Below are 72,089 nucleotides of genomic sequence, written 5' to 3'. Positions count from 1 at the left end.
GGAGATGAGTTTAACAAAATCCCACTTAGAGAAAGATTTCTTCCAATCTGCATGGGCAGTTTTTAGATTTTAGATTTAGATTCAACTTTAATTGTCATTGTCAGTGTACAGTACAGAGACAACGAAATGCAGTTAGCATCTCCCTGGAAGAGCGACATAGAATATGATTTCAATAAATAAATCTATTTACATGCATACAGTCATAGTGTTTTTCCTGTGGGAGGAGTGTCCGTGGGGGGGGGTGATTGGCAGTTACCGAGGTACATTGTTGAGTAGTGTGACAGCCGCAGGGAGGAAGCTGTTCCTGGACCTGCTGGTCCGGCAACGGAGAGACCTGTAGCGCCTCCCCGATGGTAGGAGGGTAAACAGTGCATGGTTGGGGTGAGAGCAGTCCTTGGCGATGCTGAACGCCCTTCGCAGACAACGCTAGCTTTGGACAGACTCAATGGAGGGGAGCGAGGAACCGGTGATGCGTTGGGCAATTTTCACCACCCTCTGCAGTGCTTTCTGGTCGGAGACATTGCAGTTGCCATACCATACTGTGATACAGTTGGTAAGGATGCTCTCGATGGTGCAGCGGTAGAAGTTCACCAGAATCTGAGGAGACAGATGGGCCTTCTTCAGTCTCCTCAGGAAGAAGAGACGCTGGTGAGCCTTCTTGACCAGAGTTGAGGTATTGTGGCTCCAAGAGAGGTCATCGGAGATGTTGACCCCCAGGAACCTGAAGCTGGAAACACGTTCCACCTCCGTCCCGTTGATGTGGATGGGGGTGTGCGTGCCGCCCCTAGACTTCCTGAAGTCTACAATGAGCTCCTTGGTCTTCTTGGAGTTAAGGGCCAGGTTGTTGTCAGCGCACCATGCTGCTAGGAGTTGGACCTCCTCCCTATAGGCCGACTCATCGTTGTTGCTGATGAGGCCAATCACCGTTGTATCATCTGCATACTTGATGATGGTGTTAGTACCATGTACAGGTGTGCAGTCGTAGGTGAAGAGGGAGTAGAGGAGGGGGCTCAGCACACAACCCTGTGGAACGCCGGTGTTCAGGGTGAGGGTTGAAGAGGTGTGCTTGTCTAACCTAACAGACTGGGGTCTGTTGGTTAGAAAGTCCAGTATCCAGTTGCAGAGGGAGGGGTCGATGCCCAGATCACCGAGTTTGGTGATCAGTTTAGAGGGTATAATGGTGTTGAATGCTGAGCTGTAATCGATGAACAGCATTCTTACGTAAGTGTCTCTGTTGTCGAGGTGGGAGAGGGCGGAGTGAAGTGCCGTTGAGATGGTATCTTCCGTACTCCTGTTCTTGCGGTAGGCAAACTGATAGGGATCCAATGTGGGGGGTAGGCAGACTTTGAGGTGTGCCAGAACCAGCCTCTCGAAGCACTTGGTGATGATGGGAGTAAGCCAACTGGGCGGAAGTCGTTGAGGCTTGCCGCAGTGGAATGTTTTGGACCGGCACGATGGAGGTGGTTTTAAGGCACGTGGGGACAACTGCTTGGGGAAGTGACAGGTTGAAGATGTCAGTCCAGACGTCTGTCAGCTGCGCAGCACAGGCCCTGAGGACGCGCCCGGGGATGCCGTCAGGGCCAGCAGCCTTACGCGCATTAGTCCTACTCAGTGCCACGTACACGTCGTAGGGGGTGAGTGTGAGGGGTTGGTGATCAGCAGGGAGCACAGCCTTGATGGCTGTCTCTAGATTGTCCCTGTCTAAGTGGCCACAGAAGTAGTTAAGCTCCTCAAGGAAGGAGGCATCGCTGGATGTGAGGGTGGTGTTGGTGGGTCTATAGTCCGTGATGGCCTGGATGCCTTGCCACATGCGTCGGGAGTCGGAGTTGTTGTTGAAGTGCTCCTCAATCCTGAGCTTATGGCAGGGCTTGGCCTTCTTGATGCCCCTTTTCAGGTTAGCCCTGGGAACTACAGGGAACTGTAGGCTCGAGCATCGCCTGACCTGAAAGCGGTATCCCGTGCTTTCAGCAGTAGCCTGACCTCGCTGTTCATCCATGGCTTCTGATTCGGGAATATGGTCACCCGTTTGAGGGAGGTGACACTATTGATGGTGGAGTTTATAAAGTCGAGAACAGAGGATGTGTAGGAATCAATGTCCGTGTGGGAGTCAAGGGTGGCCTGGGCTGCAAACGCCTTCCAGTCAGTGTTTCCAAAACACTGCTGAAGTGTGGAGTCCGCTTGCTCTGACCAGACGTTAACTGCCCTCACAGTGGGTTTAACCCGTCTGATGAGTGGGGAGTACTTAGGGAGCAGGAACAATGATAGGTGATCAGACTGACCAAGGTGGGGGAGGGGGACGGCTTTGTAAGCTTCAGCCATGTTAGTGTACACTTTGTCCAGTGTCTTGTCTACTCTAGTGGCGAAGGAGACATGTTGGTGGAATTTGGGGAGTACAGTCTTCAGGTTGGAGTGATTGAAGTCACCCGCAACAATGATGGCTGCCTCGGGGTTGTGAGTCTGTTGTTTGCTAATGGCAGTATGCAGCTATTTCATTGCAAGCTTGGCATTAGCATCAGGAGGGATATAGGCTGCAGTCACAACAGTGGAGGTAAACTCTCTGGGCAGATAGAACGGTTTGCATCTAACCAAGAGGAACTCAAGGTTAGCTGAGCAGTGACTCTCGATGATGGTGGAGTCCGTGCACCATGCTTTATTTACATAAATGCACAGACCCCCACCTCTGGTATTACCGGAGTCTGTTGTCCTGTCCGCTCGGAGTAAATGACGCCCCGGTAACTGGATGGCGCTATCAGGAACGTCGATCTTGAGCCAGGTTTCTGTGAAGATCAGAATGTTGCAGTATTTGTCCATTGTCCAGAGTTCGTCCATTTTGTTTGCCAGTGAGCGCACCTTGGCAAGGAAAAGGCTAGGAATCGCTAGCCTGTGTGGGACTAGATCTAACCTGGCCTTTAACCCACCTCTGCGTCCCTGGCGGTGCTTTCGTACGCGTCGCCGTCTGTTGGTGCTTCCGGTCGGACGAGCTGGCTTGGTGGTGGTGTTCCGCCGCTCCATTGCTCCGCGCCTCCGTGGCTCCGGTGGCGGTCTACAGCCCTGCGGCTCCACTGCCGTTCTCAAGCCCCACGGCTCTGCTGGCATTCTCCAGCCCCGCGGCTCCGGTGGCGGTCTACAGCCCTGCGGCTCCACTGCCGTTCTCAAGCCCCACGGCTCTGCTGGCATTCTCCAGCCCCGCGGCTCTGCTGGCATTCTCCAGCCCCGCTGCTCCGGTGACGGTCTGCCGCCCCGCGGCTTCAATGGCGTTCTCCAGCCCCGCGGCTTCAATGGCGTTCTCCAGCCCCGCGGCTTCAATGGCGTTCTCCAGCCCCGCGGCTCCGCTGGCGTTCTCCAGCCCCGCGGCTTCAATGGCGTTCTCCAGCCCCGCGGCTTCAATGGCGTTCTCCAGCCCCGCGGCTCCGCTGGCGTTATCCAGCCCCGCGGCTCCGGTGGCGTTCTCCAGCCCCACAGCTCCAGTGCTCCGTTGCTCTGACGAGCTCAGGAGCGAGATGGAGATCGCCCAGAAAGTTGTTGCAGCCGCAGGAACCGAAGTCCAGAAGTTCCTGTCGGCTGTACGAAAGGGACACAAGACTGCTCCGTGTGAGCAGCCTTGAGACAGGTAAGGGAATTGTCGCTATTTCTCCAATTCTTGGGAGACACGGGGCGTTGCGATGTGCCCACGCCGTCGCCATTTTGTTTCCAGCTATGATGACAAAATGGGAATGTAGCGCTTCTTGTTACAATGTTGCTATCCCAGAACACTGAGTCCTTGACAGCATATGTCCTTCAGGGGAAGAATCTGCCAACCTAACCCAGCATATATGTGATTACAAAGCCACAGCAACATGGTTAACTTTTAATTTTACTTCGAAGTCACGTGAGTGACTGCGTGAAGAACCCGTCCAGCACGCATGTGTGACATTGCGTTCACGCAATGCAACAGCGACGCAGCGGGAGTCAGGCGCTCCCGCTACAGTTTAAAAAAGACAGACCGTCAGGTAAGTTCATTCTGAGGTCGTTTTTTTCTGGGAAAAGAAGAGTTTTGCTTTGTTCCAACAGGACAAAATGAACAGAACAAGACTCTCCAAGAAGTCTGCCCCCCGTTCGACTCCAACGGAGGAGCGTTCCATCAGTGGGGGGCAGGAGGCGGTAGGAACGCTAACCCAGCGATCCGCCATCCCCGACACCGAGCCGAGCCCAGTCCCGCTAGCGCAGCCTGAGCAGCGGGCTGGATGTAAAGCTGCACGGAAGACCAACTGGCCGGTGGTTTCCGATTCTTCGGACGGGGACGTCTCACCGCCCGCTCGGGGCTGAGACAGCCGCCTGAGCCGCTTGGAGCGGCTCGTGGAGCGTATGCTCCAGCGAGACTTGCTTTGTGAGGAGCAGTCTCGCAGAGGGAGTTCAGGCACCCCCACCACAGTGCCTCACGCACTGGCCATCGCTTCCCCCTCATCCGAGGGCAGCTTTGGCGACCAGGGCAGGGCTGGTCAAGAAGAGGGGTCACTGGCCGAAGAAGTCGGGAGTATGCCTGGGGTACAGGAACAGGAAGAGCTGCTGGACGTGGCTGCTCCATGTGCAGGACGGCCATTAGAGCCAAAACTGGCGGCCAGCATTAACCAGCTATCCAACAAGCCCTTACAGGAGCAGATGGTTAATGAAGTATTAGAGCAATATTCGGCCCCTGAGAATTGCGCCTCGCTCAAAGTGCCGGCTGTCAACAGCCAAATCTGGGGGCAGCTTGGGCCAAATATACGCAATCAAGAGCTAAAACTTCAGCGGATCCTCAGGCTCCTGACGTCAGCCATCACTTTGTTTGCTCGTTCTGTGGATGGAACAGAAATGACCACCAATCAGCAGGATACACTCGCACTGCTGTGTAATACTCAATTTGAAATTAATAACCTCCGCAAGGAGATTATAAGACCTGCCCTCAACCCGAAATTCGCGGGTTTGTGCAAAACGCCGACCATAGAGCCAGAAACCCTGCTCTTTGGCAAGGACCTCACCAAGAAAGTTAAAGACATGGAGGAGGATTCCAAAACATTCGGCCTCATGAAGGCAGGCCCCGGGACGAGCAAAGCCACTAAACCCAAGTGGCAGTACCCCACCGCGTCCACCAGTCGACGTCTACCCTATGGGACTGGTGAAAGCTCGGGGTCCGCACATCACCACCGGAAGCCTTTTTTAGGCCAAGGCCCAGAGCGGACCCCAAGGAAAATGCGCCACCCCCAACCAACAGCAACACGTCAGACAACACAGGAGACTCATCGTCCGACGAAGAAGCAAAATAAACACCCATAACCATGGAGGTAGGTGGGTCTGGTTCCTACCAGCATATAGAAAGTAGGGGCGCTATACTAACAGGGGGGAGATTACACCTGTTTGAGCAAGCATGGAAGTCTATCACGAATGACAAGTATATACTCAACAGCATTCGTGGATACAAAATAGAATTTACACTAGAAAACTTGCCACCAGTTCAGCATTCATCCCAAAGGGTCTTTTCCCTCTCAGTTAAAGAGAAACGAGAGGGACAAGCTGAACTGGGGAGGCTAATCACAAAGGGTATCATTGAAAAAACCAAACATGAACCCTTGGCATTTGTCTCTAATATATTTACAAAGATAAAAAAGATGGTGGATGTCGCATCATCATCGACTTAATTGCACTAAACATGTTTGTTAAGTAAGTACATTTCAAAATGGAAACATTTGTAACTGCCAAACAACTGATTTCCAAAGGATACTTCAGGGCAAGCATTGACCTTAAAGATTCTTACTATTCAGTACCTATTCATAAGGATCATCGCAGATACCTGAAATTTACCCGGATGGGGCAACAATGGCAGTTTAAAGCATTGCCTATGGGCTAACATCAGCCCCAAGATTATTCACCAAGATACTAAAGCCAGCCTTGGCAATTTTAAGATGACAAAAACATATTGTCATGGCATATTTTGATGATATCTTAATAGTAGGCAAAACCATGGAATTGGCTATATCAGCTGTGTCAGCTACCAAACAATTGTTTGAAACCTTGGGATTTGACTTACATCTAAGTTAAAGCCATCCACAACCATGGACTATCTGGGCTTCACAATTAACTCAGTCCACATGTCTGTAACTTTGCCAAAAGACAAAACAGCTGAATTGGCACAAACATGTGACAATTTAATGGTCAACGATCAAACAACTATTCGACAAGTGGCAAGAGTAATTGGGAAAATGGTAGCAGCATTTCCAGCTACATAATTTGGACCTTTGCACTATCAAAACTTACAAAGAGCAAAAGTGCAGGCACTAAAACGACATGCAGGTCATTTTGACCGGATCATGAAATTACCCACTGAAGCAATATCAGAGCTACAGTGGTGGGCAGAGAACATTTGGCATAGTTCCAGCCCTATCGTCGTCATTAACCCTACGTTAGTTATCCAAACAGATGCCAGTGCTCAAGGCTGGGGAGCAACTAATTCCATATCCAGCTCAGGTGGTAGATGGACTAACCCAGGGTCATCGTTACTACTTACACTGGGCATAAATTATCTAGAGATGTTGGGTGCATTTTATGGATTAAAAGCATATTCAACAAATATGCAGCACTCGCATGTTCGGTTACAAATAGACAATACTACGGTGGTGGCCTACATTAACCATATGGGCGGCATAAAATCGATATCATGCGACAAATTGGTCAACACAATCTGGCAATGGTGTGTCGACAGACATATTTGGCTATCAGCAACTTACCTGCTGGGTAAGCTAAATACAGTGGCAGACACCAGGTCACGCAAATTCAATGACAACACCGAATGGATGTTAAACCCCAAAGTATTTGCTAAAATTACCAAGCAATATGGCACGCCAGATATCGACCTATTTGCATCCAGACTAAATCACCAGGTTCCTACTGTATGTATGTTGCTTGGGAACCAGACCCTGAGGCAGCAGCGGTAGATGCGTTCGTGCTGGACTGGGGAAATTACTTATTTTATGCATTTCCTCCCTTCTGCCTCATCAGTCGGGTACTACGCGAAATACAAATGGACTCTGCTTCCGGTATTTTGATAGTACCCGACTGGCCTACACAGCCATGGTTCCCAGTACTCCTCGACATGATCGTCGTGACCCTAATGACTTTTCCCAGTAGCCCAGAATTGCTAACCCACCCAGTATCTGGCATAAGCCACCCATGCCATGATAAAATCAAACTCCTTGGTTGCAGATTTTGAAAAGGCCCTTGCTGGGACTGGGATTGTCAGAAAACACCATCAACACCATGACAGCATCCCACTGTGTATCCACAAGGAAACAGTACTTATCCAGTATCAAGAAGTGGGAGAAGTACTGCTTGGATACAGGAACCACCTATTCCACCTCAACAATCACCTATGTACTTGAGTTCCTGGCAGCCCTTCACCACAATGAAGGACTCAGCTACAGCGCCATCAACACAGCTAGAAGGACTCTGTCTGCCTATTTAAAACAGGCGCCAGGACAACAGGCCATGGGGTCCCACCCGCTGGTGGTCAAACTCATGAGGGGGATATACAACTCTAACCTCCCCAGACCTAGGTACACCCATATCTGGGATGTCAGTGTGGTCCTGACATACCTCAGGGGATGGTCACCAGCCAGATCCTTCACCCTGGAACAATTAACTCCCAAGACGATCATGCTGATGGCTCTTGTGTCAGCACAGACGGTCCAGTCACTTCACCTTTTACGACTGGACAACATGATCACAACTCCAGACCATGTCTCATTTATTATCCAGGGACTGGTCAAACAGAGCAGACCAGGAACATCTAACCCTGTCATGGAATTCCGGGCTTACCCACCAGAACCACGGTCATATGCCATGACCCACCTACTGTCCTATATAGACACAACAAAAATCCATCGAGGGAGTGAACAAGCCTTATGGGTCAGCCACAAAAAACCTTATGGTCGGGTGACGAGCCAAACCATTTCAAGGTGGCTCAAGCAGGTGCTGAAAGCTGCTGGTATAAATACTAACATGTACAAATCTCACTCCACCAGGGCAGCATCCACGTCGGCGGCAAAAAGAATGGACATGCCAATAGACAACATCCTGGCTACAGCGGGGTGGTCGGAGGAAAGAACGTTCCGAACTTTTTACAATAAGCCGTTGGCAAAACCTGCTTCATTTGCAGAGAAATTTTACAATCTGCAAATATATAATTTAAGCCCGGGGGAGCAATTTATTTTCTTTTGTTATTATTGTTAATAAATACCATTATTGTTTTTTACAAACAGATTCATTTGGTTGATTACGATAACACACTTCCTCCCTCAAGGACTTCGGCAGTGAGTGAAGTATGAACTGTTACACGGTTTGAAATCACAGAGCTTTAAAATCTTCACGTAGTCACTCACGTGACTCCGAAGTAAAATAGTAAGATTAAACGAGAACTTACCAGTTTGAAGTTTGATCTGTATTTTATGAGGAGTTACGATGAGGGATTACGTGCCCTCCGCTCCGACCCTCAATAATAGAGGTCAAACTGGTAACTAAGCTCTCCTTTTCTTTACTATGTTTATTTCAATAACTGTGTGCTTTGAAGTATGTCGCGAATGCGTGCTGGACGGGTTCTTCACATAATCCCTCATCGTAACTCCTCATAAAATACAGATCAAACTTAAAACTGGTAAATTCTCGTTTAATCTTACTATTATTCCCTAAATTGAAAGTTTAATGATTAGATTTGGATAACAAAAGATGGCCTTGTCAGTGGCACCTACATTACATTAAAGAATAAAAAAATGTTAGTGCAATTGCATTTTTAATAAAGTTTAAAATGAGGGAGGGTGAAAACATGAGCTGACCTACACAGTTGGGGGCTATAGGTGAGTGCTGGAATATTGCATTGGGGGAACAGGTTGTATTGGGAGAACAAGTGAGTGGTGGAATATTACGTTGGGGTACAAGTTGCGTTGGGGGACCAGGCCTCCCATGGGGGCTGTGGTTGAGTGGTCGAATATTGCGTTGGGGGAACGGGTTGCATTTGGGGACCAGGCCTCCCATGTGACAGGGACCCAACGGGTCCCACTTGGTCTAATTAATAATAATTTTAATCATTCATAAATATGGGTATACGAAAATAAAACATCTCACAGATTTTGAAGGAAGGTGAGTTTCAACCTTCACCCCAGCCTGTCTTGTCTCCTTTCAAGTGCTATTGATATATTCTGGAGGCAAGGCCATACATTGACTGAGGACAACCACTTACGGGCCTTTTGTACATCACACCACCCAATTTTAGTTTTGGGAGGCCTTGTATGGCTAGACACATGTAGCCATAAGCAAGGTTAGTACAGGAGAGTGTAGTGGAAGAGCCCAGGGAGCAAGTCAAATTCAGCAGGATTCAGTTTGGCAGCAAGAAGTTTGGAAGCGATATGCAGTTTGCATGTTTATCGATGAGTGTTCAAAAATACATTTCTATTCCACAGCAGAGTATCAGCCTCCATTTTCTGTCCAGTTGACTGGAGTGGGACTTGAGCCAACAACCTTCTAATTCAAAGCTGAGAGTGGTTTCAATAGGCTGTGCAATCAGTCCCAGCAGTCTGAAGAAGGGTGCCAACACAAAATGTCGGATCTGTGTGAAGAAGGGTCCCGACATGAAACGTCACCTACCTATGTCCTCCAGGGATGCTGCCTGAACTCCTAAGTTATTGCAGCTCTTTGTGTCCTTTTCTTGTAAACCAGAATCTGCAGTTCCTTATTTCTACAAATAATACTACCACAAGCTATAAATGAGAAGACAAAATGTTTGAAATACGGTACATATTACATTCAAGAAAAATAGACCATTGTTCTGAGTATGGAAGGGCACTGTTCAAAATGGTAAGATGTTTTTTTAACATTGGCTTTCTTCCTGTGCATTTCCTCTGCTCCCTTTTGTTCCTGAGCCCAAAGGTAGGATTTTTCAGTTCCATTATTTTCCTCCCAGAGGAAAGTTTTGGAAAAGTTTTTCCCTAATCTCCAAATATATTCAAGCTAAAATCCAGTTTCCTTTTTTAAATGGACAGCTTCAAACAGTTATAATTTATTGGAGATAATATTTTTTTTTGGTCTGACCACTCCAGATCATTTTGCTTTGTCAATTGAATTCCATTTAGTTGTGACCTTGACAAGGTACTCTGTTGTTTTGCTGAACTAACTATGTGTCACACTGATGCGAATCTATTGAATGTAATATTCCACACAACATATTCTGTCATTAAACTCTATTTATCCTTAACAAAGTTGTGGCAGTGTAGTAGACAGGTTTAATAGGCCAGAACTAGCAGCAGTGAACTGGCTGGACTTGTTCATGATAAAGGGAATAACATCATATTTAACATGCACTCCCTTCATGTGGACTAGCTGGTGACCAGGCTCTAAATCAAAACACCATCAGGTGTAGGGGGCAAAATTAACCTCAACCAGAAAGTGACTGAAAACATTTTGACTGGCAGCAAAGCAAAGCCCTGCCAACTGCCAAGTAATCTGAAACTAAATATCTATTTAGCATTTAACAACATTTAAGAAGGAATGAAACAACTTTTTACAATAGTATTAAATACATAAAACTTCAGTCTTAAAGAACAAAATGGCCTACTCCTGCTACTGATTTACCACATGTTTCAGAAAAAAATATTTAAAATTGTTCAAGATTTCTAAATAATTAAAATATGAAATTTTAAAATATGAAATATGAAACACAATTAATTAAAAATAAGTTAATTATCTTATATATAAGCTACTATCTGGCTGTTATTCTTAACATTTAAAAATAATGGGCTTGCTGTTCCAGTTGTCAGGGCTAAGATGGCACAGGATCAATGGGCAGTTTCTTCATGTTCAATATAGGTAGATCCGGTTTAACACAATGAATGTGTTCCAAAGAAACCTTATGTTAAATTTAAGGATGACACCAAGATTACTGGAGTCCATGCCTATGATGAAGGTTGTTAAAGTGTATAGCATAATACTGATCAGCTATAGAAATGGGCAGAGATATGGCAGATGGAGTTTAATCCGAGCAAGTGTGAGTTGAGGTCAAAGGTAAGAGGAAAATATACCATTAATGGCATAACCCATAACAGAACTGACCTACAGCGAGATCTTGGGGTCCCAGAAATTGGCAATGTATGTGAATAGAGTGGTAAAGAAGGCATATGGTATGCTTTCTTTCATAGGTTGCAGCATCAACTATAATAGTCAGGAAGTCATGATGCTGCTCTATAGGACTTCGGCCGAGCCACATTTGGAGTATTGCATGCAGTTCTGGTTGTCCCTTTACAGGAAGGATGCTAAGGCTTTGGAAAAGGTGCCAAGGGGGATTACTAGAATTTCCCCTGGATTAGGGGGTGTTAGCTACAGGAGCGTATTGTTCCCGATGTTGGGGAAGTCCAGGACAAGGGGTCACAGCTTAAGGATAAGGGGGAAATCCTTTAGGACCGAGATGAGAAGAAACTTTTCCACACAGAGAGTGGTGAATCTCTGGAACTCTCTGCCACAGAGGGTAGTTGAGGCCAGTTCATTGGCTATATTTAAGAGGGAGTTAGATGTGGCCCTTGTGGCTAAAGGGATCAGGGGGTATGGAGAGAAGGCAGGTACGGGATACTGAGTTGGATGATCAGCCATGATCATATTGAATGGCGGTGCAGGCTCGAAGGGCCGAATGGCCTACTCCTGCACCTGTTTTCTATGTATCTATGTATCTATGTATGGACAGACTTGGATTGTTCTCTCTGGAACCGTTGGTTGCGGAGAGACCTGATAGAAGTATATACAATTATGAGAGGCACAGAGGATAGACAGTCAGAATCTTTTTCCCAGGATGGAACAAATAAAATAACAGTGGGTATAGCTTTAAATTGAGAGGGACAAATTTAAAGGCAATGTGCAGGGCCTGGAACTCATTGCTGGGGATGGTGGTTGAGACAGAAACAATAGTGGCATTTAAGAGACTTTTGGAGAGGCATATGCAAGTCCTCAGGCAAGAGCCTAATTTCAATGATATAATTTTGATAGTATTTGCCTAAATCTTTCTTTATTCACACAGTAACTTCCATAGTGATTTTATCGTGTAGTGATTTCCATAGTGATTTTTAATAGATCAAGTGCACACCCGTTGAGTCTGTTCCCCCAACGTGCGTATCATCAATTTAGTGGGCTACATTAATATCAGAGGGCAGAGAGCATTTGTCTAGATCTCTGGTCACAATACTATGATACAATGGGGGACTACGTAAATACCATTGTGGCAAACGGCAAGAGGTGTACTGTCTCCCTTCCCAAATAGAGGCATACTGATCTTGGGATTCCACAGCATTAGGAATAGAGGTAAAGGCATCAGCCAGTTCAGCTATGGCAATATCATAGGTCAGTCCCAGATTAAAGCTACTCATGTAAGGTAACAACAAAAGGCGTCACAGCTGTTAAAGGTGGTGCATGCTTATTTAACTGGTGAAAGTTGATAATTATGCACCAGACACCATGAACTGGTTAGACTGGATTATTAAAGCTGGAAATGTCAGGTCAAATGAGCCCCATCTGTAGGAGGTACACAAAAATGCTGGAGAAACTCAGCGGGTGCAGCAGCATCTATGGAGCGATGGAAATAGGCAAAGTTTCGGGCCGAAACCTTTCTTCAGACAGATGGGGGGTGGGAGAAAAATGGAAAAAGGAGAAGGAGGAGCCCGAGGACTGAGGGAGAGATAGAAAGGGGAGGAGCCAGCAAGGGCTAACAAAATTGGGAGAATTTAATGTTCATGCCCCCAGGATGCAGACTCCCCAAGCGGAATATGAGGTGCTGTTCCTCCAATTTTCTTCGATTTTCTAGCATCTGCAGTTCCTTCTTAAACACCCCATCTGTAAGAGCCTGTCTAGGGTTTCTCATCTTTCTTTGTGGCCAGCTGGTATGAGGTATTGCTTTATCCACACAACCTGGGTGGGTATTGGTATCAGGAGAGATTCACATTTAGCAAAGCTCACCATCACTGTCACTCTCCATATCCAAAGGAGAGTTTTCCTAAAGGGGTCTGTACATACCCAGGCCCAGTATGTTTTCTGATACATTTGAGATTAAAACAGGGACGGTCTATGCTGCTGCACTACTGATGAACAATCAAACAATTGTCTGTACCGCGCTCCCATATCCCTGACCTGACATTTGCTCACCTGTAAATCTATCAGGATTGCTGTGTATCGGAGTAGCCTCTGCACTGGTATCTATCAAGCCGTTTCCCCTCAGTATATTTTCTCCTTTCCACCATAAGGTTATTGGAATTTGTGGCCTAAAGAGACCAGGTGATGCTCCAGAGATGGTGCTTGTATAAACTTGACCCCCGTAGTCCTGGCCCACCCGGAGTCTAAGTGGTGGCTGAGATGCCATAATTGATCGAGCTCTATCAGGTCGAACCAGAGCTGTACCACAGGCGGTGTAGAGAGCTTCATTGCCTCATCTTCACATTTTGGATTAACTGACGATATCTCTCACAAGCTGTCTCCAAAGACGCTGGGTGTGACATCAGTCAGGAGGCCATCAATGTTATCTCTTTCATCCCGGCTTCAAACAGAAATGTGAACATCTCTCTCCTAGTCAGTCTCAATGTATTCCGATTTGTACGCTATCTCCCATTATATTCAGTTTTGCTTTACTCAAGTTAACTTTGGCAGCTTTTGTTTTAACCTGCCCTCCTTCTACCTCCTCCAGATGTGCAAGCACACTAGCAACCTCTACTACAGTCAGTCCCAGCACAAACAGCAACATGCCACGCAGATGACTGGCTCAATTTGCCTCAGACTACTACACATGTCCTTGATGAATCTTTCGGCTTTGGGACCCACAAAATTATGTCCATGCACCCCTGTTTAAGAGGCCATAATCCTATAACCTGGTAATGGCCTTACAAGGTGCGACAGGCCCAGGGATCTGATTCCCAATCTATAGCCACGGGATGGCAGTCTCCAAGGGTGCAGGAGATCCAATACCAGAGGTAATGAATCCCATTGCCACTGTATTACACAATGAGCAGATCTGAACTTAAGGCACCCAAATGTCCTATTTTACTTCGGAGTCACGTGAGTGACTACGTGAAGAACCCGCTCAGTGCGCAGGCACGACATTACGCCAGCAGTGCAACAGCGGCAGCGGGAGTTAGGCACTCCCGCAACAGATGAAACGGACCGTCAGGTGAGTACCCTGAGGTCGGGTTTCTTTTACAGGGGAGCCCCTTTTTCTGCTTGTGTTTTACAGGCAGAGAAAAAGGCTCTGGAACAAAACTGTCCCCCGTTCGAGGAGGAACGTTTTCCGTCGGGGGGAAGGGGGGCGCAACAGGCGGTAGGAGCGACCCGGTGTTCCGCAATTCCTCGACACCGTGCCGAGCCCAGCCCGCTAGCGGGCTGGATGTATAGCCACCCGAAGAGACATCCGGCAGGTGTTCCCGATTTGGGACGGGACGTCTCTCCACCCGCACGGGGGGAGAGAGAGCCGCCTGAGCCGCTGGAGCGGCTCTCGGAGCAGGTGCCTGCGAGACGCGCTGCTTGAGGGGCGCTCTCGCTACTACAAGGCACAAAAGCTCTAGAAGAAGGCGGTAGGAACATTTACCGGGCGCACCGCTATCCCCACACCGCGCCGAGGCCAGTCCCGCTAGTGCCTGAGCTGCGGGCTGGATGTTCAGCCATCCGAAGAGGCATCCGGCCGGTGGCTTCCGACTCGTCGGAGGGGACGTCTCTCCACCCGCATGGGAGAGAGACAGCCGCCTGAGCCGCTGGAGCGGCTCCTGGAGCAGGAGCTCCTGCGAGACACGCTACGTGAGGGGCAGTCTCGCTGGAGGGTTCAGGCATACCCTCCACAGTGCCTAGGCACTGCCCATCACTTCCTCCTTAGTGTGGTTAGCTTTGGGGTGACCAGTGGCTGGGCTGGTCATGAAGAGGGGTCACTGGCTGAACAAAATCGGGAGTATGCTTGAGGTACAGGATCAGGAAGAGCTGCTGGGTGTGGCCGCTATGTGGCTCCACCACTAGCGAGATGGCTTTTCAGTCTCAACTGATGGCCAGCTTACTACCTGTCTTTTCCAAAAAACCTCTCCAAGACAGGTAGCCATGAGGCGTTGGTTTTATCACGCCTCCCCTAAATTGCATTTACTCAAAGTGCCCGCCATTATTGGGGGATACATTGAGCAGCGCATTTAACCTAAATATTTTAAAAATGCATTTGGTACCCTGACGTCGGCTATCATGTCCACCTGCTCATTCCAGAAGGGCAGGGTAGTATGGCAAAACACCTGACCCTACTGTTCAACGGTATACCTCATAACTTCTCAAATGAACTCACAAACCTGCCCACAATCTATGAAATTAACAGGACTATGAGAATGCCGACCTCACAAGCACAGATCCTGCTACCTGGCACTTACCAAACCAGTCCTAAAAAACTGGACGAAGTGTTCAAACTATTCGGAACAAGAGGGCAGAGTCTAGAATGAGCACCACACTAAACCAGACAGCAGTACCTCTACGTGTCCACCAGGTGCGTCTACCTCATGGTACTGGTGAAAGCTCGGGGCCTGCATGCCAAACCCGTAGCATTTTAGGCCACGGCCCAGCGCAGGCCCCAGGGAAAATGCGCCACCCCCCAACAAACATCGTCCCTACAAGAACAAGGAACCATAAACCGAAGAAAACAACAATGAAGACAGATAAGTATGGTTCCTACCATCACATAAAGGTTAAGGGTTGTACTAACAAGGGGTGGGTGAATCACGCCTGGTTAGGAAGCTATCACTCTTGGTAGTTGTATACCAAAAAATAAATACAAGGGGAATAGAATTAATATCTTGCCACCAATTCAGCAAGCACCCCAAGGGATCTACCCTCCCACGATGGTGAATGTCGCACCATCGTTGATAAACCACTTGAGTATTTCACCAGGTATACCCATTCATGGGATTTGTAACTGCTACCATGGATCCAAGGATACTTTATGGTAGACATCGACCTTGAAGATGCACACTATTCAGTGCCTTCTCATATAAGTTTCGGACACACCGCAATTACCTGGATGGAGTAACCATGATGAGCGTTGCGGCATTTAAGTCAAAGTTATCCAGAATCAACTAGCCCTGACACTTAGAAACATTCCATCATGGCATGTCTATATATTAACGACAAACTATCCTTGGATACAGCTTTAGCTGCATCGCTTCTCGGCCTTTTGGCTAAGATCAAGTGTAGTATCTGTTCTTATCAGTTTAATAATCTGATACGTCCCTTATCTAGGGGCCATATATTAAATTGAAATTTGGAACAGGGAGATGGAATAGGGGCTTGCTCCGTCCACTCCACGCATCGACCCAGTATTGCAGTGCCTCTGGGAACGGTGCACAAAATATATATCCAGATATTTACGTTGACCATCCACAACTTTGTTATCTGGTATTCATTAAGACTATCAGTCATGGTGCATTAACCACCAATCAACTACGTGGCAAAGTAATTGGGATATAGCAGCATTACCAGCTACTGAACTTTGTACCTTTCCTATGAGCTGAGATACTAGTGTTCAAAACTATCTCCATACCTGTAATATGTGGGCAAATGGATTAATCTGTAGTGCTATCATGGAATTTATCGGCAGGAAGGATTATGGTTGTACACTTCCACCTGTTTTGAGTAACATCTTATGTGTCCTGATGTGTTACTGAGCTTGTAATACTTAATGCCAATATGAATTGACTTAAACATGTTATATATTAACTTACTTAATTCTAGTGATGGACTTCAGTCATCACAATTGGAAACCGTATGTCGTCAAACATGTTTGACCATCAGTAACTCACCTATCAGGTGAGCTAAATACTGTAAACATACATTTAAACCAAAAATATTTGCTGAAATTACTAAGCAATATGGACACCAGATATCGATTCCTTATATCCAATTAAATCACCACGTACTAACTTACGTCGCATGAAACCAATCTCAAGGCAGCGGCAATGGAGACATTCCCGCGTATTGAGGGGTGGGGGGAACCTAATCTCTATGTTTTCCTTTCCTTCTACCTCTTCAATAGGTACTACGGCTTCATCAGTCGGGTACTACGCAAATTACAGTGGACCAAGTCCACAAGCATGGTTCCCAGTGATCCTCGACATGGTCATTAAAAGAATTGCAGAATTGGGAAGACCATTGCTGTGCTTGGATCAGCAGCACTATCAACCTGATGACAGCATTCCGTCGCATATCCTAGGGAACATACCTGAGGAGCATCAAGAAATGGTACACTGTTTTCCAAAACAGGAATTACACATTCAACTATAACAAAAACTGTACTGGAGCTCCTGGCAGGTCTTCACCACAATGAAGGACATGTTCTGTCAGCCTACTCAACTTGGGTACCGCTCACTGGTGATCAGATACAGGAGAGGTATATCAATCCATTCCCCAGAAATAGGTACACCCAAATTGGGATGTCAGTGAAATCCTGACATACTTTAGGGGATGATCACCAGCCAGGTCACTCACCCTGGAACAGCCTACCCTGAAGATGGACATGCTGGTGGCCTTACATCAACACAAAGAGCCAGCTCTCCCATCTACTGCGATGGGACAACATGGTTATAACACCAGATAGTGTCACATGCCCATTCAAGGGTTGGCCAAACAGAACAGACCAGGAACATCAGGTCCAGTCATGAAATTCCGGGCATACCCACCTGAACCACGTTTTATGTGTCATGACCCACTTAGAGATCGACACAATAAGGAATACCGAGGGAGAGGAAAAAGCCTTATGGGTCAGCCACAGGAAACCTCATGGTCGGGTGACGAGCTAAACTATCTCTAGTGGCTCAAGCAGGTACTGGGAGTTGCTGGAGTAAATACTAACGTGTATAAAATCTTATTCCACCAGGACAGCTTCCACATCAGTAACTAAGAGGATGGACGAGCCTATGGACCACATCCTGGCTACTGCAGGGTGGTCTAGGGAGTATACGTTCCAAACTTTTATAACAAACCACTGACAGAACCTGTATCGTTTGCAGAAAAAGAATCTGCAAAAAATATATAATTTAAGCCCGGGGGAGCAATTGGTCTTGTTGTTGTTAATAATACCATTATTGTTTTTACAAACAGATTCATGGTTGATTACGATAACATACTTCCTCCCTCGAATAACTTCGGCAGCGAGTGAAGTATGAACTGTTAAACGGTTTGAAATCACAGAGCTTTGACGTCTTCACGTAGTCACTCACGTGACTCCGAAGTAAAATAGTAAGATTATACGAGAACTTACCAGTTTGAAGTTTGATCTGTATTTTATGAGGAGTTACGATGAGGGATTACGTGCCCTCCGCTCCCACCCTCATTATATGGATCAAACTAATAAATTGATGTCTCCTTATCTTTACTATGTTTACTTCAAATAACTGTGTCTATCTGTGATTCCACACCGCTGCTTGGAAGTATGCTGCGCCTGCGCACTGAGCGGGTTCTTCACGTAATCCCTCATCGTAACTCCTCATAAAATACAGATCAAACTTCAAACTGGTAAGTTCTCGTTTAATCTTACTATTTTATTCTCATTTACAGTCACCCAGCTTATGTCATGATCCCACAGCTGGGTAAGCCAAGTAGTCAATCGCTCGCCTGGTTGCTGTTTCATTCTGGCTCCTAATTCTTGTAATTCTGTGGTACTATAATCCAGGAAAGCTGTTCCTGTGGTGTCAGTCAGTGAATCCAGCTGAACAAATTGGTTAGTTTCTGTCTGTTCAGTTTTAACTTTGTTTTGGACGAGGAGACGAGCTTCTATGACCGGTTTGTCAATCTCTTCTTCCCTGTCTGTCCATTCTCTGCCTAACTCATCTGAAGACTAAATATCCCCATCACCGAAGTTGGGGTCGTTGTTATCTTGTGATGGTATAGCGTGACCTTTGGCTAGGTCCACCTGCCGCGCATTCTCATTTACTTTATTTGCTGTTGAACATTGGTTAATTTACAGGCGGTATTGATTTGTTTCAATTCCATCTCATCTGTCCGCTCTTGCAAAGCCTTTGCTGTCTCAGTCAAGATCACTGTGCTTTACCAGAGTGGATAATTCCTTTTTTAATCCTTCAGTTTTAGTTTCAGTTTTGTTTTTTTCATTTGCGACACATTTGCTATCTTAGTGCAGTGTCAAATATCCATTCAGTTTGTGGGAGTTTCTCTTTCTTTTTGTGGAAGCCCACACTCTCAAAAAATAAAAAAATAAACAATTATGACAGCCTGAAGAAGGGTTTCGGCCCAAAACGTTGCCTATCTCCTTCGCTCCATAGATGCTGCTTCTCCAGCATTTTCGTGCACCTTCGATTTTTCAGCATCTGCAGTTCCTTCTTAAACAAGTATGACAGCTTCTCTGGCTTATGCTTTAATTCTCTGTCCCAAAACCTAGGTGATTCAGATTTGCTCAATCCACTAACCAAGTTACCAAGCCCTCAGGTGTTGGCTGTCCATCATGGGATCTGAAAGGATTTTGGTTTCACTTCTTTTTTACCTCATTTTACTGTACTTGTTGCATCACAGCCAGTTCTGCAGCCTTCAGAGCCCTGTATTAAAACCCAAAATGTGTTACTTTGTCCATCAACAAGAATTTTAGTGGGAGATTGTTTGGATAATGTAGCCATGCTTTCCCATCCCTGCACATTTTAGAAGCTGGAGCATATGTGGGGGCATGTGAGGCTGCTGTTATTAGAGTTAGACATCTTCTGTATCGATAATCCACCCATTAGAGCATGATTGCCCATCAAGCTGAACAAAGCCTTCAGCAAAACAGAGAACCATCTTTTCAGCACACTGGTACGCATGAAAAGCTTGATCTGTTCCTTAATGGAAATGGAATGGAATGGAATGCTATTTATTGTCATTCAAAACTAGGTTTGAACGAAATTACATTTACTACAGTTTTTTACATTACAAAAAAACCCAAGACCACACTTAACACAGTTTACTTAAACATCCATCACAGTGAGTCTCCAACACCTCCTCACTGTGATGGAAGGCAAAGTCTTATCTCTTCCCTTTGTTCTTCTCCCGCGGTCCAACTGCAGCATCGAGGCGAACTGGGGCTCCGATGTTAAAGCCCCCCGCTTGGTAAGATGGTAAGTCTTGTGACCATTTAGCTACACGCCGGGTGATGTTAGACCCCAGCTCCATCCTTTAAACCCCACGGATCAAGCAGGCCAACCAGCGGTCCAGCAGTCCAATTGCAGCTTCTAGGCGAACTGGGGCTCTGATGTTAGAGCCCCCGGTGACGATGGTAAGTCCCCGTGGCCACTAACTCGCACCGGGTGATGTTAGGCCTCGCTCCGTGTCCTTTCAACGCCGCGACCCCAGCGGGAGAAGCTGCCGTTGCGGGAGCTCTGAAAAGCCGTCTCCCACCAGGGACCTGCGAGCTCCCGATGTTCCTGTCCACCAGGCCTGCAGCTGGAGCTTCCGAAGCTCCAAAGTCGGGTCGCAGCCGAGCGCCACCACAGCTCTTCCCGCTCCGAAGTCGGCCAGCTCCGTGATGTCAGGTCCGCAGGCTCCACGACTGGAGCCCTCAGGTTAGTCCCGGACGGAGGCCGCCGCCGGCTCCTCGATGTTAGGCCCACCGACACCGGAGACCCGACAGGGAAAATGTCGGGTCCCCGTACAGGGAAGAGATTAAATGGTTTCCCCCACATCCCCCCCCTCCACCCCCCACATATACACAGCTAAAAAGTAATAAAAACTAAGCTCAAAACATACATTTAACAAGACAAAAATAAAAAAAAGACGAACGATTGTAGTCGAGCCGCTGCTGTTAGGCGCCGCCACCATAGAAAGCATAGAAACATAGAATATAGGCATTGTAGGCCATTCGGCCCTTTGAGCCAACACCGCCATTCAATATGGTCATGACTGATCATCCAAAATCAGTACCCCATTCCTGCTTTCTACCCACATCCCTTGATTCCGTTAGCCCAAAGAGCTAAATCTAATTCTTATTTGAAAACATCCCTCTTGAAAGCAGTCCATTCATTCTCCTAATCAAGCCATGTGTAATAGTCAATGCTTTGGTAGACACCATCCCTGGACCTTCTGTCATGAAGTCTCGTTTATATACATACTTGGAATGCTGTTCTTCCCCAATAATTTCTACAGTTTTAATCCTGCAATCTGATCCATGGTGTTATTGTGTCATGTCAGAATCACCTTTCATATGTGTGTCCACATGAAAACAGTAATGGTCATGCAGTGGGCTTTCCTCCAAATGTCTTTGCCTTAAAACTGGTTTCCCGCAATGTTTCAGTCATTTTTCTTCCACTTTTGTAGCCATGCAACCATGCTAATGGCATCAGGCCAGGCATCTGTGTAGAAATGAGGGGCTGTTAGTATACAACTTTCAGCTGAAAAGCCTGTTTAAACCTTAAGGACCTGTCCCACTTGGGCGTCATTTGCGTATAATTTACGCGTCATCATTTACGCGTCACGACGCTCACGTTGTGCCGCGCACGTGATGCGCGCACGGTGCACATTACGCATGCATGGTGCGTGGTGATGTAGGCAGCGAGCACTGTCGCACGTGGCACCCCAGGATTTTGCTATGTACAAAATCTTTGCGCGCCATCTGCGTGACGCGCAAATGACGCCCGAGTGGGACAGGTCCTTTTCATTACAACCAGCTACAGGTGGATGTCTTAAATGAATTATGCATCAAGTGTCAGCAGTTAATCTCTGCACCAATATCACACCAGAGGTTTTGCTAAAGTGGCAGGGACCCTGATCTCATCTAGGTGCATTGGTATTCAGAATGCAATGCCCCAGTAAGGAATCACCCCAGGAAACTGGCAATCGCAGCAGAACTCTTCACCGCTCTTCTGGCAGAGTGGTCCCTTACAAAGTGGATTAGTAATCATGGACCTCAGTCATCACAATTTAAATACTCTCAATATGAAAATGTTGCATGAAGAATAGTTTAATAATGTTTTAAAATGTTTTCTTTCAAATGTAAATCCACTGTGATAAAATGAGGGTTTCCTTTCTCTGCAAAGCGTGATTCGGTTCATTTTCAATCAAGAACCTGTCAAACAACATTTACATCAAAACACTGCATAATAATATTAAAAAATTAGGTTCAATTTTCCAGTCAGCACTTATTGATAATAATTGAATTGAATTCATCGGTTAGATATATCATTTTGAACCAGTTCAATGCAATGCAGAAAAATAATTTAGAACATCCAGAAAATATATTAAAAATTTCCCAATGTCTTTCAGAATGTTGTATCACATGCCTGAAGCTGCAGCTGCCTTTCTCCAGTCCCTGCTGAGCAGTCAGAGAGGTTGGTCAATCATGTACAGATTTCCCCGCAGACTCCTCCATCGTAAGGATATTTGCAGGAAAACTTCAGCAGTTCAATGCATGGGTTGCCAAAGTTAAACTTGCAGTATTGCATGTGCAAATGCAGAATCTTGAACTTGCTGCATGATGTTGGCCAGGTTTTGATGGGCATCCACCGACACGGGGTTTTGTGAGGTTACCCAGCGATTGTCCAACATTTGCTGAAACAACTTCAGTCATATTAAACCTTATTCAGGAAAGGCTCACGAGTCAAGAGTCAAGGGTGTTGAATCGTCATATGCACTGAAACTGAACAATGAAATTCTTACTTGCAGTGGCATGACAGTTCTCTAAACGCAGGTACCACAATAAACAAACAAAAAATGGAAGTTTAAGAATTAGAAACCCCCCAATATTACTGCAAAACAAAAGCAAAAGCCTGAAGTCCCCGTGGCAACCAAGGCAAGTTGTGGTCCATAGTTTAGTTGTTTTTTGTAGTTTTCAATAGCCTGATTGTTGTTGAGAAAAAATCTGTTCCTCAGTGCGGATGTCACGGCATTCAGACCCTGTCCCTGGTGGCAGGAGTAGAATGAGAGCATGGCTAGGGTCCTCAATTATGCAAGCTGCCTTTTGGAGACAGAGCCTGCTATAGATCCCTTTGATGGTGGGGATGTTAGTGCCGGGCAGTGTCCACATATTTTTGTGATTTCCTTATTTCCTGGGTATTCAAGTAGCAAAAGCAGGCCATGATGCAGCGTCAATATGCTCTAGACCATACATGCGTAGAAGTTCATAAAACTATAACAAATCTCCTCGATCTTCAATGGAAGTAGAGGCATTGATAAGTTGTATTTATGATCTCTTCGTGTGTTGGTTCCAGGACAGATTTCCAGTGATTTGCATGCTCATTATTATTTCCACCACCAACCCATCAATGAAGATAGTTTTGTGAATCTTTTAGTGGAACCGTCAGGTGGTGACACCGCAGTGGCTGTCTCGCCAGCAGCTTGTAAGTCCTTTTGCATTTATTGTTATTTATAGTGCATCTAAATGTATGTTTTAATGTTTCTCAGTATGTCTTATGTGGGGGGTGGTGGGGAGGAATAGGGGGAAACCATTTTTCTGTCACTTACCTGGACGGAGATGCGTCTTTTCTCTGTGTCGCATCTTCGCCCCCCCCCTTTCGGCCTACCAACTGGATCGGTGAGGCCTTTCCTACCGGAGACCGGCCCAGAGCTTCAGCAGCAGGTGCAACACGGAATTACCATCGTGGAGCCTGGGATCCTGTCGAGGATCTTCCGTTCAGCGGGGCCTGCTGTCTTTAACATTTTCATGAAGCTGTGGTCTGCGGAGCTTCCAGCCATGGGCACAGCACTGACTTTAACATCACGGAGGTCTAGGATTTTTTGCCAAGCATCGCCAGTGTTGGAGCTCCGCGGCCAATTCGGAAAATCCGAGCTGCAGAGTGGGTTGCGATCCATTCATCCCGGCGAGAGGGCCTGTACATATGGCCATCCATAGCGGCGACTGCGTAGGGTTCAAGGCCCTGACCACGGGTAAACAAAGAGGAAGATGACTGAAATTTATTGCCTTCTATCACAGTGGGAAACATTGATTCCGTTGTGGTGGATGTTTATGTTAAATTCAATTGTGTATTGTGTTATTTTTATTCGTATGGCTGTATGGTAACTCAAATATTACTGTACCAATTGGTGCATGTGACAATAAATGTGAACTTGAACTTGAAGTCAACAATCAACTCCATTCATTTGGGAAACAGTGATAGATGACAATAAGTTTATGTTAATTGTAAAATTATTGTAGCTTTCCTTGGAGCTGATCAGGGTGTTTGATGTAATGTACACAACACAGGATGGATATGAGGAACTATTTTCACTAATGGAGGAGTTAAAGAACAGAAGACAAGCATTAGCTTCAAATGCTGAGGTGATATGGCAATAAACCTTTGCATGCTGTGAATAGTTGACTGAATACACCCTGGGCAGTGACAGTTCAGCTGTGGCCTTCAAAGGAGAATTAGATGAATATTTTTTGGATTAAATATTTTCTGGGCAATGGGCAGCATATTTGATGATGGGAGAGATTTAGTTGCTCTACTGAGCATTTGACTAATCAGCCAAATAATCCCATTGCGTGCAGCAAAAATATCTATGATTTTATGAAGCATGAAGATTCATCACAGATGAGTGGTCAACTACAGGTGGCTCCTTGTTGATCCCAAAATCTGATTTATTCCTTTTGTCAATTTCCAGGAAGGGCCATGCAGAGAATAGGGACTTGTAGATCCCAGCCTGAGTGCTACTAAAGTCCCTGGATACACTTGACCTGAGTTTGTCCTGAAGTTCGTTGATCATCAATAAAATTCCTAAACTTCTCCACAAGAAAAATGCAGAGTATTTCCAAAGCTGTTCTCAGGCAGAGTATTCATTGAAATAATTTATTTGAGTTGAAATGATTTTATAGCATGGCCAACAGTTATAGGCGAATCAGAGGTTAAGAGTTGTAAATAACAGAAGCTTAGCACAAACATAAACTTCTGAAACAAAATGAATTAATTTTTATTTTCAGATCATACAAAAATATGAAATAAATGTTTTAGAAGTATTAATCCATGAAACTGATAGGGAAATATGTTGGTGTGTAGAGGGTGTTAGGGCAAAGTAGCATAGTCAAAGTATAAATTTTTAGATACTGCATCCACTAGTACAAACAGGGACCAGTCCTTATGAACTTTTTTGAAATATATACTACAAGTATTGATCAGTTTTGAAAGTAAAAGTATGGCTGCATAAATGAACACCACGATCTGAAATAATTGGCTACTTACTCAAAGGAGGTACATAAAAATGCTGGGGAAACTCAGCGGGTGCAGCAGCATCTATGGAGCGAAGGAGATAGGCAATGTTTCGGGCCGAAACCCTTCTTCAGACCGACCCAAAGGAGGGTGTTGACTAAGGTTTAGAGACACAATGAACTGCAGATGCTGGTTTATTAAAAAGACACAATGTCCTGAAGTGCTGGACTGATGGTCAGGCATCATCTCTGGAGGACATTGATCACCCACAAGACTTCCCGAAAAAATTGTCTATCTATGGTTTCCAGAGATGCTGTCTGTAGATGATATATGCATGTGACCCTTAGTGAGCGCTGGGCCACCGGGATCGGTGGTCTGGTAGTGCGAGACATGAGCCGCTGAGCAGGGGAGCCCATGGCAGGGTCACGGGATATGTTGCGAAGGTTGAGGAGGGCTAGAAAGAAATCAGAGTTAGACAAACAACATTGTTCGAGTAAGTTCTTTGCACTGCGAACGGCGCGCTCGGCCAGACAGTTGCTTTGCGGGTACTCAGGGCTGCTGGTGTAGTGGCGGAAGTTCCAGCTGGTTGCGAAAGCCCGAAACTCGGAGCTCATGAATTGGCTGCCGTTGTCCGACTGCAGGCTGGCCGGGGTGCCAAAGGTAGAGAAATGGCGGCGCAGCTTTTCGACAATGGCCGAAGAGGTGAGGGAATGCAGCTGGTCAACCTCGAACCAGTTGGAGTAGGAGTCGACTAGTACCAGGAAGTGTTTGCCTCGCCACTCGAAAACGTCAGTGGCAACCGCCATCCAGGGCAGCTCGGGTGCAGCCTGCTGCAGAAGCGGCTGTCGTTGCTGAGCTTTTTCGCGGCAACAACCATGGAGGAATATTGCCCAATTTCAAAAGCTGATCTATGAAACTTGCTATCCTCCACCAGTGACAGAGTCTGGAGGGATTTGGTAATATTCCCAATTAAACGAAATAGGAATCGCGTAAAATAATTGCAGGACTGAAGCAGAAGCTTTTTTAATGAACTTTGGCCCGTAAGAGGAAGTGCAGAGTCAGTGTTCTACTGGACTGGCGTTTGGTCGCTGTCTCCAACTTTTCCTTTAATTTAAATTTTAATACCGACAGGAATGGGGACGCGAGACGACGAGTATGATTACCTGTTCAAAGTTGTCCTGATTGGTGATTCGGGAGTGGGGAAAAGCAACCTCTTATCACGCTTCACACGCAATGAGTTTAACCTTGAAAGCAAGAGCACAATTGGAGTGGAATTTGCAACAAGAAGCATCCAGGTGGATGGGAAGACGATTAAAGCCCAAATCTGGGACACAGCTGGTCAGGAGAGATATCGAGCTATCACATCAGCATATTATCGTGGAGCTGTAGGTGCGTTATTGGTTTATGATATTGCCAAACACCTAACATACGAGAATGTGGAGAGGTGGTTAAAGGAGCTGCGGGATCATGCGGACAATAATATAGTCATCATGCTGGTGGGGAACAAAAGTGATCTGCGTCACCTCCGAGCTGTGCCCACAGACGAGGCAAAGGCCTTTGCAGAGAAAAATGGACTGTCATTTATCGAAACTTCAGCCTTGGACTCGACAAATGTAGAGACTGCATTCCAGACTATTCTCACAGAAATTTATCGTATTGTGTCTCAAAAGCAAATATCGGACAAGCGTGAAAATGACATGTCCCCAAGTAATAATGTGGTCCCCATTCACATGCCTCCAACTACTGAAAACAAACCAAAGATGCGAACCCGGTCGGGACGTGTTGTCAAGCCGTCCGTCCGTTATGGCGATTTTGCTTAGCCATTTCCACTCATTTGATTGTCAGCTCATGAGACGTGGTCGCCCTGTCACTACTTTGTTTGTCTTTCGTTTCCAAGGGGAAAGATGTAGATGACATATGCATGTGACCCTTAATATAGTTACCTCATCACTACTAACCACTCCCCATATCACAAGTATAATTACAACCTCCCCACCCACATATCGCTCTCTAGTTTCCGTGACAGACCACGTACAGCTAGTGCTCTCTGTAATGCCACAGTATGAATGTAATAAAGAAGTAAAGTCACAGTGTGTCGATAACACTTCTTTACACTGTCTGATCCACTGAGTTACTCCAGCATATTGCTTCTTCTTACACTGATTAGGATATATGGTTTGTAAACTGACATGAGACATACTTGTCAGACCAAAGGACTATGTAAAGTAGCGTACATCAAACAAGCAATCAGACATCTTCAACTGTAATCAATAATCACAGTATTTGTATACTCAGTCAGCTCTCACTACACTCATTTTAAAGTGTCTGCGATTTCTGACCTCAGAAGCTTTAAGATTATCTATCTAAATTACTTTGTTCCAACAAAGGAGTTTGGATATAAAGTTATCCTGTCAGTTACAATGTTCTTCCATTGTAAAAATGTAATTCTATGAAACCATTTGTCTGCACCCAAAGTATTGAAGCATGTTTTGTGATTGTATCTAATTAATCAACTGCTGTTATTATTATTCTTAACAGTATAAATCTTGATCTGCTTTGACTGCAGAAAGATCGAGATTGAGAGATTGTCCACAGCGGTTTCCACCAGAATCTCTATTCAAGAGATGCGGCATGAACTTTAAATCTCCGACCGCTGGGCTGCGGCCTACACCAACGTGAAGCCGTGATCTCCAGTGGGGGAGGCACCGTTTCAGGACTTACCTGGACTTTTACCTTGTCTGCACATCTGGACACCCGCAGCGACGGTTGCGGAGGGTTGAGGTCCCGACCACGGGGGAAAATGGAGGAGGACTGGCCAAATTTTGTGCATTCCACCACAGTGATGAATGCTGTGGTGGATGTTTGTGTTAAAGTTTTAATGTGTATTGTGTGTTCTTTATCATTGTACCGCTGCTGGCAAATTTATTTCACTTGCACTTTATGTGCAATGTGATGAATAAAACTGAATGTATTGATTGTATTGTAGAGTCAAGAATGTTTTATTGTCATATGTCCCAGATAGGACAATTACATTCTTGCTTGCTGCAGCACAACAGAATATGTAAACATAATACATAACGGGAGAAAAAAAGTTCAGTGTCTATATATATACACGCACACATACTCAATAAAGAAAGAAATATATAATAATAATAATAATAATAATAATAATAATAATAATAATAATAATAATAATAATAATAATAATAATAATAATAATAATAATAATAATAATAATAATAATAATAATAGTAGTCTGTTCTAGTTTAGCGCTTATTTGTTATCATGTTAATAGCCTGATGGCTGTAGGGAAGAAGCTGTTCCTGAACCTGGACGTTACAGGTTTCAGGCTCCTGTACCTTCTTCCCGATGGCAGTGGTGAAATGAGTGTGTGGTCAGGATGAGGTGGGTCTTTGATGATGTTAGCTAGCTTTTTGAGGCAGCGACTTCGATAGATCCCTTCGATGGAGGGGAGGCCAGAGCCGGTGATGAACTGGGCAGTGTTCAAAACTTTTTGCAGTCTTTTTGTATTGGATAAAGACTAAATTGTGAGCCCCAGTCTCCAAGTGGCTCATTCATGGCCACAACAGAAGTTAGATCTACAAACCTTTGCCCAATTTATGCTATTGTCAAATGTAAACCATGTCCTGAAAAACGTTTACACAATATTATTCCAAAGATTATTCAAACAATAACAACCATCTTCTTCCTCAAGCAGTCTCTCTTGATCAGGCATGATTTGCTTCATCTCATTTTGTGACATTAGATATAATTCCACAATTGAGCATGATGACTTTGTTAATAAAGGTCAATCAGAATTCATTGAAATAGTTCCTCGATCTTTCAAAAGAAGAGGCTTGAGGAGGTAAATAGTTTGCACCTGTTTTGAGTTTTTTTAATGTTATATGTTGACTATGATAAATGTAAACAAATCACTAATGTACTTACTAAAAACACGTTTTTAAAAGTTCCACTTTAAAGCAAATTCTGGAACTCAGTCGTGCTAATTGTTCAGAATGGATGAATGTTGAATCAGAGTGATATAGAATGTATATATAGTATTAGATGAGTAGAATACGCTGAATAATGGATACATGACAGAGGAAGTACAACACATGCTACATGGACAAGTATAAGTTGACCCCAAAACAAATCTGAGAGTTTTATTAGATTTGACATTCATCAAGTCAAAATATGCAAAGCTACCAGTATAACCAACAAAGCTAATGAAAAGTTCAATGTTATTCCTAAAACTATGTCAAGTTATTTACAAACAAATGTTGGGTGTTCAAACTGTTGGAGCCAAAGTATTTCCTGAACACTGGTTGTCAAGTGCTTGAAGCTGTCACATAAAGATTTACGAGCTTGATCGCTTATGTTGAAGTTCTGAGATCTGAGGATCATCTTATCATAGTTAAACATTTCTTCTGGGTAAAGAAAAAAATAGGATGTGGTCAGAAGCTGGTTGGTTGCCATTCTATTCATTGACTTATTTTCCTTTAAACAGCAATGAGAGTCAAATCAAGAGTTAAGAGTCAAGACAACATAACAATGACATTCTTACACAAACAGCTTAGACCTACAAATACAAAATACATAGATAACATATATAATAAACAACAAAACAATAAATTAATAATGACACTAATGCCAAAAAAAATTCCACAGTGCAACCAAACACAGTCCGTAATAATTCATCGTTGAGGCAAATATTGTGATTAACAGCACTATTTCTAAATTAAATTTATTAAAATTTATTGGTTATACCAATATACACATAGTAAAAAATATAAGCAGTTGCCAACTTTCAGGATGTGGATAGTGTGGAATTGAATGGGGCAGATCATGAGAGGAACATGATTTTAACTGGAAATATAAATGCTTAACAATTTAGTGAAAGAAAATTGCTCATGAAAGCAGCCTTAAATATTTAATAAAACACCAAAAGATGAACACGTTTGATTGAAGGGCTAATTATTTTATGGATGTGAACAGAAAATGAGTTGAGAGAAAATGAAAAGCCTTGAAATACAAAGCTAATGGGAGCACATATATTTGTACCGATGGTTAGAGCTGATATTGGCGAGGAATCCAAAAACATGAAATCTAGGTGTTTTCGGTGATGCTACATTCCACACCAGGTTACAAGATAAAAAGAACATGTATGTTGAAAATCATTGCTAAAATATTGGAGCCTAATTTACACCTCTTCAAATACCGCTTTCCAACTAATTGATCCCATTTCTTCTTCTGTTCCTACTAAACAAGAACATCATTAACACTGCACTTAAGAAAGAAAGGCATGATTTGGGCATTCTGATCCTAAATGCCCTGAGGCAGCAAGTAGTTGTTAAATGCCCAGACAATCAGTAGATCTGTGTTAGTGATGTACTTGAAAGTGGGGTAATGTTGAACAAGGAAGACAAAATTAGATCCAATCCCAGGGTGTTGTAGATGCCCAGTGTATTGTAGGTTAAGAATCAATAGACTTCTTAATGTAAAATAAATTAAAGGGTTTTTTATAATCAGATAAAAGTTCAACTTTGATCTTACTGATTAGCAGAGCAGGTTCAAAGACTTATTCATGTAGTCCTTATGTCTTCACTTCTGTTAACTGTGTCGGTGCATTGTGGCATTTACTTGAATTTTAAATGTGCTCGAAATAGGATTTCTTTTTTCAATAGGGGCACAAGAATATGCTGATGCTGTAATCTTGAGCACAACACAAAGAGCTGGCAGAATTCAACGTCAGTGTAAGGCAGCATCTGCAGGCAGTCGGTGTTTTGGGGCAGGAACATTCTTCAGATTGGACAGGTGATATGTTGGGTTGGGAACAAGGGTCCCGATCCCAACCATCATCTGTGCATTCCATCTACAGATGCTGCCTGACCAGCAGTGTTCCTCCAGCACTTATTCTTTTCAATGTTGTTCTTACTTTTAAAACTGATTGTGTTTTTATACTTTGTGTCGAGGTGGGAGGTTGCAACCTTCACGTGGTCCGCCCAGTTTCGGCTAATGCAAACTGATCTTCAGATCAGTCTGAAGAAGGGTTTCGGCCCGAAACGTCACCTATTTCCTTCGCTCCATAGATGCTGCTGCACCCGCTGAGTTTCTCCAGCATTTTTGTGTACCTTCAATGCAATCAACCTGGCGTGCACAATCAAATAAGATCAAATAGAACAAGTTGTCCTGCAACTTTAGGCTGTGCACGCCATACACAAGAAGAAGAAGATACGTTGCGACAATTGCTGGCCAGAAAATTACAAGAAGAATCGTATATAGGAGCAGCACCACAGCAGAAAATACTGGCTAAAATTTTCTACTGCACATGTTGTTTATTACCCATTCTTTTCGCTCATTGGTAATTGTGCATATGCATCAACATATCTTATTTTCTGAAGAAAGTCTGAAGAAAGGTCTCAACCTAAACGTCACCCATTAATTCTCTCCAGAGATGCTCTGCTGAGTTACTCCAGCATTTTGTGTCTATCTTACAGTATTTTAACATCTCCCCCTCCCACACTTAGTAAAGCTGATTCATATTAGCTATAAATCTGATAGTCATTGCCAGTACAGAGCATGGGCCGGTACTTAAAGTGAGTACTTAATCCAGCACTTTTATGAATCATTTGCAAAAATAATAAATGTATCAGAATGAAATAATGAATGGAAGGAAGCACAGTACTCTCTGTATTCATCAAACATTTTGTTCTGTTCTCTCCATACACCATTTAAATTTCATAATTCAAATTCTACAATTAGTAATGGGTTTATCAACCCACTTACAGTTTAATCATGATTCATAACACCAGCACACATATACAAAGAGACACGTTTAGGAAGGAACTGCAGATGTTGGTTTAAACTAAAGATAGACACAAACATCTGGAGTAACTCAGCAGGACAGGCAGCATCTCTGGAGAGAAGGAATGGGTGACATTTGGGGTCAAGACCCTTCTTCAGACAAAGAGACATACTGGTCAGGATTTTCAGTTATGTTGCTGCTGGTGTATGCATGAAAAATGCCATGGTTCTTCAATAACATTTTGGCTCAGGTTTCTAGTGGAAAAATATTTTTTTTTTCCCATTGAAAAAAGAGAAGCTGAGAAGCGAAGATTTCTCAACAGGTGCTATGCAACCAAAAACTCGACGCCGTACGCAGCGTCTTGACGGTGTACACAGCGTCTTGACGGCGTACGCCTAGCGCCTGACGTTGCGCGATGACGCCACCGCCGGGCGTGCCGTTGCGTGATGACGTCACCGCCCGACGCCCAAATTCAGTCAGCCCGCCTCCTACCCAGCTGATGAGTATGATGTCGGGACCAGCCCCGCACAACTCCAGACGGCTCCGCGGTTGGAAATGGGGCCGGCCCCACGAGGCCGTACGCCTCAAGCCACGTTTGTTCGCGTTAGACGCATGCAACCGCATGCTGGTGAGACAGGCTCTTTACTCCAGCATTTTGTCTATCTTTGGTATAAAGCAGCATCTGAGGTTAATTTTTATTACATTAAAACTTATGGAATCGTGATTAGTGTCCCCTAAATGCTCTTTCAGTGAAACACCAGTTTCACCAGTTAGGCTCACTTCTCAACACACGGTCCAGTATGTTCTCTTCTTGAGTTGAACTACCCACATACAGCTTCAAGAAACCCTCTTGTTTTGGACTATCAAATGTTGCCTCGTCTAAGCCTTTGGCACTGAGCAACTCTCAGTGAATATTGGGGAAGTTAAAGTCAACCAATAAAATAATCCTGTAGCTTTGGCATTTTTCGATAATTTTTCTACATATCTGTTCCTCTGTCTCCCATTTGCTATTGGGGAGGCTATGGTACAATCTCATGAGAATGCTTGCACCTTTCTTATTTTTAATCTCTACTTATGTTGGCTCTGCAGATGAAGCCTCCAGCAGGTCTTCTCTAAATGCTGCCATGACATTCCCTCTGATAAGTAAAGCAACTCCTCCACCTCTTTTCCCACCTTCTCCATCATGTCTGCAACATATTCGCTTATTGTAATAATTAGACCATTGATTGCAATATTAACACTGCCCCACCAATTTTAGAAATTGAAATATTTTGCTAACTGATCTAATTTTGACACAAAGCTGGGGGGCAGTGTTAGCTGTGAGGAGGATGCTAGGAGGCTGCAAGGTGACTTGGATAGGCTGGGAGAGTGGGCAAATGCATGGCAGATGCAGTATAATGTGGATAAATGGGAGGTTATCCACTTTGGTGGCAAAAACAGGAAAGTAGGTTATTATCTGAATGGTGGCCGATTAGGAAAAGGGGAGATGCAACAAGACCTGGGTGTCAAGGTACACCAGTCATTGAAAGTAGGCATGCAGGTGCAGCAGGCAGTGAAGAAAGCGAATGGTATGTTAGCATTCATAGCAAAAGGATTTGAGTATAGGAGCAGGGAGGCTCTACTGCAGTTGTACAGGGTCTTGGTGAAACCACACCTGTAGTATTGAGTACAGTTTTGGTCTCCAAATCTGAGGAAAGACATTCTTGCCATAGAGAGAGTACAGAGAAGGTTCACCAGACTGATTCCTGGGATGTCAGGACTTTCATCTGAAGAAAGACTGGATAGACTCGGCTTGTACTCGCTAGAATTTAGAAGATTGAGGGGGGATCTTATAGAAACTTACAAAATTCTTAAGGGGTTGGACAGGCTAGATGCAGGAAGATTGTTCCCGATGTTCGGGAAGTCCAGGATAGAGGGGAAATCCTTTAGGACCGAGATGAGAAAAACATTTTTCACACATTGGGTGGTGAATCTGTGGAATTCTCTGCCACAGAAGGTAGTTGAGGCCAGTTTATTGGCTATATTTAAGAGGGAGTTAGATGTGGCCCTTGTGGCTAAAGGGATCAGGGGGTATGGAGAGAAGGCAGGTACATGATACTGAGTTGGATGATCAGCCATGATCATATTGAATGGCGGTGCAGACATGAAGGGCCGAATGGCCTACTCCTGCACCTATTTTCTATGTTTCTATGTTTCTATGTGACATTTCCTCTGATAAGTAAAGCAACTGCTCCACCTCTTTTCCCACCTTCTCCATCATGTCTGCAACATATTCGCTTATTGTATTAAATAGACCATTGCTTGCAATATTACCATTGCCCCACCAATTTTAGATCTGGAAATCTGTTGATAACTGACCTAAGGAAAATTTACTTCGAAAGATATTAAGGTTGTAGTGTATTCTGATCCATTTGGACAAAAAAGATCTTTGCAATGATATGTTGGCAAAAAATCAGCAAGGAGTTTTATTTTCAAAGGGTAAGAAATGGTAATGAAGCCATCCAGGTTGGGGCAACGTCACAAGATAAGACACTGTGAATTTGATGTGAAATACTGAAGGGACTGTTCCTTTCAGAGGATATTGCATCCTTCAGTTGAAACCTCTTCAAGCACAGCAACAAATGCGACATGTGGGATTCATAAAGAGTCTCAGAGGCTTCTCTTGTGATATGTCACAGCCTTTGAAGCACAAGAGACCACTAGTTGACAGTTGAATGATGAAGAAATATTTATCTGATAGTTACGGTGAGTATTCTGGCAGTTACAATAACAAAGACTCGATAATGAAGGACATTCAGATAGTGTTACACTGTCAGATGCAACTTGCAACTGAAGAATTGAGCTCATGGGAATTAATATCCTGAAAAAAAAGCTCACAGAAAGTTGAAAAAAGCTGAATTCGATTTCATGAAAAATGGATCCATACAAAAGAAGTGCCTTTGTCCAGTTGGGTCTGTTGACAAATGTATTTCTGAGTCAATGCATGCAATAAAAGATGCTTTGTTAGAATTGCTGTAATACATTTGTAATAGAAAACATATTCAACATAATGTAAAAAAGATTTTTCAACAAAACAAGTTTCCTATCCCAATCTTATTACTTAAAAAAGTAGATGTCACGTTTTCCATTTGTTCAGCAAAGCCTCAATTTTTTTTATTGAAAACAGCAATACATTGAAATGCATTTTCCAAATTGAAAAGTAATGAGCTTACTCCAGTCATGCAATTGGTTGTGAATCATGCATTTTAAGTCTTTTTTCAAACCTTTCTTTCAGCGAGCATTTCTTGATACCTTGATCATCTATTGCATAATTAACTCAGAATACTCAAGAGAAACAGTATGCTTCAGAGACTCTCTGCACTATTATCAGACAATGATTTTTTAAAAGTTGTGTGGCATCTGAAATTAAGCAGCAATAAAGCAGGGAGCATCCAGGGTCTATGTACTCTCACATCCATTTAAACAAATTTAGGCTGTCACCACCCGCAAGATACCATTTGTTGTCTTAACTGATGAGCTGGAAATGTTCCTTTGAATCTAGCAATAACATTTTATTTATGATTGTAATGCTGAGACACCAAGGTATTACTTTGAATCAGCATTTGGCTATAATAAGGATCCAATATGTACCTGATGCAAAAAGCCAACTGGATTCTCCGGATACTTTCAATTCTCTGCCTCAGAGGGCAGTGGAGGCAGGTTCTCTGGATACTTTCAAGAGAGAGCTAGATAGGGCTCTTAAAGATAACGGAGTCAGGGGATATGGGGTGAAGACAGGAACGAGGTATTGATTGGGGATGATCAGCCATGATCACATTGAATGGCGGTGCTGGCTTGAAGGACCGAATGACCTACTCCTGCACCTATTGCCTATTGTCTATTGGATGCCTGTGGGTGATTAGATACCACCAGGTGGTGTTTCAATGGCAGCCTCACCTACAGTCTGTCTGTCCTTTTTGTCTTTTCTTTGTAATTTTTAGTGTGTTTTAAAAGCATACGTTAATGTTCTGTGGTTTGTTTTGTGTGGGGGGTGGGCGTAGGGGGGGGGGGGGGGGGGGGGATACATTTTTATCAATCTCTTTCCTTGCCGGAGATGCAATTGTTTTCCGATTGTATCTCTGGTTGCTCTGCGGCCTAACATTGTGGAGCTGGAGGCCTCGCTTGGGACTGACCTTTATCGTGGGGCGTGGACTTACCATCGGAGCCATTTCTTACCTGGGATCGAGGCTCCAACTTTTACCTGCGTAATTTAACATCAAGGGCTCGCAGTCTCGGGTTGAGGCCGAAGTCGGGAGCTGCAAAAGCCGCACAACGTTCGATTAGCCCTGACATGGGCTGAGATTCCCCCCCCCCCCCCGATGCAGGAGCTTGATCGACCCGATGAGGAGGGCCAACGCCGGCTATGGGAGTAAGATCATCCCGTCAATGGAAGTTTAGAAGCCCCCAACCACTGGATAACAAATAAGGGAGAGATGGAACTTTTTTTTGCCTTCCATCACACTGAGGAATGTGGAGGAGTCACTGTGGTGGATGTTTATGTTAAAATGTATTTTGTGTGTTCGGTTGCTTTTTATTGGTATGACTGCATGGAAAATTAAATTGCTCGTATGTTGCAAAACGTACTTGGCTAATGAAGTATGATTATGACTATGATTAAAATTATTTTCATAATCAATTGCTGCCTTGACTTTCAATCTTTATTTCACTATCTCTTACTGAAAGTTTGTCTTGAAAATCTGGGGTGACATGGTCAAATAAATCACTCATTTGAACTCTTCATCCAAAATTAATGCAAAGTAAAAACTTTGTGTCCCGGCAATAGATATATGGGATTAATTATCTTCATGAACATCTACAGCTCACTTTGAGATACTTTCAGGTAAATCAGATAAAATTCCAATTATGTATTATTGTTTCTGTGAAGTCTTTTGCATTTTGCTGAGGAAATATATCCTCTCAACATTTTTGAATTGCTGTGGTGTTAGCATTCAATTACACAGCTCACTCCAGGGGAGAATTGGAGAAAGATTGAACACATGGGGAGCAGAGTGTTGCAGCAGTAGAGTTATTGCCTTACAGGCCCAGAGACCCAGGTTCGATCCTGATCACAGGTGCTGTCTGTGTGGAATTTGTACATTCTCACTGTGACTGCATGGGTTTTCTCTTGGTGCTCCAGTTTCCTCCTACATTCTAAAGTTTTACAAGTTTGTTGGTTAGACAGCTTCTGTAAATTGTTCCAAGAGTTTAGGATAGAACTAATGTATAGGTGATTGTTATTCAGTATGAACTCGATGAGCTGGAGGGCCTAATTCCATGCTGTATCCCTAAACTAGACTAAACCTGATTGAATGGTGTCATATCAACAAACTTTCACTTAATGTCAGCAAGACCAAGGAACTAATTGTTGACTTCAGGATGGGAAAGTTGGGAGACCACATGCCTATTTTTATTTGTGGGTCAGTGGTGGAGGGGACAAGTCAGAGTATAGAAGTGAAATTAGCCGACTGACTAAATGGTGCCAGCACAACAACCTGGCTCTCAACATCAGTAAGACCAAGGAATTGCTTGTGGACTTTGGTAGCGGAAGGATGAGGACCCATATCCCTCTTTACATCAATGGGACGACGGTGGAGAGGGTCAATAACTTCAAATTCCTGGGCGTGAATATTTTCTGGACCCAGCATACCAATGCAATTGTAAAGATGGCACATCAGCGACACTAATTCCTGAGAAGATTACGGAGAGTCGTCATGTCGAAGAGGATTCTCCTAAATTTCTACAGGTGCAAGGTAAAGAGCATGCTGACTGGTTGCATCGTGGCCTGGTTCTGCAACTTGAACGTCCAGGAGCGAATAAGACTATAAAAAGGTTGTGACCACTGCCTAGTCTATCACCAGCTTTGACCTCCCCACCGTCGAAGGGATCTGTCATAGTCGCTGCCTCAAAAAGGCAGCCAAAATCATTAAGCATCCACACCATCCTGGCCACACACTTATCTCACCATTGCCATCAAGAAGAAGGTACAGGATCCTGAAAACTGTAACGTCCAGGTTCAGGAACAGCTTCTTCTCTACAACCATCAGGCTATTAAACACAACAACGAATACGCTCTGAATTCTGAACTGCAAAAGACTATATTATTATTGCACTATATATGTTATTTATTGAACTTTTTCTTTTTTTCTCTTCCCCCGTTACGTACTATGTTTACATATTCACATATTCTGTTGTGCTGCAGCAAATAAGAATTTCATTGTGCCATCCGGCACATATGACATTAACACTCTTGGGTCTTCTCTTGAAAGAGTTAGCAGCTTCACATTCCTGAAACATTTCAGATAATCTGCCCTGGGCTCAATACTTAGATGCAATCACAACAAAGTGTTACCAATACTTTTACATTCTTAGAAGTCTAAAGAGATTCGATATATTTCCAAATATTCTAAAAATTTAGCAGGTAATAATGTTGCAACTTATTTAAAGTTTGGTTCAGCCATATATACTTTTTGTGGTTCTGGTCATCGTGTTACTGGAACGATGCAGTGACTTTCAACTGGGCCTGTTGGGTCTGTACGATACAATATGATACAATACGATAGAACTTTATTTATTCCAGAAGGGAAATTGATCTGTCTACCGTCGTAAAAACATTAAATACGTGAAAAATGAAATTTAAGTGATGAGTGATTATGGTGATAAGTGAAAGTACTCGCTGCAGTTTAGAAGAATGGGGGACCTCATTGAAACGTACCGATTAGTGAAAGGTTCATAGATACATAGAATACATAGAAAATAGGTGCAGGAGTAGGCCATTGGGCCCTTCGAGCCTGCCCCGCCATTCAATATGATCATGGCTGATCATCCAACTCAGTATCCCGTACCTGCCTTCTCTCCATACCCCCTGATCCCTTTAGCCACAAGGGCCACATCTAACTCCCTCTTAAATATAGCCAATGAACTGGCCTCAACTACCCTCTGTGGCAGAGAGTTCCAGAGATTCACCACTCTCTGTGTGAGAAATGTTTTTTTTCTCATCTCGGTCCTAAAAGATTTCCCCCTTATCCTTAAGCTGTGACCCCTTGTCCTGGACTTCCCCAACATCGGGAACAATCTTCCTGCATCTAGCCTGTCCAACCCCTTAAGAATTTTGTAAGTTTCTATAAGATCCCCCCTCAATCTCCTAAATTCTAGTGAGTATAAATTAAATTAAATTAAATTAAATTTCTTTATTTATATAGCACATTTTTAGTCTACTTGCATTGACCCCAAAGTGCTTCACATAATTACATCCACACACACAGGAAGTGTCTTGCCCAAGGACACACAAGGAGTATAAGCCGAGTCTATCCAGTCTTTCTTCATATGAAAGTCCTGACATCCCAGGAATCAGTCTGTTGAACCTTCTCTGCACTCCCTCTATGGCAATAATGTCCTTCCTCAGATTTGGAGACCAAAACTGTACGCAATACTCCAGGTGTGGTCTCACCAAGACGCTGTACAACTGCAGTAGAACCTCCCTGCTCCTATACTCTTCATTAGGATGGAGAGTGACATTGTTAATTCAGAAACAAGGGTCCTGAACTTAAAGAAAGATAACTTTGAGGGCACGAGACGTGAATTGGCCAAGATAGACTGGCAATTGATTCTTAATGGGTTGACGGTGGATATGCAATGGAAGGCATTTAAAGACTGCATGGATGAACTACAACAATTGTTCATCCCAGTTTGACAAAAAAAATAAATCAGGGAAGGTAGTGCATCCGTGGATAACAAGGGAAATCAGGGTTAGTATCAAAACAAAAGATGAAGCGTACAAATAAGCCAGAAAAAGCAGCCTACCAGAGGACTGGGAGAAATTCAGTCCAGCAGAGGAGGACAAAGGGCTTAATTAGGAAAGGGAAAATAGATTATGAAAGAAAACTGGCAGGGAACATAAAAACTGACTGCAAAAGTTTTTATAGATATGTGAAGAATTTGAATTTGCCTGGATTTGAAGGTATTAATTATATGGAGAGGTTGGAAAAACCTGGACAGGGGGACCCGCAAAGGGCATCCTAGCCAGGCCCAGGAGCAAACCGACAGGGAGATCCCCCCACCCCCTGATCAGTCATCCCCTCTCCCTGCCTTGTGTCCAAACACCAGGATTGTGGGACTAAAATGCAACCAGAACTTGCGGAGCAGCCCCTTTAGATATTCATACAGGTGCAGCAACCTCACACACTCCATATACATGTGGAACACGGTCTCTACCTCGCCGCAGAAAATACAGGGGGCCGGCGAGCCCATGAACCGGCCCTGTGCAACCCTCTCCACCCCTCTCTCTCTCTCTCTCTCTCTCTCTCTCTCTCTCTCTCTCTCTCTCTCTCTCTCTCTCTCTCTCTCTCTCTCTCTCTCTTTTTTCCAAGGACCTATTCAGCAAAATGTATAATACAGCATATCAAAAGTACATTCAAAGGTTACAATACATCAAGCAATCATTATAGTACAATGGGACTGTCTTTATTTACAATGCTTTGAATCCCACGCGGTGACCAGCATTCACGGAAGGCCTCCAGAGTTCCCGTGCACACCACGTGTTCCCTCTCCAGGGACACGTGAGCACGGACATAGGCCCGGAAGAGGGGCATGCAGCCGATTCTGGCGTGACCATCGACTGCCCGCTACCTGGACCAACGAATGGCCATCTTGGCCAGGCCCAGGAGCAAACCAACAGGGAAGATCTCACCCCCTTGATTGGCTATCCCAACTCCCTGCCTTGTGTCCAAACACCAGGATGTGGGACTAAAATGCAACCAGAACTTGAGGAGCAGCCCCTTCAGATATTGGTACAGGGTCAACAACATCACACACTCCATAAATGGTCTCTTCCTCGCCGCAGAAAATATAGGCGGCCGGCGAGGGCGATGTAGTGGCAGATTATTATATTGTTCAAGAGATTACTCCCTCGAGCCACTTAGGAGAAAGCATGGGGTTAGGAGAATGTTGTTTTATGCATGTGAGCTCTCCACAAGACTTCAAGAAAGATAAATCTTCATTACACAGTCTTTTGATTAATAGTTTCTTTATTGTTGAAGAAAAACAGTAAGATATCCATCCAACCTTCTTCTTTGACTTGTACACTTTAATATTGGTCAAACTTCAGCTTGCCGCCTAGCAACGTTAGAAAACTCCTTGTGTAGGAAAGCTCCTGATGTATTCTTGCCAAACTTGCATTTCAAATTCTGCCATGCGACGATTATCCGGCAGACTTTCTTGTTTGACAGGTAAGTCCAGACAATAGTGTCCGTCAATCATCTTTACTGAGTATTCAAGAAGGAACTGCAGATGCTGGAAGATTGAAGGTACACAAAAATGCTGGAGAAACTCAGCGGGTGCAGCAGCATCTATGGAGCGAAGGAAATTGCGGAGCAGCCCCTTTAGATATTCATACAGGTGCAGCAACCTCACACACTCCATATACATGTGGAACACGGTCTCTACCTCGCCGCAGAAAATACAGGGGGCCGGCGAGCCCATGAACCGGCCCTGTGCATATACTTTTCTGAGTAGTTCATAATATCCAAGAACTTTGACTCATCTCTGGACATTTCTTCAGATTCCTTACTGGTACTTTAATTGAAGTAATGATTGCATTGCTTCATCAACAGCATTTCTAATTTACCAGTAGATATTTGATTAACAGCAGCGGCAGGGTATTTCTTCCTGTTCCTGCTTTCGTTGTTCCTGCTCAAGGAGCCATTGATAACCCATCCCAGCAGGGTTTTTTCAGCAAATGGTCCATCACCTTGGCTCCTCAAAATCTGTATAGGTTCCAAAGCATTTGTTCCGATAATTAGGTCAACACCAGAAGTTATTTTAGATATTTTGACATCCTTCAAGTAAGGCCATGGTCTCAAGCCCTCACATCTGGGTATATTTTGATGACCAACAGGCATGTTCTCATGTGTAAGCACTTCAGATATTGGTATGAAACTATCTTCATCCAGACTGGATATATACATACTTGTAATGCAATGACTAATGCACTCTTTATCTTCATTCATGGTACGCACTCGAATCTTAGTCTCTTCTGCTGTGATGTCCAACCTTCTCATCAGGCTTTCTGTGCAAAAAGTAGCCAAACTTCCGTGATCCAAAAATGCATATGTTTGCAACACTGTATTCATCTTATTATTCCTTCCATAGAAACATAGAAAATAGGTGCAGGAGTAGGCCATTCGGCCCTTCGAGCCTGCGCCGCCATTCAATATGATCATGGCTGATCATCCAACTCAGTATCCTGTACCTGCCTTCACTCCATACCCCCTGATCCCTTTAGCCACAAGGGCCACATCTAACTCCCTCTTAATTATAGCCAATGAACTGGCTTCAACTACCTTCTGTGGCAGAGAATTCCAGAGATTCACCACTCTCCGTGTGAAAAATGTTTTCCTCATCTCGGTTCTAAAAGATTTCCCCCTTATTCTTAAACTGTGACCCCTTGTTCTGGACTTCCCCAACATTGGGAACAATCTTCCTGCATCTAGCCTGTCCAACCCCTTAAGAATGTTGTAAGTTTCTATAAGATCCCCCCTCAATCTTCTAAATTCTAGCGAGTACAAGCCAAGTCTATCCAGTCTTTCTTCATATGAAACTCCTGACATCCCAGCAAAGGTACAGGCAATAAAACGACATACAGGTCACTATGATCGTGTCATGAACTTACCCACTGAAGCAATATCAGAGCTACAGTGGTGGGCAGAAAACGTTTGGCATAGTTTCAGCCCTATCTTTATCACTAACCCTACTTTAGTTACTCAAACAGATGCCAGTGCACAAGGCTGGGGAGCGACTAACTCCATATCCAGCACAGATGGTAGATGGACTAACCTAGAGTCATCATTACTACTTACACTGGGCATTAACTATCTAGAGATGTTGGGCGCCTTTTATGGTTTAAAAGCATATGTATCTAATATGCAGCACTTGCATGTTCGGTTACAAATTGATAAATACTACGGTGTGGCTTATATTAACCATATGGGTGGCATAAAATCATTATCATGCGACAAATTGGTCAACATGATTTGGCAATGGTGTGTCGAAAGACATATTTGGCTATCAGCTACTTACCTATCAGGTAAGCTAAACACCCATGCCATGAGAAAATTAAACGCCTAGGTTGAAAGTTTGAACAGACCTTACCTGGAACTGGGATTGTCCAAACAAACCATCACCACCATGTCGGCATCTCTTCGAACATCCACCAAGAGGCAGTACTTAACCAGCATCAAAAAAGGGAGAAGTACTGCCAGGAAACAGGGACAACATACGCAACAGCTACAGCCACCAACATACTGGAGTTCCTGGCCTATCTACACCACAATGTAGGGATCAGCTACAGTGCCATCAACACAGCGCAGAGTGCTTTTTCTGCTTATCTCAAACCAGCGCCAGGACAACAGTCGATGGGATCCCATCCACTGGTGGTAAAACTGATGAAGGGCATTTACAATATCAAGCCCTAAGCCCAGGTATACCCATATTTGGGACATCAGTGTGGTCCTGACATATCTCAGGGAATGGCCACCAGTCAGATCCCCCGGCCTCAAGCAAGCTACACTAAAGACGCTCATGTTGATGACACTTGTATCCGCTCAGAGGGTCCAGTCACTACACCTATTGCGACTGGACAACATGATCACAGCTCCAGACCAGATCTGTCATTATCCAGCGACTGATCAAACAGAGCAGACCAGGAACACCTAATCCAGTCGTGGCTTACCCACCAGAACCACGGTTATGTGCCATGACCCACCTACTATCCTACATAGACACAACCAAAATATTCGAGGGAGATGAAAAGCCTTGTGGGTCAGTCACAAAAACCTTATGGTCGGGTGACGAGCCAAACCATTGCGAGATGGCTCAAGCAGGTGCTAGAAACTGCTGGGATAAACACTAACATGTACAAATTTTATTCCACCAGGGCAGCATCCATGTCGACGGCTAAAGAATGGACATGCCTATAGACCACATCCTGGCTACAGCAGGATGGTGGGGGGGAATAGACCGTTCAGAAATTTTATAATAAGCCGTTGGCAAAACCTGGTTTATTTGCAGTAAAGTTTTACGAACTGCAAATATTTAATTTAAGCCCAGGGGAGCAACTTAATTCTTTGTTGTTATTGTTTAAAAAATACCATTGTGTACAAATAGACTCATTGGTTGATTACGATAATACTTCCTCCCTCAAGAACTTCGGCAGTGAGTGAAATGAAACTGTTACACGGTTTGAAATCACAGAGCTTTGAAATCTTCGCGTAGTCACTCACGTGACTCCGAAGTAAAATAGTAAGATTAAACGAGAACTTACCAGTTTGAAGTTTGATCTGTATTTTATGAGGAGTTACGATGAGGGATTACGTGCCCTCCGCTCCCACCCTCATTATATGGATCAAACTAATAAATTGATGTCTCCTTATCTTTACTATGTTTACTTCAAAATAACTGTGTCTATCTGTGATTCCACACCGCTGCTTGGAAGTATGCCGCGCCTGCGCGCTGAGCGGGTTCTTCACGTAATCCCTCATCGTAACTCCTCATAAAATACAGATCAAACTTCAAACTGGTAAGCTCATTTAATCTTACTATTTTAACTCTTGATTCAACTTGCACCCTATATCCAGGCTACTGTTTGGGGGCCTGTAGATAACTCCCTTTAGGGTATTTGTACCCTTACAATTCCTTAGTTCTATCCATACTGCCTCCACATCTCCTAATTCTATGTCACATCTCACAAGAGAGAATGAAGCATCAGTTTTTTTTTAAAGTGTCGTTATTATGTGACTATCAAGGGGCACAATTTGAGTGGCGGTGAAGACTACTCCATGTAACGGACCAGGCAGTCAAATTCACAACTGTACGATACCTTAATTGAGTCAACTTGAAAAACATAAAATCTGAAATTGTTTCTAAAAGTCATCAGGAAACTCTGATATCTTCATGATCTGTATATTATAAATACAAGCTTTTCACTCAGTAGTGAACTGGCAGGTTAGGTCCAGACACATCAACCGTTTGTATTTCCTCAAGCCTTATTTTGCCTTATTCAATTGAAGGGAGTGCTGCTAGATTTTATTTTAAAACTTTTGCTGTCGATTTATTAAAACCATTTCTTAGGGACTGTGATGTCCGGTAGAGAAACAGCAGTTTTTACTTCTGTATGGTGAGAGGGATAGATGCACATTAACATCAGGCTTCAGTTTGCGATCACAACTACCAAACAAGCCACTGAGCCACTTTATCAGATACAATTATTGCTACCATCTCCAAGCTTACTTGTTTCAACAGATAGGCAGAGCCTGACAGATTATTGAATCTGGAAGGGAAACTTATTTTTCCCTCTGTGTAAAGTTATTTTCTTTTTGAATCTTCAACAATTTAGAAAAAGTGTCAGGAGAGCCAACATAGTGTGTATATGTGTGTATATGTGTGTGTGTGTGTGTGTGTGTGTGTGTGTGTGTGTGTGTGTGTGTGTGTGTGTGTGTGTGTGTGTGTGTGTGTGTGTGTGTGTGTGTGTGTGTGTGTGTGTGTGTGTGTGTGGGGGGGGGGGGGTGATCAATCAGAGCAATGGGCCTCTGACACTTAGTTGGCAACCGCTTAGTTGACACTCTATCCTGACTATTGTCATTATGAAAAATGGATCCGCAGGCTCTTTTGTATTACTGCCTGCATAAGTAAGTAACAGGGACAAGGCTGTGCACAGCAAATCTTTCATTAGAGACAGTAATTCTTAACTATTTGCAGTATTTGGTACAACAATGTATCAGAGTCCATAGCACACAGTTATTAGCTCTGAAAGAGAGAAATACAGTTTTACCTTGCAAGTTGGAAGAGAAATTCTAACAGTTTCTTTGTGTGCTTCATTATTGAATTTTCCACTTTAATATGTACATTGGGGGGAATCAATCACCCACCACAGAAATGGGCACTTGGGCTCTGAGCCTGCACTGATTATTCAGCACATATTCACACTAAACTAACACCATTTTATTTTCCACACATTTCCATAAACCCTCCCATAAATTATACCATTTAAGTGCACACCAGATGCACCAAATGGCCAATTAACCAACCAACACATCCTTTACCTACAAATTTTTGCAAATATTTTCCAAATAGAATCCATCATGGAGGACCCTAAAAAAATCAGGTTGGTGTTGGACCCCAAGAAAGAGAATTGTAGAGCTTGGAGGCCCTCAGAGATCACAAGCATGGCACCTGAGCTGAAAAGTTAACTTCTGCTGATAACTGCAGTATTTGACTGGTATTTTCACAGACTTTAACTTACTGTTGACACTGAACCTTTCCTATAACCAGCTCTTCCTTTTGAATTCACAAAGTCATCTCTTCTGACCTTTTCGGCCTGGCTCTTATCCAAAGTTTTCAGCGGTGCCATGACTGTATTCAGTCTGTCCTACCCGGCTCCGACTGTGCTGCATTGAGCTGACAGTAACTTATTATCTGGTGTTCCATTCCTTCAGTTTGGAAAAAGTTTAGGTATTGCAAAAAGGTCCTTTTTAAAACATCTGATTCAACCTATTCTTGAATCAGACCATTCAGCAATATTGTAAATAACCTGTGCTGTAGACAATAGATAATAGACAATAGACAATAGGTGCAGGAGTAGGCTATTTGTCCCTTCGAGCCAGCACCGCCATGTGATCATGGTTGATCATCCACAATCAGTATCCTGTTCCTGCCTTCTCCCCATATCCCCTGACTCCGCTATCTTTAAGAGCCCTATTTAGCTCTCTCTTGAAAGTATCCAGAGAACCGGCCTCTACCGTCCTCTGAGGCAGAGAATTCCACAGACTCACAACTATCTGTGAGAAAAAGTGTTTCCTCATCTCCGTTCTAAATAGCTTACCCCTTATTTTTAAACCGTGGCCCCTGGTTCTGGACTCCCCCAACATCAGGAACATGTTTCCTGCCTCTCGCGTGTCCAAACCCTTAATAATCTTATATGTTTCAGTAAGATAACCTCTTATCCTTCTAAACTCCAGAGTATACAAGCCCAGCCACTCCATTCTCTCAGCATATTACAGTTCCACCATCCCAGGAATTAATCTTGTAAACCTACGCTGCACTCCCGCAATAGCCAGAATGTCCTTTCTCAAATTAGGGGACCAAAACTGCACACAATACTCCAGGTGTGGTCTCACTAGGGCCCTATACAACCACAGGAGGACCTCTTTGCTCCTATACTCAACTCATCTATATTACTAAATCTCTGATCTTGTCCGCTTTTGGCCAACTGTGCTGCGATTTCCGAGAGAATGCCACCACCTACGGCCGTCATTTTTAGCCACCTCGCTCAGAGCCCCCCTCCGCCATATTAGTCTGGAGGATTTTTTCCGTCGATGAAAAATTAGAGAGATATTAATGTTTTTACAAAATTCCCCATTCTCTCTGCTGCCCCCACTGGCGGCAGGTGGAGGGACTATAAAACCAGGAAGTGTCGTGCCTCACTCAGTCTCTGCCAGACCCAGGAAACGAGAGGGTCACGGCTCTCTGAGCTGCGAATAACGCACGTATACTCCACGGCTGTAAAGTGGCTGCAGCCCTTTTTTTAAAGTTTGTGTTCACAAAATGAATTTTGCTTGTCGGGTGTCTCCAGCCCAATTGTTTGCCTCGCCTTTTTTAACAAGTTTGTGTTCACAAAATGAATTTTGGTTGTCGGGTGTCTGCAGCCCAATTGTTTGCCTCGCCTTTTTCTCATCGCCTCTCCAGATCCTTTTGTACTCAACACCTTCTGCCCTATTATTTTCCTTGCACCATGCTCCTGTATCTCCTTCATGTTGACCTGCAGAGAAATAGGCATATGCTCATTTCTTAAAAGGACACAAAATTGAGACCAAAATGTCACCTGTCCATGCTTTCCAGAGATGCTGCTGACCACTTTGTGTCCTAATGTGTATTAACCAGCATCTGCACTTCCTTGTTTCTTACTGTTTCTCACCCAATTCTGATGCATGGACAGTTAGCACTGTGAATCAATGAGTTTCAAAGAATGCCCTTACATATCTGAAGGTATTTAATTTGCAAATATTACCTACTATCATTGCAATCCTACTTCTGGAGAAATATTGTTTATATTTGTTGCCACTCAGCTTCATCAGAACACTTGGTTGTACATTGCCCAGCTTTCCTTGAGTTTTCTTCCAATTCAATATTGCAAATCTTTGTCTTAAACTCTCTCAGAAAGGACTCCCAGCTAAGTGCTAGTCTCTTTTCAACTAGCTTTATATTCCTTATCAGATGGACTATCAGCAAGTTCAATCTACAATGGTACTGGTGTGTCACTACTTGCACCACCCCTGCCCTCTTAGAGAAAGATGCTTGCTTTTGTTGCACGTTTCAAAGTTCCCGCCAGTCTAGTTTCATTCAATAAAATACTGAGTAAAGCACTTGCGCAACTAAACTTTATTTTGGAAAACACAATAACAGTTCCCCACTATTATACACTATTATACCTCCCTCCTATACTTGTGCAAGCGGAGAAACACCAAATGGTCACGCGTCCCAAGCGTTCTTCCAGAAGATCGACACAGGAACTCGTGGGAACTACCTTTTATAGGTCCCCGAACCTTGAGGGGCCGAACCATATGGGGGTGGTCTCTTTATAAACCAATTAAACATATTAATAATAACAGTATATAATTGACAGTTTCCTAACCTAATAATACAATCTTGAATACATTGTTTTTGAAAGAAACTTCTAGAAGGAAGCAAACAAGAATAAACATTGAAACATTAGCCCTGGGATTCAAACAGTTTCTCCAAGGCTCAATGGTTTGACCAATCATCAATTAACAGGATGACCATCTTGCAACATTATTTATACTTACAATGCCCTTGCAGCGATCCAATCGAAATTATGCATTTAGGGTTTGTTTACAAAATTGCTATACATTTTATCAATTTAGGAGAAACAAGGAGAACACCTGGATCCCTCACCATCCTGCATACCAGTCTGAGCCTAGATTGGCTGGCGCCATCCAAAGCCTGTAAATTTCAGCTGACAAGGATTAAGCAATTTTGACAAGTGTAGAGATCCTCCATTTAATTTGGCCAGTATTAACACATTGAGCTATCATTTTCAATAACTGCCTTGTTTGATGTGAATCCTGTAACTCTGGTTTGTCATTGTCTGAGCTCAGAAGACTTCCAGGTGTTTTTCAAGTTCACCTGTGGCCTTCCAGCTGCCATGCCCTTCACTACAAGGTCACCACCTTTTGCACCAACATGACTTGCAAGCTTCCTATCCTTTTTAAACTTACTAATTTCCTGCCAAACACACCTGAAGCCTCCACATGACTTGGCCACAAAGTAGACCATGCCCTCTTTCCCATTTGGCCAGAATTATTTGCTACTTACAGTTTGGAACTGTGCCCTGAGTGAAACTGTGCCCTGAGTGAAACCGTGCCCTGAGTGCTCTCAGTTCCATATGCTAAACTTCAGCTTTGAAATATTTTCCATGCCATCAGATTCAAAGTATGCATTAGGTCATCGTAAACGACCTTGTGTATGGTTGGTGTTGCTGGTAGTCCCATCAAAATCTTAGAGGTCGCCATCAGCAATATCACCTTCCTCTTCTTGCATTTTACTGTTTCCCTGTTCTATGTCCCTAGGAACCTTGTTGAAGTTCATTTCCCTGAGGAACATTTCCACATACTCTATGCACACAGCAAATAAGTGAGTCCTCTTGTACTTCATGATCATTCTAACATATTTACCACATCCAGCACCTGTTGTTATCATTGATCTTCTTATTCAAAGTATTCAAAGGTATTTTATTAGTCACATTCACATACACCGAGGTGTAATGAAGTGAAATGCTTTTTGCCATTTTGCAGCACACAAAAAAATATACAGACATAACACCAATGAGAGTCTTAAACACAAAGATCATCCCCCCACAATGGCTCCCACCATGAGGGAAGGCACAAAGTCCAGTCCCCAACCCCAGTTCACCCATAGTCGGGCCTATTGAGGCCTCCACAGTTGCCTCTACTGAGGCCCGATGTTCCTGGCCGTTCTCGCCGGGTGGTGGTGCTCCGGCGTTGGGAGTGTCCTCACAGCGGCATGGGAACCCTGGAACGGCCGCCTCCGTACTGGAGGCCACGGCTTCCGAAGCCGACAAGGCTGCGTCGGATGGAGCTCCACAACTGGCGATCTCGTCGCGAGATCCCAGGCTCCTGGTGTAAAGTTCGGCGCCGCTGACCGCAGCTGGCCGCTCCACAGTCCCGCAGCTCCGCGATGTTGTTCCCGGCGGTCTCAGCTCACCGGAGCTCCAGCGCGGCGACCCAGGCAAGGCATCGCCCGCTCCACGATAGCCCTCCAGCGCTGTGCCGCCGCCGAAGCCGAGGTTCTGGGCGGTCCGCGACAGGAAACGCCGCTCCAGGCCCGCTGGTAGGCCGTGAGGACGGGTCGAAGCTGCAGCCCGGAGAAAATCTGCCTCTCCGACCAGGTAGGGACCCTGAAAGGCAGTTTCCCCCTCCCCCCCCCCTCCACCCCCCACACAAAAAAGTCTAGACCTCCAAACAGTACACTTTAACTAACTAAAAATAAAAATAAAACGGTGAAAAGACAGACAACTGCAGGCAGGGCAGCCGCGCACAGGACAGCGCCCCCTTACCTCACCTTTTATCTATTCATCAGATATTTGAACTGCTACTCCCTCAAGCAACAATGTTTCAGATTAGATGATATGGAATGGCTGCAGACTTTTTTATTGCTGCTTGCAGAAGAAAATGACAAAAGTGAAGATATCAACAGAAAATCCTTTACCAAAGGCAGTAATGGGCCTGTCCCACTTAGGCGATTTTTTAGTCAACTAGGCTGTCGCCACATGCTTGCCGAGGTGTTGCTTGTATGGTGTTGAGTAGTCTTCTCAGTTATCCAAAAAATCGGAGCGTTTTTCTGGACGCCGCTGGATTTTGAAATGTTCAAAACTTTTTGGCAACATTCAGCGATATTTGGCTTGACACCAATGAGCGTAGCTTGACTTCTCCTGACATATGTGCTGTCGTAGGTTTCACCAGAATGACGTAGGTTGTTGCCCGTGCTAACTTTGGTGAATTCCATTGGCGACTACCTTCGTCAACCTACGTCAACTGGCGACAGGTACCGGCGACTAAATTGACAAGTTGTCGCCAACAGGGTCATACCTTGTCGTAGCTTGTCGTGGACATAGGTTGTCGTAGGTGTGGTGATAGGTGGACGTCCTAATGGCTCGCCAGTTGTCGGTAGCGTGACGCCGACTATGTGGTAGGTTTTTGTAGACATCGTTGTACACATTGTCGTATTGGGGTCCAGTTGCCATTTTTTCAGCAGCCTGCTACGACAATGACAGTCGCCGGCAGTTGCCGAAAAAATCGCCTAAGTGGGACAGGCCCATTACTCCTAAGATTTCAGCCTTTAAAGTCATTACATAAGGTTTACTTACATTTACATACATGATCAGGATCAGCCACTTAAGACCAATATGAGTCTTGGGGAAACATTTTAGAGACTTAGAGAGTTACAAACAAGGAATTCATCAATCCAAAGCTGAATCATTTCATATAATTTTTGCATATATTTATCCATGCTTTATCAATGATTCATCAATGATGAATGATTAAGTAAAATCAAGCATGAGTTAAATAAATATCTGGACTGTTGGGGAATTAGACTAAAATAATCTTGTTGATTGACAGAATAAATAGGGAAAATTAAGGAGTTATGCTTGAAAGTTTAAATATTGACCAAAATATTTTGATGTAATGTCTGCACTGGAATGAATTGACATCATTTCTGGTGTTGCAGGCATTTGGCAAATCAGATTGCCTGCGCGATATTTGGTATGCAACAGTGAAATGAAGATCAGTGAACTGATTTCAAAAAATTGAGCGAATTATCCAATATGAGGGTGATTTGATCAGCCAGACCTTTCAGCTATTTGGAGGTGAACATAATATATCTGTTGACTCTTATCCCACCACAAATATCGTTACACTTGCGGTATGTTAGTTACCTTTTTTTCTCTCTTTTAAGTTCTGAATGCATTTGTTTTCTTGAAGGTAAGAAATGCAAAATAGGTATAATTAGGAATGCATAAAGATTTGAGTGCAAACATGAACACAAGCTTGAATTATATAGCACATAGTAGAGACTGTGTACTGCCAGATCTCCCTCATAAAGGAAAGATGTTCTTGTGTATAGTGAGTGAGTGAAGATACACTAAATTCATTCCTGGGATTGTGAGATAATCTTATGAAGAGGCATTAAGCAAATTGGGACTATGTTCTTTTGAGTTTTGAGAAAAGAATAATTTACCATTTAATCATACAAAATTCTTTCAGAACTTGGTTGGATAGATGGGAAGTTAATACTTCCACAGGCTGCAGCCAGGGTGAAACAGCCTCAAGAAATGAGTCAGTGGAAGCACAGATATGAAAGGAATTGTCTTAATCCAGAGGGCAGTGAATCATTGGCAATCAGAGGATGAGAGGTTAATGATACGAGTGTCCCAGAGGTAATTAATCAGCCTTGTTCAGATTGAATGCTGGACCAAACCCAAGAGGTCAAATGATCTACTACTTCCATTTATTTTGTTCATTTAGAGCATTGAACGTAGAACAGCCCAGTACAGCACAGGAACAGGCCCTTCGGCCCACAATGTCAGTGCTGAATATGATGCAAAGGTAACCTAATCTCATTTGTCTGCACATGATCCACACCCCTCCATTCTTGACATATCCATGTGTCCATCTAAAAGCTTCTTAAATGCCACTATGGTATCTGCCTGCACCATTGCTCCTTTCACCTCAAGTTTATGCCCTCAAGTCTATGAAATTTCCATCCTGGGGAAAAGGACTATCGATGCATGCACACTTTTATATGCCGCTCTGAGACCTGGCCTCATTCTCCAATGACTCATTCTCTAGAGTCACAGAGCGGTTTCCGAGCTGAAGGTCAACAGTAGACATGGTCTTCTCCATTCGCCAGCTCCAGGAGAAGTTCAGAGAACAGCGGATGCCCCTGTTTGTTACTTTCATTTACCTCACCAAGGCGTTTGACCTCATCAACAAAGATGGCCTATTTAAGGCTCTGCCAAAGATCAGCTGCCCACCAAAACCACAGAACATGATAGAATCCTTCCACATCAACATGAAGGGGACAGTGCAGTTCAATGGCAGCTTCTCACAACCCTTCGACATCCGCAGTGGGGTCAAACAGGGCTGCGTCCTCCCTCCCACACTCTTTCGATCCAATTTGTGATCCCAGCTACAAAGACAGATGTGTACAGCAATTCGTTCCTCCCACGCACAATTAAAGCATGGAATAATCTCCACCAAACTATAGTTACCCAACCAGATGCAACTAAATTTAAACATAGAAACATAGAAATTAGGTGCAGGAGTAGGCCATTCGGCCCTTCGAGCCTGCACCGCCATTCAATATGATCATGGCTGATCATCCAACTCAGTATCCCGCAAAACTGCCTTCTCTCCATACCCTCTGATCCCCTTAGCCACAAGGGCCACATCTAACTCCCTCTTAAATATAGCCAATGAACTGGCCTCGACTACCCTCTGTGGCAGGGAGTTCCAGAGATTCACCACTCTCTGTGTGAAAAAAGTTCTTCTCATCTCGGTTTTAAAGGATTTCCCCCTAAGTAGCACTTTCTTCCCAATAACCCTTTCAGGCTTAATCCCTCCCTTCACCACCTCCAGTTTAAATTCCAGTTGGAATATTTTGGAGGACCAAGTAACCAAATAACCAAGAACTTTGGGATTTTCTTCGCTCTGCTCCTGAAACACACCTTCGGCACCGCAACAGAGGGGTACTAGACCTGCGTACTAGATCAGATGGCAGGCTCTTCAACCTCACACATCTCAGAGCAAAGACAAAAGTACGTGAAGCTCTCATCAGAGACATGTTGTTTGTCGATGATGCTGCAGTTGTGTCCCACACCTAGCAGGAACTACAGTCACTGATGGACCGCTTCTATCAGGCTTGCAAGGCTGACCATCAGCCTGAAGAAGACGAACGTCCTGGGGCAGGATACAGAAACGCCACCTGTCATCACCATCGACGACTACGAACTCGATGCCGTCCATCAGTTCACGTACCTCAGCTCCACCATCACTGACAATCTCTCCTTGGATACAGGGTTTGATAAGATGATCGGGAAGGCAGCTACAACTCCCGCTCGCCTCACAACTCGAGTGTGGACCAACCCAAAGCTGACAGTGAAGACAAAGATAGCAGTCTACAACGCCTGTGTCTATAGTATGCTGCTGTGCGGCAGTGAGACATGGACTACATATGCCAGGCAGGAGAGAAGATTCAACACCTTCCACCTGAGAAGCATCCGCTGTATCCTGGGTATATCCTGGCAAGACAGAGGATCCTGTCTCGCGCTGGCCTTCCCAGTATGTACACTCTACTCAGGCAGTGCAGACTGCGGTGGCTGGGCAATGTCCACCGCATGGAGGATGGCCGTATTCCAAAAGACATCTTCTATGGAGAGCTGACATCTGGGAGGAGAACCATCGGCCGCCCCCAGCTACGTTACAAGGATGTCTGCAAGAGAGATATGAATGCACTCAACATCGATGTGGCGTACTGGGAGAGCCTTGCAGCTGACCACACGAGGTGGAGAGGTACCCTGAACCAACATCGCGAAACGGGGGAAGAGAAACTGTTGAACGCTGCGGCAGACAAGCGGGCACGCAGAAAGGAGCGCGGCAACTTCAACAAACCAGAGACCACACACAAATGTGACCTTTGCCACAGAGACTGTCACTCCCGCATTGGTCTCTTCAGCCACAAGCGACGCTGCTCTAGCCGAGGTTTGGAGCAAGCAGCCAACAACTAGGATGCATCACCCATGGTCCGTCATGACCGAGGGGGGCCAACACATTCTCCAATGTTCCAGAGAAAACATCCCAGGTCTATGCAACCTCTCCCTGTAGCTAATACATTCTAATCCAGATATTCAGCTAAACCTCCTCTGCACCCTCTCCAAAGCCTCCACTTACTTCCTGTGTTGAGACAATCACAACTGCACACTATACTCCAAATGTGGCCTAACCAATGTCCTACAAAACCGCATCATGACAACCTGACACATATAGTCAATGTCCAGACCCATGAAAACAAACATACCATATGCTTTCTTTACAACTCTATATACATGTGTTGCTATTTTCAGGGAGCTATGGACTTGGACCTCAAAATCCCTCTGCACGTTAATGCTTTTGACAGTCTTGCCTTTAACTGTATATTTTCACTTTACATTGAACTTCACAAAGTGCAACACCTCACACTAGCTTATTTAAACTCCATTTGCCATTACTCAGCCCATTTCTGTAGCAGGTCTATATCCCAGTGTTTACTTTGACAGCCTTCTTCACAGTCCGCACGTCCGGCAATTGTGGTGTTGTCTGTAATCTTACCATCCAATCCATTTATACATCTACATTTATGTCCAGGCCATTTATATACATCACACAGATTCAGAACAATGGTCCCAGCACAGATCCCACCAGAATGCCACTGGAGTGTACTCCACTGTGGAACTCCCACAGACATCCGGCCTGAATAATTCCATTCCACTGCCATCCTCTGTCTTCTATCAGTAAGCCAGATCTGAAACTATACTATCAAGTCACTGTGGACCCCATGCATCCCAATCTATTTTTTATTTAAAATATGGGGAAAAAGTGTTTAATTAACACCTCAACAATGGTAATCTCCAGCTTTAAGCTAATTATTAGTGCATGTTTTTACAGCAGTAAATGCGGTTCTGAACATTTATAGATCGATCCAATGAAAATTCTTTCATCAAAAGAGAGAGGTTATATTGCGAAGAAAGCTGTGAGCAATTGAATTTAGTATTTTTGACAGGTTGATGAAATACAATTTGTGAAATGTTATGAGTTGTTGAACTCGTAACAAGCTATCAAGGACTAATGATATCCACTTACTGATCAAGGTTAATGTCATTGGCAGCTTATTATGAAAATAACATGTTTCAATGTAAGGGCCATTAATGCATAAACCATAGCATTGTGTAAAAAGGAATTAGGCATGAATTTGGAAAGGAAAAATATTTAAAATAAAATACAGGAAAATGGGATTAGAATTAATGGGATAGATTTTCAGTATGCTGTCTGGTTAGAATTTTGGCACTGGTAACAGCCGCCTGTTATGGAGACCATTTGATATTCATTTCCATCGGTGCAATGAGCCATTTTGCATCATGCTGTGCTGCAATTCTGTGATGTTTGATGTTTGTTCCTGTTTCAAATAGATTGGTTTGCGCTCCCTAAAAAGGAGACCACTCATGAGTATCGAACAAGCAGTCCTTGACTTTGATGGTATTATTATTTGATGTGAATTCAATAAGGGATGAAAGCAACTGGCAAATAATTCGTTAAATTGTTAAAAACATAAGTTACAGTAACCCATATGATCAACAAAAAGACAGAACATATAACATTGTTCAAATATTATATTCATCCCACTGGCCCATTGGTATACTGAAAGAATATTTAAATGTAAATGTTATGTATTGTCACTTGCACTTTGCATTATCTTTGAGAAAAATGTAAACAGTGAGATTTAATTTTTTTTAATTTTCAGTTCAAGCAAATTTTTAAATAATTAGATTTTGTAATAGGCCCATATTTAATTTAGTTATATTTTTAGATTAGAGATTCAGCGTGGAAACAGGCCATTTGGCTCACAAGTCCGCGCCGACCAGTGGTCCCCACACATTAACAATATCCTACACATACAAGGGACAATATTACCAACCCAATTAATCTACAAATCTGCACATCTTTGGAGTATAGGAGGAAACCTTAAGAATCTTAAGAAAGAAATTAGAAAAGCTAAAAGAAGATATGAGGTTGCTTTGGCAAGTAAGGTGAAAGTAAATCCAAAGGGTTTCTACAGCAATATTAACAGCAAAAGGATAACGAGGGATAAAATTGGTCCATTAGAGAGTCAGAGTGGACAGCTATCTGCAGAGCCAAAAGAGATGGGGGAGATATTGAACAATTTATTTTCTTCGGTATTCACCAAGGAGAAGGATATTGAATTTTGTGAGGTTAGGGAAACAAGTAGGGTAGCTATGGAAACTATGAGGATCAAAGAAGAGGAAGTACTGACATTTTTGAAAAATATAAAAGTGGATAAGTCTGCAGGGCCTGACAGGATATTCCCTTGGGCATTGAGGGAAGTTAGTGTAGAAATAGCAGGGGCTATGACAGAAACATTTCAAATGTCATTAGAAACGGGAATGGTGCTGGAGGATTGGCGTACTGCGCATGTTGTTCCATTGTTTTAAAAGGGTTCTAAGAGTAAACCTAGCAATTATAGACCTGTTAGTTTGACGTCAGTGGTGGGCAAATTAATGGAAAGGATACTTAGAGATAACATATATAATCATCTGGATAAACAGGATCTGATTAGGAACAGTCAACATGGATTTGTGCCTGGAAGGTCATGTTTGACTAATCTTCTTTAATTTTTTGAAGAGGTTACTAGGGAAATAAATGAGGGTAAAGCAGTGGATGTTGGCTATATGGACTTCAGTAAGGCCTTTGACAAGGTTCCACATGGAAGGTTGGTTAAGAAGGTTCAATTGTTGGGTATTACTAGTGGAGTAGCAAGATGGATTCAACAGTGGCTGAATGGGAGATACCAGAGAGTAATGGTGGATGGCTGTTTGTCAGGTTGGAGGCCGGTGTCTAGTGGGGTGCCTCAGAGATTTGTGTTGTGTCCACTGTTGTCAAATACATCAATGATCTGGATGATGGCGTGGTAAATTGGGATTAGTAAGTATGCAGATGATACTAAGATAGGTGGTGTTGTGGATAATGAAGTAGATTTTCAAAGTCTACAGAGAGATTTATGCCATTTGGATGAGTGGGCTGAAAGATGGCAGATTTAATGTTGATAAGTGTGAGGTGCTACATCCTGGCAGGAAAATCAAAATAGGACATACATGGTAAATGGTAGCGAATTGAGGAATGCAGTTGAACAGAGGGATCTGGGAATAATTGTGCATAGTTCCCTGAAAGTGGAATCTCATGTAGATAGGGTGGTAAAGAAAGCTTTTGGTGTGCTGGTCTTTATAAATCAGAGCATTAAGTATAGAAGTTGGGATGTAATGTTAAAATTGTACAAGGCATTGGTGAGACCAATTCTGGAGTATGGTGTACAATTTTGGTCGCCAAATTATAGGAAAGAGATCAACAAAACAGAGAGAGTGCAGAGGAGATTTACTAGAATGTTGCCTGGGTGTCAGCACCTAAGTTACAGAGAAAGGTTGAACAAGATAGGTTTTTATTCTTTGGAGCACAGAAGGTTAAGGGGGGACCTGATAAAGATTTTTTAAATTATGAGAGGGATAGACAGAGTTGACGTGGATAAGCTTTTCCCATTGAGAGTAGGGAAGATTCAAAGAAGAGGACATGATTTGAGAATTAAGGGGCAGAAGTTTAGGGGTAACATGAGGGGGAACTTCTTTACTCAGAGTGGTAGCTGTGTGAAATAAGCTTCCAGTGGAAGTGGTGAAGGCAGGTTCAATTTTATAATTTTAAAATAAATTGGATTGGTATATGGACGGGAAAGGAATGGAGGGTTATGGTCTGAGTGCAGGTAGATGGGACTAGGTGAGAGTAAGTGTTCGGCATGGACTAGAAAGGCCGAGATGGCCTGTTTCTGCGCTGTAATTGTTATATGGTTATATATGGTAATATGAAACCGGAGCGCCCAGAGAAAACCCAGGCAGGTCACAGGGAGAACGTGCAAGCTCTGACAAAAGATTGTTGTTAACCTTCAATCGATTATAAAAATTATAAACTCTTATCTTGCAGAGAAGAAGGTTTCTTCATGGTAACTTAAATTGTCCATGTTAACTTCAACAACTTGCAGTAATTATCGATGACATAGCTTTATTATCATAGAATAACCTTAGTTCAGCCTCCTCCATGGATAAATAGTTAACAAATCCATGAAAAGTGATCATGTTCTCCTGATACACTTGAAACAGTTGAGTGTTTAATATGAAACTTCGGTTTGCACTATTATAATCTGGTTACATAGTATTATTGATAATTTATTGTATCATTGATTATTGCATATTTATTTATTGTCGTTGTGCATTAATGTGCCTGTAAAGCTGCAGCAGGTAAGAATTTCATTGTTCAGTTCCTGGTGCATATGACAATGAAACACACTTGACCCTTGACTCTTCAATCTTGATGCAGTAGTTAAGAGTGACTTGGAATTCACTTCTTACTTAACATGGGTCAGCATCCTTCCATTTGCTGTAATTGTAATTAATGTTAGGAAAGATTTGTCAGTGATGATGAAGCTGAGATCAGTTAACTCAGTTAACTCAGTTTCCAACATTGCCTGTTACACACTGCACACATTGCAGTCTATCTTGTAAGACAAGCATCATACACCATCAAGCAGGTGAAATAGTAAGACTAAACGAGAACATACCAGTTTGAAGTTTGATCGTTATTTTATGAGGAGTAACGTTGAGGGATTACGTGAAGAACCCCGCCAGGACGCATGCGTGTCATTCGTCAAAGCAGCGGTGTGAAATCACAGATAACTGTAATGACTAAACATAGTAAGTTTAGAGAAGAGATACTAGTTGAGTATATGATCAAGGGTGGGAGCGGAGGGCACGTAATCCCTCAACGTTACTCCTCATAAAATAACGATCAAACTTCAAACTGGTAAGTTCTCGTTTAATCTTACTATTTTACTTCGGAGTCACGTGAGTGACTACTTGAAGATTTTAAAGCTCTGTGATTTCATGCCGTGGAAACGAGTCCATGCATCACATCTGCCTTGATTATGGGGAGAATAGTGTTAACATCATTAGACATCAATACGATATTGAAAACCCAACGATAAATATATTAACACCAAATTATAACCCCTATTTATGGGGTAAATTATATTACAGAACTTAAAATTGTTTCTGCAAATGTTCCAGGTTCAATGACTGGTTTGTTATAAAATCGTTGGAAAGTTTTCTCCGTTGACCATCCTGCTGTCTTGAGGATTTGGTCCATAGGAACATCCAACTTCATAGCTGCCGATGTAGCTGCAGCCCTGGTGGAGTGAGATTTAAAATGCTAATGTCTACTCCAGCCTTTATTAGGACCTGTTTTAGCCATCTAGAGATGGTCTGGACTGTCACTGTTTTGAGTGGCTGTTTGTAGCTTATTAAAAGTGACATTTCTTTCCCTCTGATGATCTTAGTATACTCCATATATAATAGTAAGTGTGTTATAATACAGAGACGATCATCTGTCGGGTAGGCCCTGAATTCTGTTTTTAGGCCTGCTGACCCCTGTCTGTTCTGTTTGACAAATTCATTGATGTGAAAAGTTAAATTTCCAGATGAAATAGTCATGTTGTCCAGCCTTAGTTTCTGTAGTGACTGGACCCTTTGTGCCATGACCAAGGCCATCTGCATGACTGTTTTCATAGTCAGTTTCTGTAGGGACAGAGCTGTAGCGGGAGACCAGTTTCTTAACATGGTCAGTACAATGCTCACATCCCATATTTGGGAGTGCCTGCTTCTTGGGGGATTAACATTAAAATGCCCCTCATGAGTTTGGTTACCAGGGTGTGTCCCAACAGAATGCCGCTCTGTTCCTTGCCACAGGTATGTTGACAGAGCACTTCTGGCGCAGTTGATGGCACTATGACTGAGCCTCTCATCGTAATGGAGGCTTGCCAGGAATTCCAAAACAGACGGGATGTTCATAGATCTGTGGGTGATGTTTATTGTTGTGACAGTACTTCCCATTTCTTGATGACACCAAGTACTGTTTTTTGGTGGACTGTCTGTGGGCCGCTGATATAATATCCACTGTTCGGTCCGTCAGTCCCAGGTGTAGTAGAGGTGCTTTCAAACTCTACAAATTAATAGGTTTATATAATTATGACATGGGTAACTTCCCCTTGTTGCGGGATGAACCAGTTAATTAGGTCTATGATGGATGGTGATGCATGGTTCTAATACCATGTCGAGTATCACCGGGATCCATGGTTGAGTAGGCCAATCGGGTACTATCAAAATACCAGACGCGGAGTCTTGCTGTATATTCCTAAATACCCGACTGATGAGGCAGAAAGGAGGGAATGCATAAATAAACAATCCTCCAATGCAGCGAAAATGCATCTGTTGCCACTGCCCCAGGTTCTGGTTCCCATGAACATAATTCGATAGCTGGTGTGAGCCTGGATGCGAATAGGTCGATATCTGGTGTTCCATACCGTGCTGTAATTTCAGCAAATACATTTTTATCCAACATCCATTCAGTGTTTTCATTGAATTTGCGTGACCTGTTGTCTGCCACTAAATTTAGTTTACCTGGTAAGTAGGTAGCTGATATCCAAATATCTCTCTCTGGATACACTATTGCCAAATTGTGTTGGCCAGATTGTCACATAATGTCGATTTGTTTCCACCCATATGGTTGATATATGCTACCACGGTGGTGTTGTCAATTTGTAGTCTATCATGCTGGTGATATAACCCAGAACAATATGACTTAAGGCCATGGAATGCACTTAACATTCCCAGGTAGTTTATGCCCAGTGTTTGTAATAATGATGCCTCCTGTTCATTCCATCTCCCCCACAGCTGGAGATGGAATTGGTAGCACCCCATCCAAGTGCACTGGCATCAGTTTGTAGTTCCATAGACGGGTAGCTGATAATGTTTGGATAGGAACAATGCCTAATGTTATCTTTCCACCATTTTAGTTCCATTATGGCCTCTGTTGGTAGCTTCATTGGTCTGTCAAAATGACCACCATAATTTTTGAGTGCTCATATTTTAGCCCTCTGTAATTTTTGATAATGTAAAGGTCCGTTTGTGTGGCTGGAAACGCAGCCACTATTATGCCAATTATTCTTGCTACCAGTCTGATGGATGGTTTTGTGATGTCAATAATTTTGCTGCAAGCCTCCATTAAGGCTGTAACCTTTTCTTTCGGCAAAGTCACTGACATGTGAACTGAGTTAAGGGTGAACCCCAGATGATCCATTGTGTTAAATAACATCTGTGGTCACCTCTAATGGGTACTGTATAGTAAGCTTCTTTTAAAACGATGCTTGCCATGTAGTAACCTAGAAAATCAATTGCTTAGCAGTAACAAAGGTTTCCATCTAGTAATGAATATATAGTACGAAAGTATTCAAATTAGTCAAATCTATGATGATGCAGCAACCACCATCTTGTTTATGATAAAGATTTTGGACACAAATTCCTGTGATTCATGTTGGGTTCAGCATGCGCTTTTGATTTTTCTTTGCCTGTAAGCACGAACATTCGGTTCGGTACATGCTGAACTGGAGGATTATATTTTTGTATAAATTCTATGGTATAACCCTATACTTCTGAAAATATAAGTGTCGGTAGTTAATTTATTCCATGCATCCAGATAGAATTGTAATCTCCCACCAACCTCGTAAGGAACCAGACCCACCTACCTCCATGGTTACTATTGGTAGGTTTGTTACTTTTTCGGCATCCTCCGTGGACGTTGAGGCCTGGATCTGTAGTTGGGTCGGTGTTGAGGGTTAGCGCATTCCCCCGGAAGGCCGGACTGGGCCATGGCCTAAAAAGACCGATGTTGAGTGTTCCTGGCCTTTGAGCTTTCACCAGTTTGTCTGGGCCGACTGGTGGTGCGTAGGGGTGCTGTATCTGGCCAAAGTAGTTTTTAGACGTTGCTTTAATGAGCCCCAGGGTTTTACCCTCTTCATCAAGTTCTTTTATCTGTTTTGATAAGTTGCCTCCAAATAGTAATATTGGTGGTTTGGAGGTTCCAGGTTTGCATAGGCCTGCAAATTAGGGTCTAAAGCCGGTTGGATGGCACTTCTTCCTAATGCTGTTTTACTCATATTGGTAGTTGCAAAATAAAGCCAGTGCATCCTGGTGATCTTGTGTCATGTCTTTTTCGTTTATTGTGCGGGCGAAAACCGTAATTCCCGCTGTTAGGACTTTCAGAACTTTCTGTAGTTTCAAGTCCCTGGCTCTGATTGAGGCTCCGACATGTTTTCAAATACACTGGTTGACACTGGGAACATTCAGTGTTTTGCAGTTCCCTGGTGGTAAGTGTCTTGCTGTGGTGTCCAATAATGCCTGTCCTTATAGCTGGTTGAATGACAAGTAGTTGATACTTGCAGCTATTTTAGGTTCCAGGTTTTCGCCAGTTTGGTCGGGTTGAATAAACTGGGACACCATATCCAATAGGTTTTCTTGCACCCCATGTGCACTAGGGGTATGTTCTGCACACCCCTCCTCAGGGTCAGCCCAGAATTGACCCCCTGTACTCCCCTCTGATGAGGGAGAAACACTGTGCAGCCCTACAAGAGGTACTGCTATAGGACTTACTTACTGCCCACTGTGACTAGTCTCCATCTCCCGGAGCCTGTCACTTTGGAATATTTGCTCCAACAGCCGCTCCAACTGGCTCCAATGCTCTCGGGCACTGGCCGCTCGCGGCTGCTCCTGAAGCCGCTCCAATCAGCCCCAATGCTCACGGGCACTGGCCGCTCGCGGCTGCTCCTGAAGCCGCTCCAACCGGCTCCAATGCTCACGGGCACTGGCCATCGCGGCTGCTCCTGAAGTCGCTCCTGCTCCAGTTCCTGCAGCCACTCCAACCGGCTCCATTGCTCACGGGCACTAGCCGTCGCAGCTGCTCTTGTTCCCCGCTCCCAGCCGCTCCAACCGGCTCCAATGCTCATGGGCACTGGCCGCTCGTGGCTGCTCCTGAAGCCGCTCCAACCGGCCCCAATGCTCATGGGCACTGGCCGCTGGCAGCTATTCAGAGTCGGGCTCATCGGAGTCGACGACTCTGTTAGTTTTTTGCTTCGCTCTACTGCCCGGCCATGGCCGGTGCGGGAGTGAAGTCGGGCACAGCTGTTCCCATTATGGGAGATTGGCGTGCCGTTGGCTGCTGCTGCCGGCTGCCTGCAACTCCGCGGTTCTCCCCCGCCAGCTTTTTCGCAGCCTTCATGGATCTGGTCCATGCCTCCACCTGTAAGGTAAGTGGAAGGAACGCAGAGTCTCCTTACCTGCTGTTCCCGGCTTTCAAATTCTGCCGCTAAGGGGAACGTTGTTCCCCCTGCTGTGACTCGTTGCAATGCGTGTAGCGATATATGGCACGCATGCGTCCTGGTGGGGTTCTGCACGTAGTCACTCACGTGACTCCGAAGTAAAACAGTTTATTTTCCCACACAGTTATACCTAAATCAATATAAATAAAACATGAGGTCATTGCAGCTTGGTATGAGAGATGAGGACAAAGAAAGCATGGTAAGTAAATAACTTTTCATATTGATGTGCCAGATTTTTTTTTACTGTCTTGAAATTCTAAAGAAGAATTGAATGGTGATCTTGACTTGATTTCTGAAATAAATAGGCTGGAATAGTTGAAATAAACCACACCCCCAAATCTCTTTATATAACAATTTGTTCATTTAAAAATATTACATTATTTAGTACAGTGGCATAATTCATGTTGACATACAAGTCTTCTGATGCTGGAATCTGGAGCAAAAGGACAAACCTCTGAAGAACCTCAATAGGTCAAGCAGCATCTATGGAAAGAAATGACAGTTGACATTTCAGGTGAGTCTCTTCCTCTGAATGGAGGAAGGGTCTTAACCTGAAACACAGAATGTCATAGTGGAGGAAAAGCCCCGAGTTCCACGACAGATCGTTTTTTTTACTATATGACGCTGATAGCTTTGGGACACTAATTCACTGTGTTAATGTTGTAATACAGATAAGCTATTGCCACTAGAAACATAGAAACATAGAAAATAGGTGCAGGAAGAGGCCATTCAGCCCTTCGAGCCAGCACCACCATTCATTGTGATCATGGCTGATCATCCCCTATCAATAACCCGTGCCTGCCTTCTCCCCATATCCCTTGACTCCACTAGCACCTAGAGCTCTATCTAACTCTCTCTTAAATCCATCCAATGACTTGGCCTCCACTGCCCTCTGTGGCAGGGAATTCCATAAATTCACAATACTCTGGGTAAAAATGTTTTTTCTCTCCTCAGTCTTAAATGACCTCCCCTTTATTCTAAGACTGTGACCTCTGGTTCTGGACTGGCCCAACATTGGGAACATTTTTCCTGCATCTAGCTTGTCCAGTCCTTTTATAATTTTATATGTTTCTATAAAACCTCCCCTCATCCTTCATCGTGGCTTGGTTCGGCAATTTGAGCGCCCTGGAGAGGAAAAGACTACAAAAAGTAGTAAACACTGCCCAGTCCATCATCGGCTCTGACCTTCCTTCCATCGAGGGGATTTATTGCAGTCGCTGCCTCAAAAAGGCTGGCAGTATCATCAAAGACCCACACCATCCTGGCCACACACTCATCTCCCTGCTACCTTCAGGTAGAAGGTACAGGAGCCTGAAGACTGCAACAACCAGGTTCAGGAATAGCTACTTCCCCTCAGCCATCAGGCTATTAAACCTGGCTCGGACAAAACTCTAATTATTAGCAACCACTTTCTGTTATTTGCACTACCAGTTTATTTATTCATGTGTGTATATATTTATATCATGGTATATAGACTCATTTATCTGTTTTGTAGTAAATGCCTACTATTTTCTGTGTGCTTAAACAAAGCAAGAATTTAATTGCCCTATACAGGGACACATGACAATAAACTCACTTGAACTTGAACTTGAACTTGAACTCCAGTGATACGAGCCACTGATTTAAGACTCTGAACCGTTTTACAAACTTAACTGAGAAAGAACCTGTATGTTGAACTGTGACTCGATTGTGTAGAAATGTTCCATTCTATCAGTCAAATAAAGTCACGTGAATTCCAATAAAGGAATTTGAATGTGCAGGGAAAAAAATCATAATTAATCATAGTTATAGAATCATAGGGTTCCTTCAGCCCAACTCATCCTGAGGTGTTTACCTGAGCTACTTCCATTTGCCTGCAGTTGGTCCATGCCCCTCTAAAGCTTTCTTATCCATGCTCCTGTCCAAATGCCTTTTATATGTTGTAATTGTACCCACTTGGATCCACTTTCTCCAGCAGATTCTTCCATGTACGCACCACTCTCTGTGTGAACAACGTGCCACCCAGGTTCCTTTAAATCCCGCCCATCTCTCCTGAAACCTATGCCTCCTAGATTTAGGCTTCCATAACATGGAAAACATCTGTGCCCATTCACCTCATCTACAGCCCTTCAGGATTTTATAAATCTCTATAAGGCCAACCCTATACTTCCTTCACTCTAGGATATACAATCCCAAGCCATTCAGTCTCTGCTTATAACTCAAGTGTATAATCCTGGGAACATATTTTTGAATCATTTCAACATATTTTCTACAATATTTTCTTCATTTTTTGAGTGTTACATGATCGCAATTCAATGAAAGAGAGCATTTCTGATTTTCTATCAAGTTCTAAATGCAAGCTGTATGATCCAGTTTATGAATTCCTGGTTGCCGCTTCTTATTTGCATTTAAAATCAAACTTCATTGTCCATGTAAATGATTAATGTTTAAGGTCCATGGAATCCAGGCCTCTCATGCGTTGCCTGTGGAAATATGACTTTGCATGACTTAAGAATGACCTGACCATGCAGGTCCCATGCAAGTGTTCGGAACCCATCTCCAGAATGAACCCATCCCAAGCCCTGCCCCAAAATCAGTGCTATTCTGTGACCTCATAACCCCGGCAACCAACTATCCACCCAACCACATCCCTGAATTTCAAACTTAACTGTTAAATATTGGCTCTACTCACTGGCTACCAATCCCATGGAGAAATTACTAGAGACCCCTGACTATAGTCCATTATCTGTTCTCCATTGAGAATCAAGAACTACCAATGTCTGAAGAATGGTCTCGACACAAAACATCACCCATTCCTTCTCTACAGAGATGCTGCCTGTCCCGCTGAGTTACTCCAGCATTTTATGTCTACCACCAATTATGAAAACAAGCTTATCTCTAGAATTTTAACAAATCTCAGTAATTTCAACCTATTAATTTGTCTGACTCCAAGTTCCCTGTTTCCTGACCACCACCTGCAAGCTTCAAGGTGTCTTCTTTGGTGACCTTCAGTATGCTCAGCACTGAGGCCACTCTGCAGGTGATTGTCTGTTCTGCTGGCATCCTGTACCATGAATGGCCCTGCACCAGTGCAAATGAGGAGATGATCAGTGAGGCAGAGACTGCAGCATGTTACATTGACATGCATGGAGTAAAAGGCTGGGATCTGTTGATGAACTGCACAGCAGCAGATTTCCAAATATCCTGAATGTTGCCGAACAAGGTTGGCAGAAGCAAAGCACAAACGAGCCCTGTTCAGAATAAAGATTCTTCAATCCCTGTCCCATTGTTGTGATTCTTGTTTTTGTGCAATTGTTTCTGAGATGGGGTTCTGATAACAAGTGAAAGGAATGGTGACAAACTTGTTGTATACCTGTTTATGTCTAAGGTGGACACAAAATGCTGGAGTAACTCAGCGGGACAGGCAGCACCTCTGGAGAGAAGGTGATGTTTCGGGTCGAGCCATTTCTTCTGATGTCTCAACTCGAAACATCAGCCATTCCTTCTCTCCAGAGATGCTGCCTGTCCCGCTGAGTTACTCCAGCAATGTATGTCAATCTTCGATTTAAACCAGCATGTGAGGTTCTTTCCTACACATTTCACCTGTTTATATCTAACTCTGTTTAGATGTCAGTTGTACCAGTTTGTTGAACTTGTTTGATATTGTGAGTTCAACTGGAGATGATAGTTTATAATTAATTTGCTATCATACCATGCTTAAAAGATAGGTATTGCCGAATCCAATTTCTTGGCACTTGAGTGTGCAGTTGCACAATGGCAGGATCAGAAGCCAAATGTTTCATGGCACCTTGCAAGTATTCTGAGCAATATCCTTCTGGCGTGCCAACTAATTCCTTGGCATTTATATGTGAAAAAAAGTCAATTCAATAATTGAAACAGCTAAGGTATTGAATGTCAAGTAAAGTGTTAAATATTCTGAGATGTGTTCATCACAAGAGTGCGGATTTATGTATAGAGGCATAAAGAATCACAAAGTAAGGAATGTGGCTATTCAGTCTATCATGCATGTGTTATCCAATGATGAATGAATGAATGAATAAGTTTATTGGCCAAGTATGTACACATACAAGAAATTTGCCTTAGTTCTCAGCTCGCAAGTAACAATACGACATACAGTAAACCATGAAGAATAAAACATAAAACATTAAGTATAAAACATTATAGTTTAAACATGTGAATGAAATAAAATACCAGAGCAAAAGGAGGCTACAGAATTTTGCTTATTGAGTTGAGCTACTACTCATGGAAAAACGCTGTTTTTATGTATGGCTGTGGCAGCTTTGACAGTCTGGTGTCACCTTCCAGAGGGAAGTGCTTCAAAGAGTTTGTGGCCAGGGTGATAGAGGTCAGATATGATCTTAACCATTCGTTTCCTGGCCCTTGTAGTGTGCAGTTCGTCAATGGGGGTAGGTTACAGCCAACAACCTTCTCAGCTGAACGAACGATTCACTGCGGCCTCCAGATGTCGTGCTTGGTGGCTGAGCCAAACCAGACCCTGACGGAGAAGGTGAGAACAGACTAAACGATGGCAGTATAGAATTGGACCATCATTGCCTTGGCAGATTGTGTTTTCTCAGCTTCCGCAGGATGTACATCCTCTGTTGGGCCTTTTTGACTGTGTAGTTGATGGTTGCTCCCCAAGTAAGGTCCTTGGATGATTCCAAGGAACTTAAAGGACTCCACAGATGTGACTGTGGTGTTGTTGATGGTGAGTGGGGGGGAGGAGAGCGGGAGTTCTCCTAAAGTCTACTTTCAACTCCACCGTCTTAAGAGCATTGAGCTCCAGGTTGTTACAAAGACACCAGGATGCCAGCTGTAGGCAGATTCCTCCTCATCCTGGATCAGTCCAATCAGGGTTGTGTCATCCACAAACTTGAGAAGCTTGACAGAGAAGTCTGTGGAGGTACAGTCATTGGTGTAGAGGAGAGAGGAGAGTATGCAGCCTTGCGGTGCTCCTATGCTGAGGGTCTGCAGGTCTGAGATGTGCTTTCCCAGCCTCACATGCTGCTTACTGTCTGTCAGGAAGCTGGTGATCCACTGACAGAGGGGTTCAGGCACAGTCAACTGGGAGAGTTTGGAGTGCAGTAGCTCTGGCACAATGGTATTGAATGCAGAGCTAAAATCCACAAACAAAATCCTTGCATAAGTCCCCTGGCAGTCTAGGTGCTGGAGGATGAAGTGCAGGCCTAGGTTGACTGTGTCATCCACTGATCTATTGGCCCGGTATGCAAACTGCAGAAGGTCCAGCAGGGGGTTTGTGATAGTTTTCAGCTGGACCAGCGCGTCTTTCAAGAGTCTTCCGGATTTTATCCCTTCCTCTTTCCCCGTATAACAACAATTCTAAAATTTAGCAAAACCACTTTTATTGCATCTGCTCCATATGGTAACAACTCACTTAACGAATTGTTTTCAAGAAATGCCAATGTTTGGAGTTAATCTACACTCAATGTTACTACAATTTCATGCATGATAGATAAGAGATACTTGTGATATGTTCTTTGTGCAAATTCTATTCAAAGATTATGCATTGGATGTTTCATTCAAAATAGATGTCATAACAACACATTTTTACGCTTGTAAATTGGCCATTTTCAGTTCTAGTAGCACAGCAATAGAAGGTGAGTGAAAGCCTATTTTCATCTTTAATCTTATTATCGATATGCAGTTAATGATAAACTCATAAATAGACAAGACACTGAAGTGGTCAGTGCCTCTTGGATGGTTTCAAATGGCATATCATTAACATATATTATTTTTTAAGAACAGATATTAGAATTTTGAAGGATTACATTACATTTCATTGTGCTTTGTCAATTCCTGTTTTCATAAACCTGGATTAATTATCAAATATTTTAAGATCTATGTGATGAACTAGAGGAGATTAAAATAATCAAGCAAAATGAATTTCTCCATGGTGATATTTATTTTCACAGCTGTTTAAAAATAACAAGTGCAAGAAATATCATTATAAGGACGGGCTTGTGGTGAGGTAGGAATAATATCAGTCCTATAACTATACTGTGTAAGAAGGAACTGCAGATTTTACTTCGGAGTCGCGTGAGTGACTACGTGAAGAACCCGCTCAGCGCGCAGGCGCGGCATTACGCCAGCAGTGCAACAGCGGCTGCAGCGGGAGTTAGGCGCTCCCGCTACAGAATGAAACGGACCATCAGGTGAGTACCCTGAGGTTGGGTTTCTTTTACAGGGGAGCCTTTTTTCTGCTTGTGTTTTACAGGCACAGCAAAAGGCTCTGGAACAAAACTGTCCCCTGTTCAAAGAGGAACGTTTTCCGTCGGGGAGGGGGGCAGCAACAGGCGGTAGGAGCGTTTACCCGGTGTTCCGTAATTCCCCGACACCGTGCCGAGCCCAGCCCGCTAGTACCTGAGCAGCGGGCTGGATGCATAGCCACCCGAAGAGGCAGCCGGCAGGTGTTTTCCCGATTTCGGACGGGACGTCTCTCCACCCGCACGGGGGGAGAGAGAGCCGCCTGAGCCGCTGGAGCGGCTCTCGGAGCAGGTGCCTGCGAGACGCGCTGCTTGAGGGGCGCTCTCGCTACTACAAGGCACAAAAGCTCCAGAAGAAGGCGGTAGGAACAATTACCGGCGCTCCGCTATCCCCATCACCGCGCCGAGCCCAGTCCCGCTAGCGCCTGAACTGCGGGCTGGATGTCTAGTCATCTGAACAGGCATCCGGCCGGTGGCATCCGATTCGTCGGACAGGGACATGTCTCCACCTAAATGGAGGAGAGCCTGAGCTGCATCCAACGGTGATTGGAGCAGCTCCAGCGAGATGCGCAGAAAGAGCGCTCTCGCGGAGGGAGGTCAGGCACCCCTTCCACAGTGTTCTGTACACTGCTCTCTGCTCCCTCATTACTGGAGGCTAGCATTGGTGACCAGGGCTGGGCTGGTCTGGAACAGGGGCAGGCGGACGAATTCGGGAGTATGCCAGGGGTGCAGGAACAGGAAGAGCTGTTGGTTGTGATGGACCGCTTGTAGCAACCCCACGGGCTGGAGCACCGCTGGAACCAAGAATGGCGGCCAAGATCAACCATCTATCCAATAAACCATTACTGGAAAAGGTGCTCGCTGAGGTGCTGAAACAACACACAGCACCAGAAAACTGTGCGGCCCTCAAAGTAAAAAGTGTCAACAGCCAAATCTGGGGGCATGTGGGGTCACACATCCGGTCCCAAGAACTCAAGCTACAGCGGATCCTAAGGCTCCTGACGTCAGCCATCACAGCCTTTGCTCGTTCCGTGGAGACCACGGAGATGGATACCTGCCAGCAGGATGTGCTGGCATTAATGTGTACCACACAATTTGAGATCAACAATCTCCGGAGGGAAACATAAGACCTGCCCTCAATCCCAAATTTGCTGGCTTGTGTAAAGCCCCAGCTGCGGAGACGTACGCGCTGCTATTTGGGAAAGATCTCAATAAAAAACTGAAGGAGATGGAGGAAGCATCAAAAACCTTCGGCCCAATGAGGGCAGGCCTCGGGACGAGTAAACCAAGACCTCCGATACCCAAGTGGCAGCACCCCACGGCATCCACCAGTCGACGTCCGCAATATGGGACTGGTGAATGCTTGGGGTCCGCACATTATCCCCAAAGATCTTTTTAGATCAGGGCCCGTAGCGGACCCTCTGGAAAATGTGCCTCCCCCCAACATCGCCAGCACGTCAGAACAGAACCTTCAGGAAAATGAAGAAACAGAATCGCCAGTAACCATGGAGTCTGGTCTGGTCTGGTCCCTACCAGCATATAGAGAATAAGGGTGCTTTATTAACAGGGGGGAGATTACACTTGTTTAAAGAAGCATGGGGTATGGTCACGAGTGACAAGTATATACTCAACAGCATTAGTGGATATAAAATACAATTCATGTCAGAAAAAACGCCGCCAGTACAACATTGGCCC

At 44.0% G+C, this 72,089-nt stretch overlaps 1 protein-coding gene and 1 non-coding gene across 2 annotated transcripts; both read left to right on the top strand.

Annotated features, from left to right (window-relative positions):
• Positions 1 to 16,203: 16,203 nt before the first annotated feature.
• LOC116972658 lies at positions 16,204 to 16,395 on the top strand. The gene has a single exon (XR_004411857.1). It is a non-coding gene; the product is annotated as a U2 spliceosomal RNA (small nuclear RNA).
• A 9,660-nt stretch (positions 16,396 to 26,055) lies between these two features.
• Positions 26,056 to 27,741, top strand: LOC116971767 (ras-related protein Rab-11A). The gene is made up of 3 exons (XM_033018872.1): positions 26,056 to 26,944; positions 27,058 to 27,066; positions 27,727 to 27,741. The coding sequence occupies exons 1-3, from the start codon at positions 26,294 to 26,296 to the stop codon at positions 27,739 to 27,741; spliced, it is 675 nt and encodes a 224-aa protein (XP_032874763.1). The 5' UTR covers positions 26,056 to 26,293.
• The last annotated feature ends 44,348 nt before the right edge of the window (positions 27,742 to 72,089 follow it).

The sequence above is a fragment of the Amblyraja radiata genome, chromosome 4 (genome assembly GCF_010909765.2).
Source record: "Amblyraja radiata isolate CabotCenter1 chromosome 4, sAmbRad1.1.pri, whole genome shotgun sequence".
Classification (NCBI taxonomy): domain Eukaryota; kingdom Metazoa; phylum Chordata; class Chondrichthyes; order Rajiformes; family Rajidae; genus Amblyraja; species Amblyraja radiata.
This window is presented reverse-complemented; position numbering and strand designations above follow the sequence as displayed.

Coding starts and splice junctions, on each gene's coding strand:
- LOC116971767 (XM_033018872.1), top strand. CDS start 26,294: ATGGGGACGCGAGACGACGAGTATGATTACCTGTTCAAAGTTGTCCTG.